The sequence below is a fragment of the Patella vulgata genome, chromosome 5, assembly GCF_932274485.2.
Source record: "Patella vulgata chromosome 5, xgPatVulg1.2, whole genome shotgun sequence".
Taxonomy (NCBI): Eukaryota; Metazoa; Mollusca; class Gastropoda; family Patellidae; genus Patella; species Patella vulgata.
In genome coordinates, this window is record NC_065883.2 from 3,462,624 (window position 1) to 3,534,712 (window position 72,089).

Consider the following 72,089-nt stretch of genomic DNA (forward strand, 5'->3'; position numbering starts at 1 on the left):
CATTCGACCCACCCCCTTCCACCAATGAGAATAAAGACGAGATGTATAGAAAAGGAAAGAATTATTGTCCATTTATCGTACTGTAGAGGCTTTAGGTGAAGCAATGGCCGCCCAGACATTTAATGATATAGATGGAACTGCCTGTTCTGTTTTATTTACGTTCAAGGTTTTCCTTTGAGTGGGTTAATTAAATCATATTGCTTTTTGCCATAAATGGAGAGAAAATTAGATTATAACTAAATATTCATGATCCATTAGGAAATATTAAACAGAGTATCTATAGACATCTGGGACGGCTACTCGCCAATCATAGATTTCTAATTTTATTTACCCTCACTGCGGAGTAACGTTACCAGCTAAGGATTTCATAACTCCAGTCACCTCAAACGAGAAACTGAACCTAGAGTCAAAAATTACCTGGGGAGAAGTTTACCCTTTTCCAAAACGACTCTGATAGATTTTACGTCCGGAGTATAATCTGCCACTATACCGGAATACAAAATACTCCGTAAATTGAAACACAAATGTATACCATTATACCAGAGTCAAAATTCTCCAGAATATGAATAGCAAATTTAGTCGATTTTGTTTCCAAAAAGATCACCATCATCGTATAGACCGAAAAAATATTCTTGTCCAACGCCCTATGAAAAAAGTATGCCCAAATCCGAGTGAAAACTATTTTTACCTCAGCAAAACAAAATTTGATCATTTATATAATGGATTATAATTCCACTATTGTTCAATTTAATAAGCCCTCTCAAGAGAAATGGCATCTATCTATTCGGAAATAGCCCATGCCATACACTATCCCAAAAAAAGATGAAAGCCAATCACATCATTTAGACGACTGATATGCAAGTAGAAATGTTCCGATACAAATAATTGGATATAAATGGTATGTCTCGAAGGGTCCCCAACATTCTCCATATTTATATAGACATCTTGATTAAGTATTTTGTTGAGATGAAACAAGTTTTTATTATAGTTATTCATAGATCTGGCTTCTGTGATGTCTGAATTAATCAAGTTTATGTGTCGGTCTCCAGAAATAATAGACGATTATTAGTCCTGAGCTGAAAATGTCAGATCCTCTCTCTCTCTCTCTCTCTATCTCTCTCTCTCTCTCTCTTTATCTCCCTATCTCTCTATATCTCTCTCTCCATGGTTTCCCCATTTCTGTGGTAGAACTGAGAGCCGGTCTTCAGAAATAATAGACGATTATTAGTTGAGAGATGAAAATGTCAGATCGAGTGTGTGTTTTTGAATTTGATATATATTACGATATCCACCCTTTCAAGAAACAACAGAAACACAATCCTATTATTAAACAAAATGGAGGATGGAATGATCACATGTCTGGTGTGGCAATAACAGAACATCGTAATGTTCAGACAATCAGACAAAACTTGTTTGGTTTGTAATTATTTTTTTTTTTTTTTTTTTAAACAAGAGAGAGAGAGAAATGGAGTTTAACGTCCACTTGACACAAACTAGGTCATTTCGGGACTAACATATGGTTTAATTCGCTTGCGCCTAGGGGTCTTTAGCAGTGGGAGGACCCGGAGAAAACCCACGAGGTTGGACAGGCGACCCTACTCCTTGTCACGTACAACTGGGGATTCGAAACCACGCCAGTTGACTTAATGACAGGCCTTATGATACAGCGTGCACATGCTAACCATTCGGCCATCCAACCCCACTTTTTTAAACAATATTTTATTTAAAAAATTGGAAGTGATTGAGGAATAGACATAGCATTACTCTAGATTCTGTCCAGACAGAAGATCTGAATTTTCAGACAGACAGAATTGGTTTGTTTTGAAGTTTTGTTTTCTTACTCCACATTTTGGACAGAACATCTCAATTCTCAAACATTTTTTTTAGGAACAGTATTTTTTTTTTTATGGACAATATTTTTTTCTAAGAGAAGTGAGAGAGAGAGAAATGAAGTTTAACATCCACTTGACACAAACAAGGTCACTTCGGAACTAACATATGGTTTAATTTTATATAATTAATTCACTTAGGGGTTCTAGCTGTGGGAGGAAACCGGTGGACTTGGAGAAACCCCACGAGGTTGGACAGGTGACTCCACTAATTGTTACGTACAATTGGGAAATCAAAACCACGCTAGTTGACTCAATGACAGACCCAATGATACAGCATACACGTGTTAACCAACCTCGCAATCATCTTTGCCCTTATCCTGATAGTTTGCAAGTGATTCTTCAATTCTTCAAATAACGCCGTGGAAGTTAAATTCCTCTGCCCTAGTTTGCTTAATAACTGAACTACACCAATCCGATGATATTTGTCAAACCTAACAAATGTTTGAGATAGTGGTCCGATAATAACTTGATATTATCTAATTAGATTTAATATCTCACCAGGGGGAAGCACTTCTGGTGAATACGAGAAATAATTACATTTGGTTATAGAATGTCCGTCTCGAGAGATTGACACGTTTGTGACTAACAGAATTACTGGAGCAAGTGGTACGACTCCTATCGGTATTCTCGCGGCTGAATGAAACTGATTATTAGATCTGTCACATTACTTTGTAAATATTATACTTGTGACTGAGTTTTATGGTCGCGGTTTATTGGTTCTACAGCAGATGGGCACTAGCAGACGACAGTCGCCTGTCAATAAGCCATTATCAATATCTGACTGATTGTTATTGGTTATGAATACCAAGTTTGAGTAAATCTGTTGGACTTTTACTAGATTATTGTTATGGTTATTTTATGCATTGAGTTTGGATGTTTATGCCCTGAACTTCCGAGATCAACTTTTTTTTCGGTGTTGATATGTTCGTAATTCTTTTACTATAAATATTTATGATTATTTTATGGAATGGGCACGATTATTTGAGCCCTGAACATCCAAAAGAATTCTGTTTAATTGTTGGTTGATTTGATTCATTTTGTGTTTGAAATATTTCTGTAAAGAGCTGGACGTTTGTATTCTGAAAATCCAAGACCACTTTTGTTCACTTTTGAAATATATATCAGTTGAAATTCTTTGTTTAAAATATTTATGATTATTCGTACTCTGGAAATCCAAGACTACTTCCTCTCACTGTTTGATCAGTTTTTATGGTGATATTCTTTATTTTAAATATTTATGCTTAGGATTGGATCTTTGTGCACTCCACACATCGGAGGCCACTTTAATATTTGTTGCTCTATCTCATTTGACTAAAATATATACTGAAAGTACACCTGTCCTGAAGTCACTCTGAAAAATCTCAGACTTTCTAGCACAACACCAGAATCAAACCTAGGATGTCTTGTTTAGTGAGGGGTAGCCATGGTGACTAAGTGAGTAAGACGCTGGCTCCCTAGCCTGGAGGTCATGGGTTTGATCCCCGTGTTGACCGAGAACGTTCATCAGGATTTTCCGGCGTGTTTTTCCCCTTGTCAGTGGGATGGGGGTAGGGGGCCTGACAAAGGATGTGAAAAAAAAATGAGGTCCATTGGCAGTTGGAATGCAATATACAAGTAGGCGCCGCTATCCAGGCAGAATTTCCCTCATGGCACACTGTAAGGTCTTAATTAGCCCAATCGGAGTGGAACAGTTGGACGTTAAACCCCATTTCATTTCATTTCGTTTAGTGAGGCAGCGCTTTAATCACTGTGCCACTCTGAGTCTACATTTCCTATAGAGACAAGCTTATATATTATCTTGAATGAAAATATTATAAAATTATAAGAGTAAATTACTGTGTTGTCTGTCCTAGCAAGGGCACCACTCTTTTATCAGAGTCGAGATAAAAATTTGAATCATCTGGACTTGGCAGAAAGTTAATTGGATCATTAGTCTGTGACAATGTTTGCAACATCTTAAGATGGAAGAGGACAGCTTTCAGATTTAAAATGATGAAATGATTGGACACAAGGTCTGGGAGTTAATTAATCATAAATATAGCGTAGATTGTTGGTGAGACTCGCTCCGATCTAAAACTAGCTTCTAGTCATTTTATTGAATGTTTGTGATGCGATGACGATGAGGACGAAGTAGGTTTGTAGCTACAAGGGGAATGTGATGTCATGTCATCTATTGTTGTAACGTCCTCAACAACTTTGATTGAAGAAATACAACTGTGGTAGCTAGATGAATTACAAATAGAGAAAAGAAGAGAAATTAACAGTACTATAAAGAGAGTTGGTCTTTTCATATGCCAAGTATATAAAATCAATCTTTGTTATAGAGAGAGAGAGAGAAATGGGGTTTAACGTCCACTCGACACAAACTAGGTCATTTCGGGACTAACATATGGTTTAATTTTATTTCAATAATTCGCTTGCGCGTAGGGTTTTTTAGCAGTGGGAGGAAACCGGAGGACCCGGAGAAAACCCAGGAGGTTGGACAGGCGACCCTACTCCTTGTCAATGACAGACTTTATGATACAGCGCGCGCACGCTAACCATTCAGCCATCCAACCCCCCAAATCTTTGTTATAAAATACTAGTTTAGGTCAGTTGGGTACTGTGTAGGTGAGTGGAAGGAGAGTTATGTTAAACATTATGTAAAATCGAAATCTGTCCTTCGGTTTCCTCCCACTGCTAAAGATCCCTACACGCAGGCGAATTATACAAATAAAATTTTAACACTTGTTGGTCCCGAAAGGACCTAGTTTGTATCAAGTGGACGTTAAACCCCTGTCTCTCTCTGTCTCTCTACTGATGTATGCCAATGATGAGAATGGTAGCCACCACTTGTATCATACGTAGTGTAGTAGGGCCAGGCCAACTGTCATACGTCGTGTAGTAGGGCCAGGCCAACTGTCATACATCGTGTAGTAGGGCCAGGCCAACTGTCATACGTCATGTATTGGGGCCAGGACACACTACACGCAAAACAAAACTGACAAGAATAACCTGCGGACATGGTTCAATTTTATTTCAATAATTCGCTTGTGCGTAGGGGTCTTTAGCAGTCAGAGGAAACCAGAGGACCCAGAGAAAATCCACATGGTTGGACAGGCGATCCTACCATGTCAGTTGACTCAATGACAGACCTTATGATACAGCGCACACGTGCTAACCATTCGGCCATCCAACCCCTGATTACAAATCGGCATCGTATTCTACGCAAAATTTTACTCTAGAAAAGTTGGGTCTGGTTTTGTGCCCATTTGATGGACACCCCCCGCGCTGAGCCTCCAGACTATAACAACTGGATTATTTTTGCCAGGGCTGTGGACCTAGACTCACATCTGGATTAATTTTGCCAGAGCTGTGGAACTAGACTGACAATTGGATTTATTTTGCCAGGGCTGTGGAACTAGACTCACATCTGGGTTAATTTTACCAGAGCTGTGGAACTAGACTCACATCTGGATTAATTTTGCCAGGGCTGTGGAACTAGACTCACATCGGGGTTACTTTTACCAGAGCTGTGGAACTAGACTCTACTGGATTAATTTTGCCAGGGCTGTGGAACTGGAGATTAGAATACAACCAAAAAGCAAAATGTATTGGTGATGTACTCGGAGCCATGTTATGATTTCTTATCTAAATAGTGCATAAACAACATGAAAGATATTTCCTGTTTAAGTAATATTTTAAAGATATCTATAATAACCGTTATTTAATTTAAGACTGATATATCGCGGGGGATAAATCAAATTTCATATCAACATTATAACATCAATAGAGTAATATTTCTAGACTCATTCTCTGATTTATTTGATTTGAAAACAGTCTTTTATTGTATTGGAAATCCCACCCAGCTTAGGTTAAAAAACATCTTTACGAATCTTCAATTAATATATTTTTAGCCCGGTTCTCACTTGTCTGTCGTTAGGATGGAATGAAAAACCAGCGTCTTTTGTGTGCATGTGTGCAGAGCTAAATTTGCCTATTGCAGATTTTTCTTTAGGCCTGAAATGTTATCTAAATTATTAATTAGATATTTATTAACTTATCCGGACCATAATCAACTCTCGTTGTCAGCGCTAGCCTGCGATCTTTACTGGATTTGAATCAGATCTGCTGCTCAACGCTCATCGATGATTAAATCAAAAAATGGATAATCGAGACTATGTTTTTTTATCGTACCGACTTTAGTAATGATGATTGAGGCTAGGCCTAAAATTCAATCGCCTTAATTCTCGGTTCACAGCAAATCAATTTGGCTTGAATTTTCAGCAAATTCCCATTACGTTATCTAGTTTTTAACTATTATAGTGAGAACTGCTAGGTCTTTATCTAATCTCCCATAATGTATCTTTAAATTTCATGTACATTATTGATATTCTAAATTTGTCTACATGTAAATCATTTTTATAATCCCAGCGTAGGAATTATTTATTAATCCGTAATGTTTTGCACATACTCAATAATTCCATTGTCTATATATATCTGGTAATGTCAAGTTTGTTGCTTGGGGAATATTATCTTTACTTTATTAGCTTACTTTCCGTCCCCAACCGTATCACCGAGATCTGATCTTGCCTGGAATTCTTCCACCCATCGACAGTACTTTCAATAAGGAATTAATTCGTCATAGTCTTGGATTTTGTTATAAAGTGGTCAAGATGTAATTCAAAGAAAAGTAGCTCAAGGTTCGCACACTTCTTGAAACCCCTGGAAAAATGAAAATGTGATTTCCATTTCTGGAAAATCCTGGAAAAACAAGATTACTCTTTGAAACTCCTGGAAAATTAACATTTATTGTTTCGCTATATAATTTAAGATACAAAACTGAAGGTAGTCATCGAATGTTTCTTCAAAAGTTCACGAGTTCGTTGCCGTAAATGTTCTTCAAGTGTGAAAGTGATACATTATGATGTAGAATTCTATACAGAGACTCCTGGAATCTGGTAAATAACTCCTGGAAAACTCCTGGAATTTTATGTGGGGGGGGTTGGTTGGCTGAATGGTTAGCGTGCGCGCGCTGTATCATAAAGTCTGTCATTGAGTCGACTGCCGTGGTTTCGAATCCCCGGTTGTACGTGACAAGGAGTAGGGTCGCCTGTCCAACCTCGTGGGTTTTCTCCGGGTCCTCCGGTTTCCTCCCACTGCTAAAGACCCCTATGCCCAAGTGAATTATTGAAATAAAATTAAACCATATGTTAGTCCCGAAATGACCTAGTTTGTGTCGAGTGGACGTTAAACCCCATTTCTCCCTTTCTCTCTCTCTGGAATTTTAAGTGTTCTGAGTTATGCACACCCACCCTGTAGCTGTGTTGGCAAACGGCTGTTTGCAAAACGACTTTTAATACATGAATTTACATCTGTATCGTATTGTTCTATTTCAGGATTGGACAGGCAGACTTACCGGTAGTCAGGCAGACTTACCGGTAGTAACAATTGATCAATAATTCCTGCTAACGTTTTGTTGTCATTAAAAATTTAATTGTTGTATCGTTTCAGATGACGAATCATTAACAGACGTCGGAATAAAAGCATCAGACGGATTAACTCACAACGCAGACGGAACAATGTTGGGAAAACGGAAAGGAGAAAAAGTGGGTGCTCATGGGAAGAAACGTAAACTTCAAGGTCCTGTGCGACCCAAGAATGCTTTGATGCAGCTGAATGAGATAAAACCGGGTCTTGAATTTCAGTTCGTATCGCAAACTGGTCCTGTTCATGCTCCAACTTTCACGATGTCCGTAGAGGTCAATAATACGAAGTTTGAAGGAGCTGGTCAAACGAAGAAAATGGCCAAACTTCTGGCCGCTGAAAAAGCACTGACATCATTCGTCCAATTCCCGAACGCGTCCGAAGCTCATATGGCCATGGGTCGACAAATAGTCACAACTGATTTTACTTCCGATCAGGCTGAGCCATTGGTTAATTTATTTAACGATTTTGAGGGACATAAAAACGGAAGTAATGGTGCAGATGAGAATATGGAACAGAACCCAGAAAACGGAGTCCAAAATCTACCTCCCGCCCGGAAATCCATTCCATCGAAACCAACGGGTAAAAATCCAGTCATGATATTAAACGAACTGCGACCTGAATTAAAATACGAATTTGTGTCTGAAAGTGGGGAAAGTTCGTCAAAGACTTTTGCTATGTCCGTGACTGTGGATAACGAAGTATTTTGTGGATCAGGCCGAAATAAGAAACTAGCCAAGGCTCGGGCCGCTCAAGCAGCTCTCAAGAAAATATTTAACATGGATTTTCAGGGCACACCCGGTAAGTTATTTTTTAGATCTATAATCTGCAATAGTTGCTTTGTTACACTGTAACTCTGGTATTATTTAATCTTGTGTATTGAGCACTTATTTATTTAATAATCATTAAAGATACATTCCCTCGTACAAACTGGGTGATTTAATGGTACAGTATATATGGACTAAAAAAATATTCAAACTAATTAATTTGCCATAATTTTGCTTCAAATCCTTCTCAAACATTGTAATTGCGAAGGAATGCCCTGCTATAAAAAATTGATCAAACCAGGTCATGATTACGTCACGTGACTTACCTCTCTTTGCATACATAAGACGATGTTGTCTTTAATCGCTTACTATTTATTACAAATATCGAATCATAATTAAATTCTCAGATTATCCACTACCCGCGTCTTTTTCCGTCATTTTTATCTCAGAAAGTGTTGTACGTCTAACTCTTCATAAAGTTTATCAACTTGTACATCAAGCGCTCAATGTTCGCGTGTGACCTTTGACATCACACTTGCACTGCAGAAATTCCTAATCGTCGGGCTGTTGATTAGGGGAACCCTTACATTTTTGCCCTGTATACGCTCCATGAGTGTTTTTCGGGGAATCCAGTATTTTTCTAGTAAGATTGGATATCTCTACTTTCCATATATACTAAAATTGTCATACTTTTATTGGAAATAACTACCCGATAAATACTTTTCTGGGAACCCATCTTTAGATATCAAATCATTGTTTAAAATTCGTAAAAATCGTTTAAAATCATCTAATTTGTACTTGTGTCTAGTTTAAAGCTGACTATTCAATTTTGATAATGAGCGTCCAATTTACAGGCATTTAATTTCTCGATCACTGTTCCAAAATAAACAACCCAATTGATTATTGATGTATAATGATTAATTTTTGAACAGTGGTCAGTAAATTAAATAACACATTTGTCATGTGCCATCTTTTATTGAATGTGTCTGTTGACCAAATTTCGTAATAAGTCCCTCCTAGAGTGCAAGGTATGGGGTATGTATATTCCATATTTGGAATCTAGGACTGTGGTCAGTTTATGACGTAAACCAAATGGGGTGTGGGCACTATAAAAGAGAGTTAGGGAATATCATTCGGCAGAACTCACACCGCCTGTCATATGTGCCATATACTTATTTGAGAACGAGGAAGATTTATGACTAATGCGACAAGCTTTTATACGATAAAAGATAGAAAAAGAACCTAAACTGTATTTATAGTTTTAGTCACGGAAGAGAAGGCAACGTGAAACTTAAAGATCGAATAGTGCTACAGTCACTCAATGAACTGTCTCATAAACTAGAGAGCAAGAGGTAACGTCCTCTCAACACAATCTACGTCATTTCAGGATTCAAGTATGATTCAATTTTATTTCAATAATACCCTTGTGGGTTTTTTGCAGTGGGTGGAAATCAGGGGAAACGGACCACAGGTACACGAGGGCAGGAGCGCCTTTCTTATGCCTATGCCGCTATGGTGCACCTATGTCAACCGAAAAGTGTCTTACCTTTCTCTTTTAGTATACATCAGAAGGTATTTTTTTTAATACGATCATGTTTGATAGTAAATATTATATGATTTAGCAACAAATAGGAAGAAAAATACAGAAGATTAAAAAAAATTGAAGAGTAGGGAAAAAAAAAAAAAAATCAAAAATTTTGAAAAAATCACATATTAATTAGTAGTAGTACTATTAGTACATAGTCATAGGTCACAGATGCACCATAAGAAGGGCCTTCCTGTCCTCATGTACCTGTGAAACGGACAATACCCATGATTTTGAACAGGCGATCCTACACTTGTCACGTACATGCGGGAATCGAAATCACACCATTTGACTTATGATCAAGACCACACAAACCCATAACTAATGACAGAGAGAGAGAGAGAGAGAGAGAGAGAGAGATGGGGTTTAACATTCACTCGACACAAACCAGGTCATTTCAGGACTAACACATGGTTCAATTTTATTTCAATAATTCACTTGTGCGTAGGGGTCTTTAGCTGTGGGAGGAAACCGGAGGACCAGGAGAAAACCCACGTGGTTGGACAGGTGACCCTACTCCTTGTCACGTACAACCGAATTAATGACAGACAGGCTAATGAAGACGGGCATACGACATACAGTGTGCTATTTGAGGGAAATTTTGCCAGGGCAGTGGCACTATGCCCTACTCTTATATCGAATTCCAACTGCCAAGGGATCTTTTACATGCATGCTAATGTATTCACATGACCTCGGTTTTTTGTACCATCCGAACAGCTAGACAGTTGTCCTTGTCAGGCCAGACAGACTAATAACATTAGATTGCTGGAACTCTGCTTTAATAATTTTATATCATCAATCCTCTCTTTCGTGATTTACACAATTTGAAGAAATAAAACCCCCAAAACGAACATTGAAAAAGATCAATACTCAATCCACAAGATTTCAGTCGACAAACTCTTTCTTGTTTAACACAATTTGAAGAAATAACATTTTAAAAAAAGAATAAACCAAATACATCGTGTTACACATACGACTTGTTGAATTCGTAGAAAATACAATCGATGAAAATTGAATTTGACCAGAAAATTGAGTTCGTCATATTAGGTTAGTTTTTTTTTATCTCACAGTGAAGTAATTTGATATGGATCCCTTGACAGATATGTCTGGTGCAGACGGTTGAATTTATTCATGAATTCTAATTAAAGAATCACTTTTTTTTCTTTGGTGTATTGACGTAAATGCCACCATTGCGAGAGCGGACTAAAACAGATGAAATCAGCATGCCATTTGTCTTGTATTGGCATGTCCGCTGCCAGAGTGGAATCAAAATGGGTTTGGTTAATTACGGTGTCTGTAAATATTTCATGAAGACACTAACGTCTGTAATAACAATTTAAGTTATTTTTATTTTTTATATATATATACATGTATATATATATATATATATGAACTTTCTCGGCCAATGCATGGATCGAACACACCAGCATTTTACCCGCTTAGCCACTGTGGCTCCACAACCGGAATTGAATTCTCTCAATCCCATAAATAGTGACAATTGAGTGAAAAGGAGGATTTTTTGCTACAACGCATGCGTCGACTGAATAAAATATCTCTACCAACCATGATATTTGAAACATATTGGTTGTGTTTTATCATGATTCTACTCTCACCACCTATTCAAAAATAGATAATGTAAAGGTAATTTGCTGAAAATTTCAGTCAAATTGATCCACTCTGAACCGAGATATTAGCTTTTGAATTTTAGGCTAGCCTCAATGATTATTACTAAAGTCTGTACGATAAAAAACAAAGTCTCAATTATCCATTTTTACGTTTAATTATATTTTAAAAAATGTATTCCAATCGGCTAAATATTGCAGGCTAACGATGGCATCACGAGTTGATTATGGTCTGGATAAGTTAAATAATATCTAATTAATGATTTAGATAACATTTCAGGCCTAAAGAAAGACCTGCAATAGGCAAATTTAGCTCTGTGGATGCCGAATGTTGACAAATTTTCAAGTAATCATAACATTGTAAATACTTAAAGAAACTGAAACATTATTGGACTAATATTCATTTTACAGATTCAATTTTCACAATTAGTAGATGGCAGGGGATTAACAATTTCTCAAGAGATCCCTTGAATGACAATCAGAGATAGTAAAGGGAACGAGAGAGAAATGAGGTTTAACGTCCACTCGATACAAACAAGGTTGTTTCGGGACTAACATGGTTCAGTTTTATTTCAATAATTCACTTGCGTGTAGGGGTCTTTATCATGTACAACAGGGAATCGAAAGCACGCCAGTTGATCGACTCAATGACAGACCTTATGATACAACACGCACGCGCTAACCACTCTTTTGTTAGCTTAATACAAATGGTCGCACGTCTCGTTACAAACGTAAACTGTTCAAGAGAATAAAACAAGACCTGTTCCGAGGGAATGGCGGTGGGGGGGGGGGAGTAATCACTCCTCCTCCTTTTGTTAGCTTCTGAACAAATTGCCACCATGTCTCGTTGCAAATGTAAAACCCTTTCAAGAGAAAAAAATGAGTCTGGCGTCTGCTATTGAATGTATTCTATTGATCAGGTTAGCAATGATTGCGAGGAGTTTACGTCTGTTTGAACAATTTATCGTTAACACCATCGTCTGAGTAAAGATAGACTAATTCATAGATATTAATCACCTATTAGAGGTACGTCTGCCTGTTCTATAGATACACCACGGTCAATGTTTGCTACAAAAAACCTTGATCAACCCAAATTATAGACGCTATGCATGATTGTAACGCTATAGAATCTCTTGCTAAATATCGTGAAAGTTGAATCTCGAAATCCGGTTTCCTCCCACTGCTAAAGACCCCTACGCGCAAGCGAATTATTGAAATAAAATTAAACCATATGTTAGTCCCGAAATGACCTAGTTTGTGTTGAGTGGACGTTAAACCCCATTTCTCTCTCTCTCTCTTTCTTTCTGAATCTCGAAAATATCATCATTCGGTCTGTCATTGAGTCAACTGGCTTGGTTTCAATTCCCCGGTTGTACGTGACAAGGATTAGGGTCGCCTGTCCAGTCTCGTGCTTTTTCTCTGGGTCCTCCGCTTTCCTCCCACTGCTAAAGAACCCTACGTGCAAGCGCATTGTTGAAATAAAATTGAACCATGTGTTAGTCCCGAAATAAGTGAGTGGGTTTTAAACTATACGTTGTCCTTTATCAGGCTCTCGGTCCAGCACCACTGACAAGAACATTTGACAAGAGCTAAATCTGTCTATTTCAGGTCTTTATTAGGCCTGAAATGTTATATAAATTATTTTAATTAGACATTAACTACCTTATCTAGACCATAATCAACTCTCGATGTCATCGTTAGCCTGCGATATTTACTGGATTAGGATCCGATTTGCTGCTCAACTCTCAGTAATGATTTAATCATGAAATGGATAATTGAGACTCTGTTTTTATCGTACCGACTTTAGTAATGATGATAGAGTCTAGGCCGAAAATTCAAATGTTAAATTCTTGATTCAGAGTGGATCAATTTGACTGAAATTTTCAGAAAATTGCCTTTACATTATCTAGTTTTTAACTATTATAGTGAGAACTGTCAGCTTTTTATCTAATCTCCCATAATGTATCTTTAAATAATGATTTAGATAACATTTGAAGCCAAAAAAAAAAAACCTACAGTAGGAAGATTTAGCTCTTACGTAATGCATCTTCAAATATGCAATTTAAGGCGAATTGATTTATTATCAGCCTTTTTTACACAATCTACACAAGAAGACTTGATATATAAAACCAATTTTATCAATTTCACATTTCACATTTAATCTTCCTAATATCCTTGCGTTGTGGTAATTACATCCCGAGAACCAACCGACAATTTCAAATTTTCATTTAAATCAAGTTATATTTGAATATCACTACCATGACCATATATGGGTATCTGTGAGAATGTTTCCCATAATTACAAGCAAAGGATGCAATATTGTTGATTAAATTTTCGATTGAATCAGGGTCGTTTTCCCGATGTAATGAATTTGATGAGATTGATATTTGAACATATTGAACATTTTATGTGATTTGTTTTATTGATCTGGGTTTTATAATGAATGGATATTTAAAAATGAGAGAGAGAGAGAGAGACAGAGAGAGAGAGACAGAGAAAGAGACAGAGAAGGAGATTAATATGAATTTCATTCCAAGTGGCAGGATATTATAATACTGAAGTAGTGTCTTTTAATGAGAGAGAGGTGGAAGGAAACAGGGGGACCCGGAGAAAACCCATGAGGTTGGACAGGCCACTCTACTCCTTGTGGTTTTGATTCCCCCCTTGTACGTGACAAGGAGTAAAGTCGCCTGTCCAACCTCACAGGTTTTCTCTGGCCCCTCCGGTTTCCTCCCACTGCTAAAAAACAATTGAACCATATGTTAATCCCGAAATGACCTAGTTTTTGTCAAGTGGATGTTGAACCCCATTTCTTTTCGCTAAACCCTGTCTTCATTCGCTCAGTCGCGGAGCATAACAATAGGACGTTAAACCCCATTTAATTTCATTTCTCTGGTAAAAGTAATTCTGTTTTTGTTAGAATAAATTACTGAAAGGAATTTCCATTTTCGTTAATTAAAAAAAGATTTTATGAAAATACCAAATATATAATTTTATCACAGCTTATGTATTATTTCTCAGCCCGCATTTTCAATTTATCGGGATTGATATTCTCCTTTTGTCTGCTGTGAATGGTTTTAGACTTAGTCGTAGATCCTTGGCCTTCCTTGTTCATTGTTCTTATGGTAGGAATAAATATTGATGTCGTCTGCCATATACAATACGATAAGTAAAAGAAAGAAAAACCTTAATATGATCGTAATTTTATCAACCGTTCGTCTTGAAGGGCTTTTGTTGTCACTTCTGTCTGCTGTTTGGAGTAAAAAAAACATTTAGTCGTCTTCGAATTTTGCATTGGCTGAGAAAGTTCACCCAGATTTTCCACCGTGGTTCTCCCTTGTCAGTGATGCAGGTGGAGGGCCTGACAAGGACAGCTGTCTAGTCATTTTGACGAGACGAAAAACCGAGGTCCCGAGTACACATTGACGTGCACGTAAAAGATCCCTTGACAGTTGAAATTCGATATAAGAGTAGGCCGTAGTGCCGCTGTCCGGGCAAAATTTCCCTCATAGCACACTGTATGGCGTATGCCTGTCTTCATTAGCCCAGTTCGGAGCAAAACAGTAAGACGTTAAACTCCCATTTCATTTCATTTCATTTCAAATGAATTTTCTAGCCCCCATGTACTAGGTTGAAACATATTTAAAGGGTGAATTTGTTAGGTACTCATATGTTACAAGTGTGGGGTTTGTTTGGAATTGTTCAAATGAAGTTGCTAGCCCTGTAGCGAGATTTTTAAAGGGCAAATTTAGGTAATCTTAACAAATCTTTAGAAATGAAATGAAATGAAATATGGTTTAGCGTCCTACTTTTCTACTTCAACCGAAATGGTTGCATATATACTTAATAATCATCTTGTTCTTCTTGGGGTTGACACTAAATAAAGCCCCAGGGCTCTTGTCAATTTCAGTTTATCAACCTGAAACTTGACATGTGTGTTCTTTGGACAGTTGTACATCTACAGGGTCTGTCATTGAGTTAACTGGCGTGGTTTCGATTTCCCACCTGTACGTGACAAGGGGTAGGGTTGCCTGTCCAACCGCGTGGGTTTTCTCCCGAGTTCTCCAGTTTCCTCCCACTGCTAAAGACCCCTACGCTCTAGCGAATTAATGAAATAAAATCAAACTAGCTTGTGTCAATAGATGTTACACCCTCCCCCCCTCTCTCTATTAAGGACCTCGATTTTTGATGTGAAGTCTTAAATCTCAGATGGTTCTTGTTCCATGTACTATCATCGTACTAGTTTATTCATGTTCTTTGTCTTCTTTTTTCCTCTTCAGGAACGGAACCAGTTGTACAAGATGGGGATAATCCTGTTTCTGCTCAACTTGCCGATACGGTTGCTGCCATGGTGATAGATAAGTTTGGAGAACTAACAGACGGGTTCACGAGTCGATATGCCAGACGAAAAGTTCTCGCAGGTTTTGTGATGACAAGGGTAGATAACTCTCCGGAAGTTATAAGTGTTGCTACGGGAACCAAATGTATTAATGGAGAATATATGAGTGGACAAGGACTCTCGTTAAACGACTGTCACGCAGAAATTATTGCTCGACGTTCGTTGTTACGATATTTCTATGCTCAACTACAACTTCACCTTGACAACAAAACATCGGAATCTTCCATTTTCGAACAAAATGGCGATCGAGGATTTCAACTGAAGGAAAATATAAAATTTCATCTGTACATCAACACTGCTCCATGCGGCGATGCACGCATTTTCTCACCTCATGAAACGGAGATGAAAGCCGGCGATCGTCATCCGAATCGTAAGGCTCGAGGTCAACTTAGAACGAAGATTGAATCAGGGGAGGGAACTATACCAGTTAGTAATGATGGTACAACCCAGACGTGGGATGGTGTGTTACAAGGTGAAAGGTTGTTAACGATGTCCTGTAGCGATAAAATAGCCAGGTGGAATGTACTCGGAATTCAAGGTAATATAATTTAACAAATTACCCTACTTGCTGCTGTAATATATTTTATATGACCAAAGTGAATTTGACCCCAGAAGCTGCAAACTCTTGGTAAGCCACTGGCCTAATTAGTATTTTGGTTTTAGTTGGGGTTGGGTAGATTTTGCTGAAACTTTTCCATCTTTATGCAGCATTTAAACACATATGCTCATGAAACTTTGACGAAAAACTGAGGTCCCGTGTATACATTTGCGTGCTCGTAAAAGAACCCTTGGCTATTGGAATTCAATATAAGAGTAGGCCATAGTGCCACTGCTCGGGCAAAATTTCCCACATAGCACACTGTATGACCTATGCTTCAGTATAGGAGCAGAACAGTAGGATGGGTGGTCGTGATTTTTAATGGATTGACACATGATCGCCATTTAATGATTCAATTTTAATTTAAAGAGATAATTGCTTGTTTATTATCGTAACAATGGTAGCAATGAAAATCGAGACTACGCTATTCTTATCAAAACTACAGCATTAATAACTTTGTTTAGAATAAAGTAATTTGACTGAAATTTTCAACATATTCCCTTTTGATTATCTACCTTTAAACTATTAATAGCGAGAACATCCAGTTTTTTTTATCTAAATCTTAGATAATGCATCTTTATTTTAATCTTTTGAAATGATATCATAAATTTCACGGGATACAGATAATATTTGGCACCTGGGGTGTAAAGGGTCGTCTAACGGATGACTAATGGAATTTTATAGAAGACATGATGAATTGCTGGAGTGAATGGGTTTGTGGGTAGGCTATAATTAAAGTTTATTCGCGACACCATTTTCCTCCCTATGGAATTGACAATCTGATCTAGTGTATTGTTATCCGCCTCACCGTTATCAATTATTTAAATTGTTCGACACCAAGATGGATTCCGGTGACAATTTTTAATTCACTCAGTGGTCTGTTCCCATTAATATTTAATTTTTCATTTCTGACTTTTTGTTGCACATCTTATGAAAACAAACTCACGCCTCAAGAGAATGATGGAGTTTTAATTTTACGCTAATTCATCAATACTTCATAAAAAAACTTTTAACAAATTGAATTTGTAAATGGAAGATTATTAGCCAATAGCCCATATAAACAAATTTAAGTGTGGTTTAATGGTCTCGAGCGAGACATTAAGTAATATATTGAAACAACACAGGGTGTTGATGATTCAATATATTACGCAATATGTCTTAAGCTCGAGACCATTAAACAACTAAAAATACAGAGACTCACACGTGCTTTGCAATGAAATATGTCACACGGGTCCAAAATTTCAACTAGTATAATAATGTACGCTTGGCACATTGTTCGTACAATTATTTAAAATGATGGTACGCCAACATCAAAGGATGAATGGTTGGCACGTGTGCGCTGTATCATGAGGCCTGTCATTGAGTCAACTGACATGGTTTTGATTCCCTGGTTGTACGTGACAAGGAGTAGGGTCGCTTGTCCAACCTAAAGACCCCTTCACTCCAGTGAATTATTGAAATAAAATTGAACCATATATTAGTCCCAAAATGACCTAGTTTGTGTCCAGATGTTAAACCCTATTTCTCTCTCTCTCTCTCTCTCTTTGTAAACTTGGGGCCTGTTCTTTGTAATATTTTGGTAAATATTCCTTGTAATTTGGTCCTTTTCAATCTAGATGATTGACTAGCAGATTGCGGTAAAGCGAAAACTTTTGTACATACTTATATAAGCTTCATATAAGCATCAAAGGAACAATAAAAAATTTATGCATAATTGCACATTTCAATTTTTTACTTTGATATTCCTGGGCCCCATAGACACTTATGGGCCTTGGGGCGGTGTACACCGGCTGCACTCCCCTCTCATGAGACCTGTATTTATCTTTTACATAATGTATCTTTAATAATTACACAGAGGTAATAAAAATAAAAGAATGAAAGGTCAGCAGTTTGTTGAATATATCTCTTTCAGTAATCTTTAACCTTTAGCCTTTATAACTGTATGTTTTTATGGAACTGACAGGATTGTGAATACTGTTGTTATCTAATTGTTGAATTTTAGAATAATCTAAGGCCACCCCAATGTACATGTTTGGTGTCTACAGTGTTCTGTAGTCATAGCGATAGGATGGAAAACCGCGGCCCATCTATAAGGCATTGACATGCTCTTACCCCGCGGTCACATGTTACGTTCACGCACTTAGTTCATTTGAACACAGTTCACAGTTGTCCCACTAAGGTCAGCTAGGTTGATTTACAATGTAGTGTTAAGAGTAGTGCCATGTTACCAAGGTCAATTACGGTAAACACTAGGGTCAATTACGGTCACCTAGGGTCCACTACGTTGAAATTACGGTCACAGTAGGGTATAGGCAACCAAGATCCCCGTAGAGATATTTTGAACATATTGAAAAATTTTTGGTCTAACCACAGTCAAATCATGGGGTTTTTTGATGTTCAAACTATGTTTATAACTACGGTCAACTATGTGCCTGACCATAAGATGTGGCCGCCGTTTTAGGCGTCCACTACGTTGTACGGTGCCGGACAGATAGTTTGTATCATAGCGACCATCTTTCACTCAAAATGAAAAAAAAAAGATTAATGAATTACAATGTTTGTCTGAGTATTGGGTTGAGCAGCAGACCTCCTTTAGGTTAATTCCTCCATGTTTGAAATGCCACATTTCTAATATCCGCTATTTTTATTATCGTTTCAGGTTCCCTGGTCAGCCATTTTGTAAAGCCGATCTATCTGGATAGTATAATATTGGGTAGTTTGTATCATAGCGACCATCTTTCTCGCGCTGTCTACAGTCGTATCGGCACCATTACCAACCTCGACTTGCCTTTCCGTCTCAACAGACCTTTCCTGAGTGGCATCAGCAACCCGGAAAGTCGTTTACCGGGAAAGGCCCCAAGCTTCAGCATCAGCTGGTGTGTGGGAGACCCAGAATTAGAAGTCGTCAACGCAACGACCGGAAAAACAGAAAGTGTCGAACCCCCTAAAGTGTGCAAAGCTTCGCTATTCAAGCAGTTTCTTAAACTTTATGGAAAACTTCCGTCATATTATGTCCAGAGTGGAGATGCTCAAGCCAAATGTTATTCAGATGCGAAAAAAATGGTCACTGATTATCAGACGGCCAAAATGAACATGATTAAAGCATTCCAACAGGCGGGTCTCGGCGTCTGGGTTCAGAAACCGGATGAGCAGGATCAGTTCGAAGTGGACGTCGAAGAGCAGGTTTAATAGCTTTTAACGTCACCTGACACCCAAGACTACGGGATTAAAAATCGGTGAAAGATTTTCTCTAAAATTGCCTGCTCTCTTCTGGATTAACAGACTCGACGATTGTCGACATTTGTCGTTCTCATAAAACAAAAGATTTCATTGGTTGGTTCTGCGACTGTGATTTTTGATATCCAATCGAAAACTGTGTGATATTGGCATCCTGAATGAGCATTTTAATTTTGAGTTCATTATCGGTAGTCTATTACATCCAGGCATTCAACAGACAACTTACAGATTTGACCAAAGTTAGAAGTATATAATTGGTGTCATTTTAGTAATTAATCGGTAATTAGACATTTATATTGACTAGCGACGTTTCGGCAAATGTACTCTCATCTTTAACATCCTAGCAGACTAACAAGACTAAACCCTGGTCTAAAATATTTTCTCTTCTCCGGGAAATAACAGACGGCTGACATGTCCTGTTTCCCCAAAGTGACATGTCCAACATCGTCAAATTTCTACCCATGGTAGAATCGGTTGTCAGGCTAGTTCAGGAAGTCAAAATTCGCCAAGGATATATTGACCAATCAGGTGTTGGCGTATAATGTTTCTGTTGACTAATAACTGGTCCATGTGATCGCTTGGTGAATGACTGGTAAAACAAGCTTTTGGTGGTGTCCAGACTCTTTATACCTTGGCAGAGTTTGGGATCAGAAACAGACGTCATATTATAAATTTTCAACGCCTTCTGTCGTAAACTTCTAGGTTAGACATAGATAGAAATTGCCTATAGATCTCCGCTCCCAGCCGGACAATTGATTCTGTTGTCTGCCGTAAGTGGAGTCCTGACTCCTTCTTGCAATGGCAAGGGTTGTTGACATCAACAACTCTGTCGTCTGCTGTAGCTTCCATGTTTTACTTCGTTATCACTTGGTATATCTTTAACAAATGAAGAGTCCCGGGGCAGGACAATCTTAGTCACTTTTTCAACGAACCCCAGTTAATGGCGCCATCTGGTAGCAAATTGTTTAAGCTTTCTGTGGAACAATCAATTTCAGGTAAAAACGATCGGAGTCACATCGAACCAAGGCCCTGATGAAATGGCCTCCTGGACAAATACAAGTCCATCGTACCCTTTATTAACCCTAATTTGCCTGAAAAGTTGAAGTCAGTTGTACTGGTAATTATGATTCGTATTAAACATCATTTTGAAGTTGTAATAAAACCCATTCATTGTTCTGTTCTCGTCCAAAAGTCTGTTTTGCCGTTTAGCGAAAAGACAAAAATGTGACTTAGATCGTTCTTCCCCTGGACTCTTCAAATGACCTTGTGAAGTTTGTCAGAAATTTTCCTGTTTCCATTACTATTATATTATTATTATTATTATTATCTTCAATTTGTTTAATATCACATATCACAAAAGCCTGGATAATCACATGTCAAGTCTGTGAGCTAGAGATTGGATTATCAAGACTGATCGCCCATGAGAGCAGACAGATTTAAACAAGAGGAATAAACTGGATAGACTCATCGTTCTCATATTTTTATTAATTTACTCACAACAAAAATATCTGAGTGGCGGTTAATTAATTATGAAAGTTGATTCCCTCCTTTCACTTCACCCGGGTCAGAATCTTCAAATTTCTACATATGACGTTTTTTCTTTTTTTTTTTCATTTGCATTTCTCATTGTAAAAATGACTGGTAAACAAAAAGACTTGATAAAATTATGGTTTAGATCTAATTATTAAGGCCACGTGCAGATTTGGTCAAAGGTCACGAGGTGTAAACATGCTAACTCTAGCCCTGGTTGTGCGATAGCTTACTGGTAAAGCGCAGGACTGGCAACCTCGAGGCGAATGGGTGCTGTTATGGGTTTGACTCCTGTAAGGGTTAGGAAACATTAGACCTACGACCCGTGCTTTCTGTGGAGGGATCGGTAAGGACCCTCACCTACCGATAACCCTACCCCGAGACTTAGTCGTAGCAGTTACCCTAACCCTAACCCACAATCTCGTCAACAATCAGTGCCCCTAACCCTAATTACATCTTTGTGACCTTGATGAAATCTGCAGGTGACCTTAACATTTAGATCTAGCTGAATTCATGAGGATTGGATTAAAGAATGATGATTTTAAGTTTTTCATTTTAAAAATTAAATCCCGAACATGTTCGTACGTTTTTCATTTTAGACAAAAGTTGTTTTATGAATATTGTGTTGTGCCTGGCCTTCGTGACTTTATCTTTAACGACATTCAGCATGTCCTTTCTTCTTCTACAGTAATTACTTCATCATGATTCATGATACGAGACTTAATGTTAAAAAGGTTTCTGTTTACTTTGGTTGAAATACACACAACGCAGTTGTCATTTAAAGATACATTATGTAAGATTTAGATAAAGAGCTAGCCATTCTTGCTATAATAGTTCGAAAATAGATAATGGAAAATAATTTGAAAAATGTATTCAAATTACCTTATTCCGAGCGAAAATATTAGCCTTTGAAGGTTTGACATTATTAGCTTAAATCAAAATGGGGCTGACCTGTTCTAATCTATTTAATATCGGAGAAATCCGATGCCATCGAAAATTGATTATGGTCTGGATAGGTTAATTAATGTCTTATTAATAATTTAGATAACATTTCAGGCCTAAAGAAATACCTGCAATAGGCAGATTTAGCTCTTGCATAATGTATGTTTAACAGGCTAGGTGTTTAATCAAGTGAAAGGATTTTTTTTTTAAGGTTATATTTCTTTTATCATAAATATAGTTGAGATTGCTGTTTGACTGAATGTCGAATATTTTCATTGTAAATCATTAAATCAGACAAACAGTCATGAATTGTTGAAATTGAGAAATTACGACTTAACACACACACGCAATTTTTTATATTTTTTTTTTGTCTGGTCACAAAAAGGGTATGATAGTGATCATATAAATGTTTGAATTTGAGTCATGCTTTTTAATATTAAAATTTGAATGTTGTTTTGAAGATATTTTAAGAGATATTTTGATATTTGTTATTTAGTGTTTTATTATTACAACTAGTGAAATATGATATTTTAATTTGTCCATAACAAAAATAACACATGGTATATATGGATATAACTACCGGTAGTTCTCTGAACTTATGGGAGGGGTTGGATGGCCGAATGGTTAGCATGTGCGCGCGCTGTATCATAAAGTCTGTCATTGAGTCAACTGGTGTGGTTTCAACTCCCCGGTTGTACATGACAAGGAGTAGGGTCGCTTGTCCTACCTCGTGGTTTTTCTTCGGTTTTCTCCCAGTGCTAAAGAACCCTACACGCAAGCGAATGATTGAAATAAAATTGAACTATATGTTAGTCCCAAAATGACCTAGTTTGTGTCGACGAGTGGACGTTAAACTCCATTTCTCTCTCTCTCTCTCCCAGTTACATGGACAGATAGATTTTAATTCCGATCTTTTATGGGTGAAACAAGTCAGAATATTTATAAATTGTTTATATTATGAAAAGATTGATTTGATATTGTCCTTTATACCCCCTATCAGACCGGGGTGGCATCCTTACTGCACTGCTATGGCGACGGAAAATGGTCTCAGAGCACATCAAGATCGCCATAAGCAATGTAAAAGTGGGGTGAAAACTCCAGATATCGTGCTGTGATCTCCATGGTCGCCAATCATTTTTGAGTCACGGCGTTTGTTTTGAGGATGTTCAAAACTAATGCCAAGGTTCTGCGATCTGACCTGGAAAGCTGTGAAAACGCGACTTTTTTCAAGTTTGTAATTTTTTGGGACATTTTCTCGTATGCTCACGAGGCATAAATATCAGAGAAGTAGTTATATATACCTTGTGTTGTGCTTTTGTTGTGAATTTTATTTGACAACTGTGTAAAATATGTAAAAACTAATTCAACAAAATAAAGAGATATCACAATATCTATACAATATCTACCATAATAGGATAATAAATTCAGTATACTATGTAGTCTCTATCATCCAGAAAAATATTCTACGAATAATAGTCTGGATGGGTTGAGAATAATAAGTCATTGGCTAGATTATCCAGTCTTTTACATTTTCATGAACAAAGTCTAAGGGAGGTAACTAGTCCTAAAAGATGTCGAATAGCCATTTCAGAAAATCCATTTGCATTGCCAGTTCACTATCCAACACTCTTAATAAATTTTATTGTAAAATTTCTCACTTCATGGGCCATCTATGTTTTCTTAATAAATCTTAATTCGTTGTCACGATTCATCTTTGTTTATAAAAATGCATGAATTATGGGATTTATTTCGGAAAGGGGCACAACTCTTACTTGACTTGTCCAAAGATACTGGATAATCAACCACATTAAAAAAACAAACTCCTGGTCACGCATGGGCAATTGGACTTTTCGTCAAATATTGACAATGGTCCCAGACCCTCCGCAAGTGGAAGACTAGGAGGTTCTGGGTGACCGAGACTATATACACCACCAAAAAGACCAGTTTCTTAATGGATGTTTGACCACGATCGAAGTCAAAAACTAGTTTGTCAGAAATTGTATGAATCATGCTTCAGATTCTCTGGTTAAACTGCCATCAAGAATCACGATGAAATTAGTATTCATACAAATATTACAATTCTAATAACTTTTTAAACATTATTTTATCTGATTTTTTTATGATCAAAATGGATAGATTTCATCAATTATTTTGTCTCCTATGAAATATTTACTTATATTAATTCCATGCAATCAACTAATATTTAAAAATAAACAAATAATTGAAGATTTGCATAAAGAAATCAAAAAATGCTTTAAAAATGGAACAAAAATTGACCCTTTCTGTTTGAATGAAAAGTTAGAACAGCATTTTTATTTTTTTTTATAAACAATATTTTTTTCAGATTTGTCGCCTATTTTGGACTCAAGGCATAGCCTATTGTGGACCCCTGTCCCTAGCATTTAAATAATAACCTAAAATATTTGAATAGGAAAATATATTGAATTGAAAGATTCATTTGAAGAGATTCCAGACATTCAAAAATTCCAATTGAATCAAATAATGACATAGGGTTTGAATCACAATGCAGAATAGTCCAATGGTAAAATCAACATTTAATGTTAGCGTTCATTGTCTTAATGCCTCATTTTTGTCATAAAACTTCTAAAGTTGATCCATTTTAACATTTTATTCATACATTTAGATTTAAAATCAGCATTAGGACTTTTTGCTCATTTCTGATATTTTAACTATATTTTTTGTTGGTTGATTTTTGTGGGTGTTTTTCTTCTTAGGCTTGTATATTGTAGATAGTAAATATGGAAAAGTAATTTTACTACCAGGTAAATATTATTAGGCTTTTTACCTGCGGGAGAATCAGATCAGACACATTAAAGTAATTTTAAAGATGCAGTATGCAAGATTTCAATCTGATTAAAGGGACAATACCACTCTTGTTGTAACTGAATAATATGGCCCAATCTTTATTCTGATCAACAAATTGTACTATTTTACAATATTCCAATTAATTGATGATACAAATTTCATCTTAACACACCTAATTTAAAAATTGGACAAATTCAACTAAATGATTTGAAAAGCCTGACATAAAGCTTTTCAAATGTGACTTGGATTTAAAACTATTTTTGAACCCTCTGGACAAGTAAAATAGGATTTAATGGATAATTTACACAACAGGTAGGACACTAACACATCTAGTACTTAGAATAAGGCTATTTTTTATTTTCTGGAGCTGTAAAGCCAGCAAGAGTGTTATTGTCCCTTTAAAACACAGATCCCATTTCGTTTTGTTTTTTATAGTTCATATAGTTTATAGTTTAAATTTCGTTATAATTGTCTTTACTACACTAGGATCTGGAAGAGTTGTTATATAACTCGCGTTCTGGATGATGCGAAGGATTAGCCAATGAAATGGTTTGTTACGGCGAGTTTTTGCTGTGAGGTGCAAGGAACTTTGGGTAAACCACAAGAAACGTCAACGCTGATTGATTAATCAATGTCTGACGTCATAGGGTCAAAAGCCGCTCGTATGACCTCTGATGCAACCTTCCACTACCACCTGTCAGATGTTCATGTAGTGTAGGCCATCAAAAGTATAAAAAACGAAACGAAATATAGATCTGTATTATAATCAGATTGGTAAGATTTAGAAAAAAGGGCTGGTCGTTCTTGCTATGTAGTTCAAAAATAGATAATGAAAAATGAACATATTGAAAATTTCAGTCAAATTACTTTATTCTTAGCAAAGTTATGAATAATTGAAGTTTTGACAGAAAATACACTAAATTGGCCGATTGCCAGTTCATATTCTCAATTTTTTGCCCCTTTATTTTTTCTTATTTCACGTTGTATAGATAGATTATCCAGTCACAATAAAGCCTTATTACCATCTTTGTTTGCCTTGATTTATTTTTACCTGTGGGTCACAGTAGTCGAGGGGTAAGCGCATTGGACTCTTAACTAGGGGAGAGAGAGAAATGGGGTTTAATGCCCATTTGACACAATACAGGTCATTCTGGGACTAACATATGATTCAATGTTTCCAACCATCGGGTGACATGATAAGAAGTAGAGTTCTCCTGTCTTTACCCTAACCTAGAGTTTTCTCCAGGGTCCACCAGTTTCCTGCCACTCTAAGAAAATCATTACAACCTCATTTCTCTCTCTCTGTCACATGGCAGAAGTGTAAACTTGGGCCATTGACTCAAACTCGAGGGGAAGACCAACGATTTTCAACAAGGTTTCCATACATCTGAAATATATATTGATGAATAATCCCCTAGGGAAACATAAGCAAAAACGTTTTTGTAAGTGAGAAATTAATTTTTATTAAAACTTTATAGAAACCACGTAGAAAATCGTTGGTCTTCTCCTTTAAGTCATATGAAATACGTATCGCGACTCCATTGTTCTTTAGGTTTTGAGTAAACAAGACTGGCAAAAATGAATTGCTGACTCATTTATTGACCAGGCGATTTGAATGAGACTTGGGCTTTGTGAAGACTTGAGGAGAAAGAGAGAAATGGGGTTTAACATCCACATGACCAGTATAGTTTTATTAATATCACTAAAAATCTCATTATAGTATAACTAAAGTTCATGCTTACCTCCCCTTGATCATGACACAGGTTAATTGTGTTATTGTTATCGATCAATTTATGATTACTTCCCCTGGATCAGTACACAGGTCAATCATACAGAGAGAGAAATGGGGTTTAACGCCTACTCGACACAATAAGGTCATTTGGGGACTAACATATGGTTCAATCTTATTTCAATAATTCGCTTGTGCGCAGAGGGGTCTTTAACAGTGGGAAGAGCCGATAGGACCCGGTGAAAACCCACGAGGTTGGACAGGCGACCCTACACCTTGTCATGTACAACCAGGGAATCGAAACCCCGTCAGTTGACTCAATGACAGACCTTATGATAGAACATGCATGCGCTAACCATTTGGCCATCCAACCCCGCTCAATCAATATAACAAAGAGCCCAACATTGTATTTTAATCAGATTGCAAAATCATGAAAGAGAGAGAGAGAAATGGGGTTTAACATCCACTCGACACAAACTAGGTCATTTCGGGACCAACACATGGTTCAATTTTTATTTCAATAATTCGCTTTCGCGTAGGGGTCTTTAGCAGTGGGAGGACCCGGAGAAAACCCACGAGGTTTGACAGGCGAGCAAAATCATGAATATTCAACAATTAATGCCATGGAAATTGAGAGAACGAGCCAATATAAATGCAGTACATTTGTGCGAGTATCATGAAAATCGGGAAAATTAATAATAAATACTTGTATATGAAATCAATAAATAAATAAATTATAGATGATAACTCCCTTAATATGAATTTCATTCCAAGTAGGGCGATATATAATACTGAAGTAGTCTGTTTTAATGAGAGAGAGAGAGAGAGTGAAGGGGGGGGAGAGAGAGATGTAATTAAAGGTCCACTCCAGACAAACTAGGTCATTTCAGAACTAACATATGGTTCAATTTTATTTCAATAATTCACTTGCGTTTAGGGGTCTTTAGCAGTGGGAGGAAACCGGAGGGCCAGAGAAAACTCACGAGGTTGGACAGGCGACCCTACTCCTTGTCATGTACAACCGAGCAATTGAAACCACGCTAGTTGACTCAATGACAGACCTTGTGATCTAATGTGCACACATTAAACCATTCAGCCACCCAACTTCCCTGCGTTTTAATGAAATGAAATAAAATGGGGTTTAACATCCTACTTTTCAGCGCCAACTGGTTTAATGATGGCAAGTTGTTTTAATTTAGAAATAATGCATTTTGTTGCAGATTTAGCTTCCAATTTCAAATCTTGGCTATCACTTAAGTTAACTATGGTTAACATGCGCAAGGCAGGGTATGCTTGTTATTTCCAACACCCAATACCAATTCGCTCACACAGCTTTACAGCAAAAGGGAATGGAGGAGGGATTGAATGGGCTAACATGTGCACTTTAGATCGGCAGGTCTGTCATTGTGTCAAGTAGTGTAGTTACAATGTCAAGCTAGGTTTTTACCTGTCCATCCCAAAATGACCTCATTTGTGGCAAGTGGATGTTAAACCCCATTTATCTCTCTCTCCCTACTTTAAAGATATGTGGTGGGGGTGGAGAATGGCCGAATGGTTAGTGCGTAGGTGCTGTTTCATGAGGTTTGTCATTGAGTCAACTGGCGTGGTTTCGATTCCCTGGAAGGCTCGCCCGTACAACCTCATGGGTTTTCTCCGGGTCCTCCAGTTTCCTCCCACTGTTAAAGACCCCTACGCGCAAGTGGACGTTTAACCCCATTCGTCTTTCTCTCTCTTAAAGATATGTAATATACATGTACATGTAGACACAAATATATAACGATATTTTTTTAAAGCGAAACATGTTTGAAAGACATAGTAGGCCTACATAGAAAACATTGAAAAAATACTTCATTATACACAAATATTCATAGAGACAAATTGAAAACCCTTCTTCTTTCAAATGGGCAAGGTTTCCCTTGTCATTGGGCAGGACGGAGAGAGTCTGGTAAGACACAGAGTTTAGCCATTCAGATGGGACGAAAAACCGAGGTCTTTGCACACGTTGGCATGCACGTAAAAAAAGAGAGTAGACTGTCGCATTGCTGAATGTGCAATACATTGCATGGCATATACACGTCGACATTAGCTGGGATGGTTTAATAAGAAACTCTTAGGGGGTGCTAGATTGTCAGTCCGTAACGTCCCCCAATTTACAGAATTGCAATCAAGTGATACAGAATTTAGTCCTGTCACAGTTCTGCCAGTCCCGACAGCTGAGGTGGTGTGAGTAGAATCGTGATGTATTTTAAGTAACAAAAATGTTTCAACAGCCATGATTGATTGAGATATTTTTGTATGCAGTTGGCACATGCGTTGTACCCCGAAATTCTCCTTTTCACTCGATTGACACTATTTTCGGAATTGAGAGAATTTAATTCCGGGACGTTCATTCGTGTATCTCCTTAGTATAAATGCACAACAAATATTGCCATAATATTGGGAGTATAAATAAAGGGAAAAACATGTTTCCATGGAAATGTCAATAGAGTTAAATATTATAATTACTGGTTGAGAACAAATTCTTTCGGGAATTTTCGACCCAGTAACTTCAACTTTAACAAACTGTTTAAGGAATGTATAAAAACTACCATTAATATCTCGTTGAATTATGTAACAGAATTACAATGATTATATGATATATACAATATTTAACAGAATAAGGATATATTATGATATCCAACATAATTGCCATAATTATAATATATTCAACAAATAACATAATTTCATTAATTATAATATATTCAACATTTAACATAATTATGTTAATTTTAAAATAACATATTTGATATTTAACATAATTGCATTATTTAAAAGAATTTGGATATATTATGATATTGAATACAATTACCATATTCAATATTTAACATAATTTGAATATAATATATTAAATATTTAACAAAATTATGTTAATTTTATTATAATATATTAAATATTCAACAGAATTATGTTATAATATATTCAATATTCAACAGAATTATTCAATATTCAACAGAATTATTCAATATTCAACAGAATTTCATTAATTATATTATAATATACATGTATTCAATATTCAACAGAATTTCATTAATTATAATATAATATGTTTAATATTTCACAGAATTAGGATATATTCAATATTTAACAAATTATGTTAATTATATTCTAATATATTCAATATTTAACAGAATTAGGATATATTCAATATTTAACATAATTCTAATATATTCAATATTTAACATAATTAGGACACACTCTGATACATCTATGTACAATCTACAAAATATGAAAATATATCTAAAAAAATAAAATACTCTATAAAATATATATTGAAATACCTTTGCACCTGTTAAAGATTTGTTATACATACATTGCTTATCACATGAGAAAAATTTCATAAATTATTTGTGCGTTAATAATAATATCAATATTGAAATACCTTTGCACCTGTTAAAGATTTGTTATAGATACATTGCTTATCACATGAGAAAAATTTCATAAATTATTTGTGCGTTAATAATACATGTAATATCAATAATGTTAATATTATCAATGATAATATCAATAATATTAAAAAGTATAATATTAATAATATTAATAAGATAAATGATAATATCAATAATATTAATAAGTATAATGATAATATCAATAATATTAATAAGGTAATTGATAATATCAATAATATTAATAAGATAAATGATAATATCAATAATATTAATACGTTTAATGATATTATCAATAATATTAATAAGATAAATGATAATATCAATAATATCAATAAGATAAATGATAATATCAATAATATCAATAAGATAAATGCGGACTGACTAGGTTGTTGACAACTTCCTGAATTACAGACCGGTTCATCCAGTCTTACAATGATCAGGTTCCTGCGGCACAAGTAAAACTTACGTTACTTTTCGTGAAATACTGGAGGACAGAGAGTTTTATGTAAAATCTACTACACCAGCAGTTCATTCAGGATGTCTTAGAAAAACTTGTTCAAGATGTAGGCCTACATTATTGGTCAACTCGACATGGAAAGTTCTGTGAGTACCACCACATATTGGGGATAGACAATCACTTTTATTTTTAAAAATTCAGTTTCATCAATCCATGTACAAGTATATCGTACGTATATCAAAAATATCTCCACCTATGAGCACAGTTGAAACATGTCCAGCACGTAGTTATGTCACAAATCAACGTGCACTACATCTTACCGGGACAACACAATTTTATTCTGGGTCAATTCTGTTATTGGGAATGACACAACTGGATTCTGGGTCAAGTCTGTCATTGGGAATGTCACAATTTGATTCTGGGTCAAGTCTGTCATGGGGAATGTCACAATTTGATTCTGGGTCAAGTCTGTCATTGGGAATGACACAACTGGATTCTGTGTCAAGTCGGTCATTGGGAAGGACACAATTTGATTCTGGGTCATGTCTGTCATTGGGAAGGACACAACTGGATTCTGGGTCTGTTCTTGAGACTGACACAACTTGATTCTATGTCAACAGACTGCATATCTGTGAATTCTATATGTTTCATTGATGAGATATTAAAATATACTTTCAGATCGTGGACGTTCATCGTGAGATGCTGATTGATCAGGATATCTCGTACTACCCTCATCTTGTATCAAATTCTCGAGATCGCTCGTATCCAGTCCAATCTTCTTAATAACATACAACTGAAGAAAAAAATCAATTTTTTTTTTATCATAATTTACTATTGTTGTATTTATTAAAGTGGCATTATGCAAGATTTAGATAAAGAGCTAGCTGTTCTCCCAATAATATTTAAAAAAAAAAGAGGATGTAGGTATCTGATGGCATCTAGAGTTGATTATGGTCTGGATAAGTTAATTAATGTCTAATTAATTATTAGATGAGAGAGTGAGAGAGAGAGGGAGAGAGAGGGGGAGAGAGAGAGAGAGAGAGGGAGAGAGAGGGGGGGAGAGAGAGAGAGGGAGGGAGAGAGAGAGAGGGGGGAGAGAGAGAGAGAGTGGAAGAGAGAGAGAGAAAGAAGAGAGAGAAGAGAGAGAGAGAGAGAGAGAAATGGGGTTTAACGTCTACTCGACACAAACTAGGTCATTTCGGGACTAGCACATGGTTCAATTTTATTTCAATTATGCACTTGCGCATAGGGGTTTTTAGCAGTGGGAGGAAACCGGGGGACCCGGAGAAAAACCCACAAGGTTGGACAGGCGACCCTACTCCTTGTCACGTACAACCGGGGACACAATTTAGATAACATTTAAAGCCAAAGGAAAGACCTGCAATAGGCAGATTTAGCACTTGCATAATGTATGTTTAATATTTTCAATCTTATAATTCCTACTGCTAACAGTTCTTTTGTAATGGCCTACATGTAATAAAAGATGCCTTGGCAGTAGGAATGGCCGAGTGGTTAGCACGTGCGCGCTGTATCATACATCTGTCATTGAGTCAACTGGCGTGGTTTCGTTTCCCCTGTTGTATGACAAGTTGCCTGTCGAAACTTGTGGTTTTTCTCTGGGTCCTCCAGTTTCCTCCCACTACAAAAGACTCCTAAGCGCAAGCGAATTATTGAAATAAAATTGAACCATGTGTTGGTCCTGAAATGACCTAGTTTGTGTCGAGTGGACGTTAAACTCTCTCTCTCTCTCCACCTTCTACAATTTCCCGCCAAAACTATAATCTCTACCATATTTATGTACATTATATTAATCTCACTGAACTAAATATTATTATAGTCTATTTCTGTTAAGTGTCCATACTTTACTTTCTCAACAGAAGTCATGTGATCATATGATGTCACTGAGAAAGATTAATTACTTAGTGAAATATTTCCCTCACCTTTAACTTGGAATAACGTCGAACTCCAAGAGCCTAAAAATAAAACAGACACAGAATATTACAATTAATCTCTTTACGCCAGGAAATAAACATCTTCACTTTATCTTTATAAAAATGAGTGATGGTGGCTCAGCGACAAAGACACGGGAGGTCTTGTGTTTGGATCCCTGTGTTGACCGAGGAAGTTCATTGGGATTTTCCGGCATGGTTCCCTCTTATTGTAACAGGTGCAAGAGGGATCAGCTTGCAAGAGACAATGCATGGACGTTCAGATAGGGCAAAAAAAACAAAAAAACCAGGTCCCGTGAGATCCCCTAGCACTTGGAATTTGATATAAGAGTAGGCCGTAGCACCGCTGCCAAGGCAAAAATTCTCTCATTTCATTTCATTTCATGTTGGGCCCTACTTACTAAAGGGAGATTATCCAATATGATCTACTTACTAAAGGGGGATAATCCAATGTAATCTACTTACTAAATAGAATATAAACACTGTGTATGATAATATAATACAAGCAGCTATAAAATACCAATACCATCGTCTATCATCACCCTGTTCAATAAATATAATATAAATCATAATTCTACTTTTACTTTAGACAAGGTGGTTGGATGGTCTAGTGGTTTAACATGTGGGTGATCTGTCATTGTGTCAAGTGGTTCGATTCCTCACTTGTACGTGTCAAGGAGTAGAGTCGCCTGTCCAACCTTGTCAGGTTTTCCCTGTGTCCTCTGGTTTCTTCCCCCTGCTAAAGACGACTACGCGCAAGCGAATTATTCAAATTAAATTGAACTATATGTTAGTCCAGAGAGAGTTAGAGAGAGAGAGGGTTTAACGTCTACTCGACACAAATCAGGTCATTTCAGGACTAACAAATGATTCAATTTCATTTCAATAATTCGCTTGCTCATAGGGGTCTTTAGCACACGTGCTAGCCATTCGGCCACCCACCCCCCTCATGACAGAGAGGAACAACCAATGTGGTCAGTCAACAAAATATACACCCAACAAAATACAAAGATTAATAAAAACTTACCAGAAATAGATATACTAGATACACATTTATTCCCATTACTAATACAGCTAATAACCAGACAGCTATCTTTAAAACCCTGAATAAAATAATAACATTACTAATACAGCTAATAACCACACAGCTATCTTTAAAATCCTTAAACAAAATAATAAAAATTTATATCCATTACTAATACAACTAATAAATGAAATGAAATGGGGTTTAATTAACGTCTTACTGTTCTGCTACTACTCTTCTACGCTTATATCAAATTCCAACTGCCAAGGGATCTTTTAAGTGCACGTCAATGTACACACAGGACCTTGTTTTTTCGTCACATCCGATCGACTAGACAGCTGTCCTTGTCAGGCCCTCCTCCATCCTGCATCACTGACAAGGAGAAATCACGCCGGAAATTCCTGATGAACTTTCTCGGCCAATGCAGGAATCAAACACGTGACCTCGAGGCTAGCAAGCCAGCATCTCACCCACTTAGCCACCATGGCTCCCACACTGCTAATAACCAGACAGCTATACCCATAACACATGATTTTTGGTTGGGTGGGTAGGGTGGGTGGGTTCAGTTTTATTTGCAGAAATAATACAACAAACCTTCCATTTTTAAAATCTCCCATAATTCTCTCATTATTAGTGAAGTGCAGTATGGGTAATAACGCGAACGGTAGTTGAACACTCTGTAATACATTTAACCAACTATTCATATCGTCAAGATCGCTGGTTGCTAAGATGGCGACGATTATAGTCGGCACGATGGCAATAGATCTGGTTAATAAAACTCTCTTCCATTTCGCCCATTTTATATTCAAAAATCCCTGAATAAACAAAAAACAAAAACAAATATCATCTTCCAACATATAATGGAGCCAAATGGAATGGAACCAAATGGAATGGAATAGAACATAATGGAATGGAATGGAACCAAATGGAATGGAATGGAACCAAGTGGAATGGAATGGAACCAAGTGGAATGGAATGGAACCAAATGGAATTTAATGGAACCAAGTGGAATGGAATGGAATGGAACCAAGTGGAATGGAATGGAATGGAACCAAGTGGAATGGAATGGAACCAAATGGAATGGAATGGAAGCAAGTGGAATGGAATGGAACCAAATGGAATAGAACATAATGGAATGGAACCAAATGGAATAGAACATAATGGAATGGAACCAAATGGAATAGAACATAATGGAATGGAACCAAATGGAATAGAACATAATGGAATGGAATAGAACATAATGGAATGGAACCAAATGGAATGGAACCAAGTGGAATGGAACCAAATGGAATGGAACCAAATGGAATGGAATAGAACATTATGGAATGGAACCAAATGGAATCGAATGGAACATAATGGAATGGAACCAAATGGAATGGAACACCAAATGGAATGGAATGGAACACCAAATGGAATGGTATACAATTTAAGTCTTATCAACACAATACTTCGGTCATTGTCAATAATATTTCTATCTATAGTTACGTGTGCAGAGTAAAGGAGGGAAATTTGGCATAGAGCGTGGTTCCTCATAAAGAACTGTGCACAGCTCAAGTCATATTTTACATGTCAGCATCATGACAAGAGTACATTTTCATGGTGGTGTATCCTAAACATTGTGGTGTTGTATCATAAACAAGGTGGTGGTGTATCATAAACATGGTGGTGTATCATAAACATGGTGCTGTATCCTAAACATTGTGGTGGTGTATCATAAACATGGTGTTGTATCATAAACATGGTGGTGTATCATAAACATGGTGGTGTATCATTAACATGGTGGTGTATCATAAACATGGTGGAAATATAGCTGTAACACTTTAAACCACAGCTGGCCACCCAATAACATTTAGTAAAGCAGAACCGTGAGAAACCTAACTTTCAAGCCCTTATCATTGAGAAAAAAGATTATTTTACCTGCATCACAAACTGTCCAGCATACGTTCCCTATAATAAAACAATAAATGTTTTAAATATAGAAATATAAAAACAAGTACTAATATGGACCAGCAACTCATGAGTAGCATGTCATCGTAGCTATCTGCATCAACTGTGCCAATGAAGATGGGTATAGGCTATGCAGTGTACTATAGACAGGTATACGAAATGAAATGAAATGAAATGGGGTTTAACGTCCTACTGTTCTGCTCCTATGCTGGGCTAATGAAGACGTGCATATGCCATACAGTGTGCTATGAGGGAAATTTTGCCCGGGCAGCGACACTATCGCCTACTCTTATATCGAATTCCAACTGCCAAGGGATCTTTTACGTGCATTCCAATTTATACACGGGACCTTGGTTTTTCGTCTCATCTGAATGACTAGACATCTTTCCTTGTCAGGCCCTCCGTCCTGCATCACTGACAAGGGGGAACCACGCCGCAAAATCTGGATGAACTTTCTCGGCCAATGCAGGGATCGAACACCCGACCTCCAGGCTAGCGAGCCAGCGTCTTACCCACTTAGCCACTGTGACCACCCAGACAGGTATACATGTAGGCAAGAGAGATGGGGTTTAACGTCCACTCAACACAAACTAACAAACACATGGTTGAATCTTATTTCAATAATTAGCTTGCGTGTGGCGGTCTTTAGCAGTGGGAGGAAACCGGAAGACCCAGAGAGAATCCATGATGTTGGACAGGCGACACAAACTAGGTCATTTTAGAAATAACATATGGTTCTATTTTATTTCAATAATTTGCTTGTGCGTAGGGATCTTTAGAAGTGCTAGGAAAGCCACAAGGTTGGACATGCAACTCTACTCCATGTTACGAACAACCGGGGAATCGAAACCACGCCAGCTGACTCAATGACAGACCTTTGATTCAGCGCGCATGAGCTAACCAATCGGCTATCTACCCACCGTCCCCCCGCCCACTCGATATCAAGAAAAAAGGAAACCTACAGAAATTATCAAACCATTAATGAACCATTTTTTCTAGTCATCTGAGCTGCAAATTTATCATTTCAAAGAAAACAGTTTTTCCTATTTTCTTTGTAGATATTACTTACTGTCATGGTTGAACTTTGACCGGCTGCCAAGATGCCGATACCCCAAATAACCTTCATCCCTAGTCCATATTTTTCTTTAATCCATTCTCCCTGAAAAAGGAAGAGAAAGACTAGGTTTAGCGTACACTCGACAGTAACATATGGCACAATCTTATTCAATAATTTGTTTAAGAGTAATAGCCCGTTCAGACGGTTATTTTTAAACCAGTTCATAATCGCTGGGGTTTTTAAGACAGCATCGTGTTGCGTTCACACGTACTATAAGCCAAACCAGTTTAACTATTCTGACCTCTTCGGTCGGAGGTTAGAGTTAACTGCGCATGGGTAGCTTGATATTCTTTATTCGGTTCTGGCACGCTTTCGATAACATTGGCACTGTCTGACCCCAATATTTTCACAGGAATGTAACTAACTGCGTACTGCGCATGCTCGAAGCAAGCTGGAGCTGGGTTTTTTAAGCCAACCCGTTCAGACGGCTAAGATGAACCAGTTTAAAATAAAAAGCCTTCTCGAAGACAGGTCGCGAGCAGGGGTTTTTAAACTGGTTTATTTGCTCCACATTTGCGTTCAGACGCTTAAGTTAAACTGGTTTAACGATCCCCAGGGTTTTTAAACCAGTTCAACTTAAGAGTCTGAACGGGCTATATGACTCTTTAGCAGTGGGAGGAAACCGGAAGAACGATGTAATAATTGAAATGAAATGAAATGGGGTTTAATGTCCTATTGTTCTGCTCCGACTGGGCTAATGGAGACGGGCATACGCCATACAATGTGCTATTAGGGAAATTTTGCCTAGGCAGCGGCATTATGGCCTACTCTTATATCGAATTCCAACTGCCAAGGGATTTTTACATGCATGCCAATGTATATACAGGACATCGGTTTTTCGTAACCATCCGAACATCTAGACAGCTGTCCTTGTCAGGCTCTCCATCCTGCACCAATGGCAAGGGGAAACCATGTCGTAAATTCCTGATGAACTTTCTCGACCAATGCAGTGTAATAATTGAAACAACTTACAGCATTTCTAATACTAGCATTATCTGCATATTTCGATTCGGAAAAGGCTGCTGCAAATGTTGCTACCACAAATAGATTGATTAGAAAGGACACAAATAACGCAATAGCTGAAAAAAAAAAAGAATTATAAAGTTTAAAGATAGATTATGTAAGATTTAGATAAAGAGATGACTGTTCTTGCTATAATAATTCAAAAATAGAAAATGAATATATTGAAAATTTCATTCAAATTACTTCATTCTGAGCAAAGTTATCACTGTTTGAAGTTTATAGATGTAGTTACCGTACTTGATAATGGAGACAAAGTCGTATGGGACTTTAGCAGTGGAAGAAAACCGGAGTTAAAACCCACGAGGTTGGACTGCTGACCCTACTCCTTGTCAGGTACAACCGGGGAAGTGAAACCACGCCAGTTGACTTAATGACAGACCTTATGATGTGCACTGACCATTGGGTCATCCCCCCCCACCCCTTTTAAGTTAAAATAAAATTTGTGTACCTGACTCTATGGAGTAATACATGTTGGCTTCTTTTACGGCATCTTTATTTTTTCTATCTATTTTACGAGACTGAAATATAATACAACATAATGTAAAAATAGGTTGCCAGGCAACAAAAATTCATACAAATATAAAGATAGGTTGCCAGGCAACAAACATGTATCCATAATGTAATGATAGGTTGCCAGGCAACAAATATTTATACATAATGTAAAGATAGGTTGACAGGCAATGAAACATTTATACATAATGTAAAGATAGGTTGCCAGACATCAAAACATATACAGCGTAATGTAAATGAACATAGGTTGCCAGACAAGGAAAAATTTCTAATGTAATGTAAATTTCTAATGTAATGTAAATTTCTAATGTAATGTAAATTTCTAATGTAATGTAAAACTAGGTTGCCACTGGACAAAACATCTATATTGTGTAATGTAGAGATAGGTTGTTGGGCAACAAAACATTTATAACGTAATATAATGAAATTAAATGAAATGGGGTTTAACATTCTATTGTTATGCACCCGCAGAGCCAATGAAGACAGTATAGCGTAATATAAAGATAGGTTGCCAGGCAATGAAACATTTATAATGTAAAGAAAGTTCCTTAGGAATTTCTAACTTGGTTTCCTCTTGTCTGTGGTGCAGGAAGGAGGGCCTGGCATACAATAGTGTCTAGTTGATTGGATTAAATGAAAAACAACATCCCGTGAATATCATAACAGCACGTTTAAATATTCCCTGACAACTGGAGATCAAAATAAATGTTGGCCGTAGCGCCACTGTCAGAGCAACATTCCACTCACAGCACACTGCATGTCGTATACCCATCTCCATAAGGCCCTAAATAATGTTCTCTGTATTTGTTTGTCTTATTTATGTATTAATGTGTTGTGATTGTTGTAACTTTATTTTAGTTGTACTTATTTAAAGAGCCCGAGAGCAGCTCACTGAGTTGAATTGTCAGCGCTATATAAATTCATTATTATTATTATTATTATCATTCTTATATAGTGCAAAAAAAAACCAAGGTATTAAAAACCCCATTTCATTTCAATGATTTGATGCTTACCAAAACTAACGCACTATGTAAATAAATATTATGAGGCATAATAACTGCTCCCACGATTCCAACCAATTGTTGAATAGCATCCTTATTACAGTCTTGACACCATGGAAACCATAAACCAATCAAAATGTCTCCTTGATTAGGTTGAACTGTTATATACTGAAATCATCAAAGAAATTAATTTGTTTGAACGGCATTTAGTCACATCACACAATTATATGAAATATAAGTTACTTAAAAGTTTATTTCATCCTTATCAAGCAAAGAAAACTGAAATTTGAGATTGATCAAGACGTTTGTGTGCTTTGATCATTAAACATACATTAAAGTTCCATCATGGGTGATTAGATAAAGAGCTGGTAGTTTTCACTATAATAGTTAAAAACTAGATAATGTAAAGGCAATTAACTGAAAATTTCAGTCAAATTGATCCACTATGAACCGAGATTTTAGCGATTGAGTTTTCGGTCTAGTCTCGATTATCATTACAAAAGTAGGTAGGATAAATAACATAGCCTCGATTATCCATTTATTGATTTAATTATGAATGGAAGTCGAACAGGAAATCGGAACCTAATCCAATAAACATCGCCGGCTAGTGATGCCATCGAGAGTTGATTATGGTCTGGATAAATTATTTAATGTCTAACTAATAATTTAGATAACATTTTAGGCCTAAAGAAAGACCTGCAATAGGCAGATTTAGCTCTTGCATAATGTAAATTTGCCTATTGCAGGTCTTTCTTTAGTCCTTAAATGTGACAGGTGGGTGAAAACCTGACCGGAGGGGTGCTTGATGATATGGACATAGTGGCAGATGGGTGAAAACCTGATGATATGGACATTCGAAAACGAAATGAAATGAAATTGGGTTTAACGCCTACTGTTTTGTTCCGGATGGATGGACTTTTGAGGCATGTTCACCAATCTGTTAAAACTTAATTACTGGTAAACACTAAACCCCATTTGGACGTTAAATTACAAAATTTTCATATTTACCATATAAAGAAAAGAAAATGCCATTGTAGTTATAAGAGCACCAAACAAGGCTTCAAGCTTACGTAAACCAGCATTTTCCAGGAAGAGAAACGTGAAGGTATCAACACCTGTAATTAACACACCTGCCCAGATTGGTATTCTGAAAAATACAAATATTTTATAAATATCTTATTAATATCTGAGAGAGAGAGAGAGAAATGGGGTTTAACGTCCACTTGACACAAACTAGTTTATTTTGGGACTACTATGATTATTGTATTTCAATAATTCGTTTGCTTGTAGGGGTCTTTAGCAGTGGAAGAAAACCAGAGGACCTGGAGAAAACCCACGAGGTTGGACAGGCGACCCTACACCTTATCACGTACAACCAGGGATTCCAAACCACCCCAGTTAAACAACATTTCTCTCTCCTCTCACTTGTTCTATACATATCAAATTAAGTGCCTGGAAAAGGTCAGAACACAGTTCTCCCCCTTTAGTCTTCAGAATTCAATGCTTAACACATTGGGGATATTAAACAATCTGGTTAAAACACAGATCCTATTTCGTTTCGTTTTTATAGTTCAAAATTTCGTTTTACTTGTCTTTACTACACTTGGATCTGGAAGAGTGGTTATCTAACTCGTGTTCTGAATGGTGTCAGGGATAAGCCAATGAAACGGTCTGTCACGGCGAGCTTTAGGCGTGTTTTGCACTGAACTGTGGGTAATCCACTAGTAACATCAATGCTGATTGGTTAATCAAATATCTGACATCATCGGGTCATAAGTCGGTCTTTTGACCCCTGACGCGACAGATCTTCATGTAGTGTAGGCCATCGAAAGTATAAAAAAACGAAACGGAATATAGATTTGTATTTTAATCAGATCGGGATATTAAATTGCACATTCTGGAATTGTATTCTCTTAATCCCCAAAATGGTAACAATCAAGTGAAAAAAAGGATTTTATGCTACAACATATTCGTCGCCTGTATAAGAAAATATCTCAACCAAACATGGCCGCTGAACATATTCGTTGTGTTCAAATATGCCATGATTCTACTCATACCACCTTCGTTGTCAGGACTGATAGAATTGTGACAGGACTGAATTTTGTGGAACTTGATTGTAATTCTGTCAATTCAGGACTGATAATCAAGCCTCCCCATTGCAATTGAGTGATGCAGAATTCAATCCTGTCAATTCCGGAATGCTCAATCTATGGAAAGGTATCGCTGCCAATATTAAATGTTCTGCTAAAATGTCCTTTCGACTGATTACGTGTAAAAAGTACAATGTACAAAATCTTAGTACTGGTAATGATAAAGTCAAATTACCTCTAAGACCAAAGTTAAATGTAAAACGTCAAATGATAAAGTTTAATTGGAAAACGTTTTTTTTACACGTTAACATTTTACATTTGCGCTCTGCCACATCTCATTTTTCCTTTGCGCTTTCTACATATATAGCATCTTACAGACAGCACTATCTTTAATATGCAAATGTAGGATATCACATGACTTATTAACATATATGGAAATTTCCCTCATAGCACACTGCATGGCCCATCTTCATTAGCCCAGTTGGTGTAGAAAAGTAGGATGTTAAAACACATTTCATTTCATTTCAGGTTTATAATTAAAAGTCTTGGATGGCCGAAGGGTTAGCATGTGCGTTGTATCATAAGGTATGTCATTGTGTCAACTGGCGCGGTTTCAATAATTGTACATAGACCGCTATGTCCAAGCGAATTATTAAAATAAAATTGTACCATATGTTAGTCCCAAAATGATCCGGCTTGTGTCAAGTGGATGTTAAACCCCATTTCTCTCTCTCTTTAAAAGTCTTATAGCCATGGTGGCTCAGACGCTAGCTCAATAACCTGGATGTCCGAAGTTCAATCCTGATGCTGACCAAGAAAGCTCTTTGTTACTTTTACTTACACTTTATTTGATAAAAGATTAATGGCTACAGCTGATCCAATCACTTCCTGTATGTCACTTCCTATAATAGCTATCTCTACCATCAACCATAACGCTATTCGAGGAATTATTGGATATTCTTTATTGCACACTTCTGCTAAATTCATACCTTTAAAATACAACAAACTTTTCATTATTTAAATTCAAAAATAGAAAGTGCATCTTAGATATTAAAACAAAGATGTGACGTCATCCTTTGATGTTGGCATTCCATCATTTCAAATAACGGCAGGGTAACAATCGCACATTATTTATACAAGATGGCAGAAATATAGATTTCATTGAAATAATAATAATAATAATAATAATATGTATATAGCGCTGTAACACCACACCTCAGTATGCTCGAAGCGTATTAAAAAGTTATCTCACTACGAGTTATATATAGCGTCTAAATAAGTAAGTTTTTATTCTTGATTTGAATATATCTAGTGATGAGGAACTTATGATATCTTCGGGTAGTTCATTCCACAAAGCAGCTGATGTATAACCAAACGATCGCGCACCAAATGTTTTTAAATTGATGTCAGGTTTATATAAACGTGATTGCTTTGAAGATCTTAGCATTCTGTTCGGCACATATTGTACTGTGAGATCTTGAATGTAATCTGGAGAGGTTTTGTGGACTGATTGGTAGGTGAGCGACAGAATTTTATAATCAATCCTTTCACGAAGTTGTAGCCAATGCAACGATTTCAATACTGGAGTAATGTGTTCTCGCGGTTTAGTTCTGGTCACAATTCTGGCTGCTCTGTTCTGTAATTTTTGTAATTTGGATAACTGCTCCAATGACACACCAGTTAGTAAGCTGTTGCAGTAATCTAATCGTGACATTACCAAAGATCTGATTAAAATTTCTGCGGATTCATTTGTCAGAAAATGACGAATTGCACCTATGTTTCTCAAGTGAAAATTGCAGATTGAGCATAAATAACTAATGTGTTTCTCCATAGTTAGTCCAGAATCCAGGAAGACACCAAGATTCTTCACAGTATCAGAAAAATATATGGTGGACTGGCCGATGTTAAGAACATCTGCGTGGCTCTTTTTTAGTCTTTGCGTTGGAGCTACTAACAAGGCTTCAGTTTTTGAATCGTTTAACTTAAGCATGTTTGAGGACATCCAAGTTTTGACTGCATCAATACAAGATTCCATGTTCAGACATACAGACTTTTGGTATTGAAGATCGGTATGGAAACTATCAATAAGTTGAGTGTCATCTGCATAGTCGTGGTAATCAACATGCTTCTCGCAAATAACCTTGCCTAGTGATCGTGTGTACATGGTGAAAAGAATGGGTCCCAAAACAGATCCCTGGGGGACACCACACGAAATAAATAAACTACCAGAATTCACCTTGTTTATTTCTACGCATTGTTTCCTGTCAGTCAGATATGATGAGAACCATTTCAAGACACTATTGTCTAAACCGTATTCCAGTTGCAGCCGATCAAGCAGTATTCTGTGGTCTATGGTATCGAATGCTGCAGACAGATCTAGAAGCACTAGCAAACCGATATTTCCAGCATCGACAGACATCTTTATTTTATCAAGAACACAAATTAGGGCGGTTTCAGTGCTGTGGGCTTCTCTATAAGCTGACTGATATTTGTCAAGTAGTCCAAACGAGGTGAGATGCTCAACAAGTTGTATTTTGACTGCTTTTTCTAAAACTTTGGAAAGGAATGGCAAATTTGAAACAGAGCGATAGTTGTTAAACACCTCAGAATCCAATGATGGTTTTTTAAGAAGGGGTTTTACAACAGCCCTTTTGAAACATTTAGGAACAGTTCTGGAGTTTAGACTTTGATTAATGATTTTAGTAATGATAGGCAGAATCACATCCAATATTTTGAGAAGGAACTTTGTAGGGAGAACATCTAGTTGGCAAGAGGTTGGCTTCGAATGTAGAATGATGTTTTTAACATCTGCTTCTGTGACATCAGCAAAGGCTTGCAATTTGGCACCTGGGAATTCTGCAACAGACAATACATCACTAGTAGAATCGAAACTTTCTCGAATTTTTGAAATTTTTTCGGAAAAATATGAACTGAAACTGTTGGCGACATGTAGATCTTCACCTTGAGGCAATACGACTTCAGACTTCTTACCCAATAAAACATCCAATGTAGAGTAAAGCGCTTTGGGATTTTTAGAGTGTTTGGAAATCTCTGTAATCAGGTAGGTAGATTTAGCCTTTTTAATACAGCGGTTTGCATCATTACGAGCATTGTTGAACATTTGTTTATGAATTTCTAAGCCAGATTTTTTCCATCTACGCTCTGCAGTTCTTCTATGTCTCTTGGAGATTGCAACGTCTTCATTATACCATGGCGTAGATAAGTGCTGACTAAGTTTCTTAGTGTGTATAGGGGCGTGCTTATTTAAAATATCCAGTAGTGTGGTGTCGAACAAGTCAACTAAGTCATCTACATCATCAGGTGGATTACACAATAAAACAGAGTTTGAGAGATCAGACGTGAAATCGTCGATGTTTATATTTTTAAAATTCCTAAAAATAACTTCAGTCCTCTTTGATGGAAGCGTTGTGAAATTGACATCAAAAGAGATAATTGAGTGATCAGACATTTGTTTATCAATAACCTGTAGATCATGGATAAGATGTCTCTTGAGATAACCCAATCAATGATATGCCCTGCCTTTTGAGTTGATGTTTTTACATACTGTTTTAGATCACAGGATTGTAAAATGTGTGAAATCTGTTTTGTAGTGGAATTATCAGAAACATCATAATGAACATTAAAATCGCCAATGATAATTGTGTTATCTTTTGAATCAGTGATATCGCAGAAAGTTGTAAATTCGTTGACAAAATCAGACACAGTTAGTTTATTTTTCCGCGATGGTGGTGGTCTGTAGATACAAATAATCTTGATTGTGATCTTTCCAGAAGTAATTATTGCAGTTAAATGTTCAAAGGAGATGAAGTTAGTTTTTAGTTGTGAGACATTCAGTAGAATAATGTCCCTATACATTACAGCAATTCCTCCTCCTCCCCTCAGTAAACGTGGAAACTGTATTAGCTTGTAGCCCGGTGGGGTCATTTCTACACATTTAGACTCGTCTCCATTTTTTGATAGCCAAGTTTCAGTTATAAACAAAATATCCGTTTTTGATTCGATCACGTAATCATAAATCTCCAGAGTTTTATTTCGTACTGACTGAGCATTCCACAGATTAACACGTAAAACTATTTTTGAATTTACATGTTTGCCAGTAGGTTTCTTATTGCCAGATCTTTTTCCTCTGAATTTCTTAAGAATATTACATTCTTTTAGGGTAGAAAAGTCAGTTGGAGATAATCTTGTAACACTTGAGTGGCTATAATCCAAGAGTTGTTGTCGTGAGTAAGCAATCATGATGTATTCAGGTACAAGGGACACACATAGTAATCTAATTAGTACAGAATGATTTGTTGTCACCATTTCATCAACACAGATAGAGGTTGAGTTGATATCAGAAATAAAATAGTTATATGTCTATTGACGAAAAACACTTCTAAATTCCTCCAAATCCAAACACAAAAAGTTTTTGAAAACTGGATAGGTATGAGCTACTACATCTTACACATCAAAATATTCAACCAAATAACACAAACTTAAAGTATATCAGCATTAATATCACTTTTTAGTGAGAGCACTTTCATGTGTGCAGCCTGTGGGGGCGCCACTATGCCATATTCCTGAAGCTTCTGCTGGATTGGCTTCTGATACTTGAGTTTTTGAGTGAGTGTGTCTATTCTTCCCGTTCAATCAAATCTATTCCAAGTAAAGCAACATGACAGCCCTTCGTTTAATCCGGGGTCTTCCCAGTCTTAAGGTATTAAAAACTTAGAAAGTACTGTTTGTTACCAAACAGTACTGTTTACATTGTTTCCGTTTTGATAGCCTTGTTTGTCACACAATTAGTTTTTCGGCAGTATTCTGCTATGCACTGGTTAATTGGGCGTAATAAAATCGTGAGTCATGACTTAACATTATGTAAACATATTTGGTCCAATTTGGAGCTCTGTTTGGTATTGTTACGCAGTAAGCTATTGGTTTGGATTGTTTGTAGTTGGTTTTATTTTATTGTTAATCGGACTATTGATCAGTCATAAGTTGGAACAGAAAATTTGCTTCCATTACAGCAGTGTTAAGTGGGATTAGGTCTAATCAAACGAAACACTACGAGGAGTATGTTGAAATGCATGTGCAGGATAGCGTATCTGTATCTGAACGTTTTTAAAAGTCTCCAGCAAGACATTGCGTAATATATTGATATAATCCTTATAACCAGGTGGAGTATTAATTTATCACCCGATGCTGGTTGCGTAACAAAAGAAAAATAATGTGCCATAGTTTATGTATTGTTTAATGGTCAACAGCGGGACATTAAGTAATATATTGTAACAACAAGAGGGCCATAGACTCAAGTGTTTTTACAATATATTACCCATATCTTAAGCTCGAGACCATTAAACAATTAAAAAATACAGACACTCCGCACGTGCTTTTACAGTGAAATACGTCACGCGAGTCCAATATTTCACTAGTATAAATAATGTACGATTGGCAATTTGCCCATACGATTATTTGAAATAATGGTACGCCAACATCAAAGGGGGATGTATTTTAAATTATATGAATATACAGTATGAAAATCTGGCAGAAAAGAAAGGAACCCAGCGTGAGCCCTGCCGTAATATATTGCTACAACACATTTGTTGAGGGGCAGTAAAAGTTTATCACATAATGCCTGTTGTTATTTTAATCAAAAAAATCTGAAGTACCTGTAACGCATCCTAGTCGTGCGGCAGACGATTTATCGCCTGTTGCCGAGGTGCAGTATTAGTTTATCACATAATTCCTGTTGTAATTTTAATAAAAAATCTGAAGTACTTGTAACACATCCTAGTCGAGCGGCAAGAAGTTTTAACGCCTGTTGCCGTTTTAATATTTAAATCTGATACCTACCTGTAACGCATCCTAGTCGAGCGGCAAGAAGTTGTAGAACTAGACCCATTACAGTTGACCACATCAGAACCCATAGTAACTGTAAAAAGATACCCATGAATGAAACAGGTATTTCTAGAGTAGTTTTCACTGGGTGAAAGTAGTGTAACAGTAATATTTCCTACAACTCTGGTATCGTGTAGTTGTGTTGTTTTAGCCAGAGTTTCTCTATTTAAAGATACATTATGGAAGACTAGATACAGAGCTGGCAGTTCTCACTATAATAATTAAAAACTAGATAATGTAAAGGCAATTTGCTGAAAATTTCTGTCAAATTGAGCCACTATGAACCAAGATTTTAGCGATTTAATTTTCAGCCTAGCCTTGATCATCATTACTAAAGTTGGTAGGATAAAAAACATAGTCTCGATTATCCATTTCATAATTTAATTATGAATGGAAGTCAAACAGCAAATCGGAACCTAATCCAGTAAATATCGTAGGCTAGCTATGTCATCGAGAGTTGATTATGGTCTGGATAAGTTAAACAATGTCTAATTAATAGTTTAGATAACATTTCAGGCCTAAAAAAAGACCTGAGATAGGCAGATTTAGGTCTTGCATAACGTATGTTTAATGTTTAGTTTCTAAGTTTGGCAAATTGTTCAAATTCATAGAGAATGATGAAAACATATTGGGTTCGTATCTAGATTATATAATGAATGGAACCGTTTACTTTAACTAGTAATTAATAACTCTGCACCTTTTGAGAAAGTAAACATTTGTAAACCCGACACTCATTATTTAATTTAGATGAATCATTTTATAATTAGCTATGGCACCGGTTTGAAGATCAGATTCTGTAGATGTTATATAACCCAAATATGGACATACTTTATATTTACTGATGGCGCCAGTCTATAGATACTGTATAACCCTAATATGGACATACTTTATATTCAGTGACGGCGCCGATCTGAAGATACTATATAACCCTAATATGGACATACTTTACATTTAGCGATGGCGCCAGTCTGTAGATACTATATGACCCTAATATGGACATACTTTATATTTACTGATGGCGCCAGTCTGTAGATGCTGTATAACCCTAATATAGACATACTTTATATTTAGCGATGGCACCAGTCTGTAGATACTGTATAACCCTAATATAGACATACTTTATATTTACTGATGGCGCCAGTCTGTAGATGCTACATAACCCAAATATTGACATACTTTATATTTAGCGATGGCGCCAGTCTGTAGATACTATATGACCCTAATATGGACATACTTTATATCTACTGATGGCGCCAGTCTGTAGATGCTACATAACCCAAATATGGACATACTTTATATTTAGCGATGGCGCCAGTCTGTAGATACTATATGACCCTAATATGGACATACTTTATATTTACTGATGGCGCCAGTCTGTAGATGCTGTATAACCCTAATATATACATACTTTATATTTAGCGATGGCACCAGTCTGTAGATACTGTATAACCCAAATATGGACATACTTTATATTTACTGATGGCGCCAGTCTATAGATGCTGTATAACCCTAATATGTACGTACTTTGTATTTAGCAAGAGCGCCTGTCTGAAGATCAGATTCTATATTACCAGGATCAAGATAGGCGATACTCATCAGAAACCCCGGTCCAGTAAACATCCATAATTTGCGAAAACTAAATTGACTCTACAATACAAAGAAAAACCATGACACAATTATGAATATTTGAAATAAGAATAGAATTAGGGTTATCTTGAGACTAACACAGTAAGTTTATCTTGTAAGGGTGGCTGGCTCACTAACTCGGATTCAATTTTGGGGTTGGCTGAGAAAGTTCCTGAGGATATTCGGACATTGTTTCCTTTTGTCAGTGGTGCAGAATGGAGGGTCTGGAAAGCAACAGTGTCTAGTCATTCTAATGGGTTGAAAAACCGAGGTCCTGTGTACGTAAATGAATCCTTGACAGTTGGAGGAAATGCCACTTTCTGGGCAAAATTTCTCTGATAACATACTGTATAGCATACTGCATAGCATACTGCATCACATACTGCATAGTATACTGCATAGCATACGGCATAGCTCACTGCATAGCATATTGTATGGCATACTGCATACCATACTGCACAGCACAATGCATAGCTTACTGCATACCATACTGTATAGCTTACTACATACCATACTGTATAGCATACTGCATACTATACAGCACAGCACAAAGCATAGCACACTACATACCATACTGCATAGCTAATTTGTCCCATAGGTGCTGAAAAGTAGGACATTTTAAAGCTCTATTCATTTCATTTATGTCGGTGTTTAGCAGGAAGTGAATCCACACGATCAACACAGACCTTAGAATATTGATGTCAGAAATAAATATAAATTAATATAAATTACCGAATCTGTTGTTTGATCAATACTAATCTGCCCTGGAGTAATCTCAAATCCTCCGCTAGCTCGCGTATTTTCGACATTCTCTGCATCTCTGTTGTTTCTATCCAATAGAGGTTGTTTCTCATCTTCAGATTCAGCCATTTTGTTTATTAAAGATGCTGTATAATTTCTATGTTATCATCTCAAACTTTTATTATCTTCCTCGAAAATCAAATCTCAATCATTTGTTGGACAGATCCCAAATCAGTGACGTTCAATCATTTTGACCTTAAAGGAAAACACAAAAACAAACTTTCAAGCTAAACTAAGGTCTTTATGTTCATAAGTTAAGTTCTGAAAATAAGTCAGTTAAGTTCATAAGTTAAGGTCTTTAATTAAGTTTATGAGAGAGAGAAATGGGGTTTAACGTCCACTTGACACAAGACAGGTCATTTTGGGACTAACATATGGATCGACTTTATTTCAATAATTCGCTTGCGCATAGGGGTCTATAGCAGTGGGAGGAAACAGGCGGACCCGCAGAAAACCCACGAGGTTGGACAGGCATCCCTACTCCTTGTCACATACAACCGTGGAAAATTAAATTTACCTGCCTATTGCAGGTCTTTATTTTGGCCACAAATGTTACATGTATATAAATTATGGGAGCCACGGTGGCTGGGTGGTTAAGAAGCTGGCTCGCTAGCCTGGAGGTCGGGTGTTCGATCTCTGCATTGGCCGAGAAAGTTCATCCAGATTTTCCGACGTGGTTTCCCCTTGTTAGTGGTGCAGATCGGAGGGCCTGACAAGGACAGCTGTCTAGTCCTTCGGATGAGACGGAAAACCGAGGTCCCATGTATATATTGGAATGCACGTAAAAGATCCCTTGGCAGTTGGAATTCGATATAAGAGTAGGCGATAGTGCCGCTGCCCGGGCAAAATTTCCCTCATAGCACACTGTATGGCGTATGCCCGTCTTCATTAGCCCAGTATAGGAGCAGAACAGTAGGACGTTAAACCCCATTTCATTTCATTTCATTAATATCAAGGTCAGTAGCGATACTTGTTTCAGAAGCCGGATTTGCTGTGTGTATATAACATATTTCATGCTGTGGTATCCTCATATGAATCACAGAATACACTCTATGCTATCGAGAACAAAGGGATAAAAAAAAAACCCCAATAATCAACAAGCCAACAGTGAGGCTGAGGTCGCCTGCCGAAATTCCGAAATAAATAGATGACACATATTAACTAATTGCACATTTATTTTTGTCAAAAGTATCAAGCAATCAAACTGATTATCAACTATACACTAAGTTTCATCACTCTCTATCAGATACTTCTCACTTAATAATAACTAAAGTTATCGTGCCCAAAAGCATCAACCAATCAAATTGCTAATCTCTGCTTACCCTATGCAAAAAATGCTCATCTTCGAACTCCATCAAGGCATTCACCTAATAAACACCTCCACCAAGTGTGAACATCCTAGCTCAATTAGATGACAGACAGACGGATGGACAGACCCATTTTAATAGTTCCCTGCTTTCTTCGAAAGGCGGGGGACAATAAGAAACAGTAAGATGGTTCTTAAAATATTCCTAAGGCCCCTGATTAATTCGCGTTGTGGGTAATAGTCTTTAGCAGTGGCAGGAAACCGGATGACCCAGAAAAAATCCACAAAGTTTGCCAGACGACCTTACTCCTCGTCACAATCAACCGGGGTTTTGAAACCATCCCAATTGACTCAGTGACAGACCTTATGATTTCACGCGCACCCAACCACCCAAGACCACCCAACCACCCTAAATCAAACAGATAACCTTTTTTATCCAGCTACATTGTTTTTTTTAAAGGGGCATTGTGGAAGATTAGATAAAGAGCTGGCAGTTCTCACTATAATAGGTAAAAACTAGATAATGTAAAGGGAATATGCTGAAAATTTCAGTCAAATTGCTCCACTCTGAACAGAGATATTAGCAATTGAATTTTAGGCCTAGCCTCGATCATCATTACTAAAGTCGGTACGATAAAAAAACGTAGTCTCGATTATCCATTTTTGGATTTAATCATCACTGAGTGTTGAGCAGCAGATCGGATTCAAATCCAGTGAAAATTCTGACACATAAGATGGCTTCGAGAGTTGATTAAGGTTTGGATAAGTTAATCAATGTCTAATTAATAGTTTATATAACATTTCAGGCCTAAGGAAAGACCTACAATAGGCAGATTTAGCTCTTGCATAATGTATGTTTAATAGTTTATAGAACATTTCAGACCTAAAGAAAGACCTGCAATTAGCAGATTTATCTCTTGCATAATGTATGTTTAATTTTCTTATATAGGAATTTATCTGATAATTGGTAATAGTACATACCTATTTGTTGAGAAACTTAATGCATCATTCATATTTCACTATACACACTTATATCCCTCTGTAAATGAACAAAATAGTATATCATAAAAGGAAATGAAATGGAGTTTAACTTCCTACTGTTCTGCTCTGACTGGCCTGATGAAGAGGGACATACGCCATACAGTGTGCTATGAATAAAAGTAATATATTTATACTATTAATAACTGACACAACATGTGAGTTGTAATTATATTTATTGAGTCGATCATATGACTTTAATAAAATGACAAACAATTATCTTCATTCAAAGTGATGGTTTCATTTTAATAGTTTTATCTGATATGAGAGAGAGAGAGAGAGAGAGAGAGAGGGAGAGGGAGAGAGAGAGAGAGAGAGAGGGGGGGAGAGAGAGAGAGATGGGGTTTAATGTCCACTTGACACAAACTAGGTCATTTCGGGACTAACATATGGTTCAATTTTATTTCCATAATTCGCTTGCGCGTAGGGGTCTTTAGCAGTGGGAGGAAACCGGAGGACCCGGAGAAAACCCACGAGTTTGGACAGGCAACCCTACTCCTTGTCACGTACAGCCGGGGATTCGAAACCACGCCAGTCGACTCAATGACAGACTTTATGATACAGCGCGCACACGCTAACCATTCAGCTATCCAACCCCCCACAGCAGACAATCAGACTTGAAAATAATGATTTTTAGTTGTATTAACATCAATCTTATTAAAACACAGATCCTATTTCGTTTGTTTTATAGTTCAAAATTTCGTTTTACTTGTCTTTACTACACTAGGATCTGGAAGAGTTGTTATCATTGACGTGTTCTGAATGGTGTGAGGAATTAGCCAATGAAACAGTCTGTTACAGCTAGCTTTAGGCGTGTTTTGCACGGAACTGTGGGTAATCCACTAGTAATATCAATGCTGATTGGTTAATCAAATGTCTGACATCATAGGGTCAAAAGCCACTTGTATGACCTCTGACGCGACCTATTGCTACAACTTGTCAGGTCTTCATGTAGTGTAGGTCATCGAAATTATAAAAAAAGAAACGAAATATAGATCTGTATTTTAGTCAGATTGTATTAACATTTTATAATTTGTGCTAGGGAGCCACGGTGGTTCGGGGATCACGTGGCTAAGTGGGTAAGACGCTAGCTCGCTAGCCTGGAGGTTGGGTGTTCGATCCCTGCATTGGCCGAGAAAGTTCATCCAGATTTTCCGGCGTGGTTCTCCCTTGTCAATGATGCAGGACGGAGGGGCTGACAAGGAAAGCTGTCTAGTCGTTCGGATGGGACGAAAAACCGAGGTCCCGTGTACAAATTGGCGTGCACGTAAAAGATCCCTTGGCAGTTGGAATTCGATATAAGAGTAGGCCGTAGTGCCGCTGTCCGGGCAAAATTTCCCTCATAGCACACTGTATGGCGTATGCCCGTCTTCATTAGCCCAGGTTAGGAGCAGAACAGTAGGACGTTAAACCCCATTTCATTTCATTTCATTTCGCCACGGTGGTTCAGTGAGGTCCCAAGTTCGACCCTGGTATTGGCTGAGGTATGCAGTTCCCCAGGATTTTTTCATTGTGGTGACCCCTAGTCAGAGGTACAGAAACAGTGTCTGGTCGTTTGGATGGTACAAAAAATACACTTTTCTGCTCCTAACAAGTGGATGTTAAACTCTCTCTGTCTCTGTCTGTCTGTCTGTCTGTCTCTCTCCATCTCTCTCTGTAGCATGGTGTTGTTATTAAAGGCTTGTATTCCCAACATATTGAACCAGTATTACAGAGACTGCCCCTTATAGTTAACTATTTACAATGAATTACAACTGCTTAATGAACCGGGATGAACTACTATACTTGTTGCATAAATAAATGGAACAAACTATTGACCTTTGAACCCACCACTTCAAATACACTTTAGTTCATGGTCACTGTACACAAATACTTGAATGACATCGATTAATGACAAATAAAATTCAATCGGATTTAACGTCCTACTGTTTTACTCCATCCAGGCTAATGAGAGAGGGACAAATGGGGTTTACCATCCACTCAAGAGTAGATCATTTCGAGACTAACAGATGGTTTAATCTTATTTCAATAATTCGCTTGCACGTACAAGTGTACAGACGTTATTTTCTAACATGCAAGTGTTAAACCACAAGACCACATCCACATGCCCCCCCCACACACACATCCTGTCCCCCCACCACCCCCTTACCACTCACCCCACCCACCCCTCTGTGGACAAAGACCGGCATAGGCCATGCACTATGCTATGAGATGAAATTCATGGAAGGAATTCTGGCCCAATAACAGCAATTCACTCCAAATACAGGACCTTATTTTTTTCGTCACATCTGGATGACGCTGTCCCTCGCTAGGTCCTCAGAGGGATATGGTCAGAAGCAACAATTTAATTACATTAATTAAATGTCATATAATCAGTTAGAGTACATTCTAGCTTGGACTAAGCCTTGGAAAATGTCATATTTTCTTTTAAAAAATATACAAAATTTTAGCTGTGGACATTTTGATATTGTCTGTCCTTTAAACAAATTACAATACAGAGATCCACCATCTGTTACACATAATGTGCCATTGGCAAAGTGTGGGTACCCCTATTTAATGGAATGAATGAATGAATGAATGAATGAATGGGCCGACTGGGCTAATGAAGACAATGAGCTATGAGATAAATTTTGAATGGACATTAATTGAATTACAACTGTCATGTAAAGGCACCCTATGATCAAAGGACAACATCATAACTGTATGATTATAATAAATAGGAAGTGAGGATGGGAAAACGAAATGAAATGAAATGGGGTTTAACGTCCTACTGTTCTGCTTCTATACTGGGCTAATGAAGACGGGCATACGCCATACAGTGTGCTATGAGGGAAATTTTGCCCGGGCAGCGGCACTATCGCCTACTATTATATCGAATTCCAACTGCCAAGGGATCTTTTACGTGCATTCCAATGTATACACGGGACCTCAGTTTTTCGTCTCATCCGAAGGACTAGACAGCTGTCCTTGTCAGGCCCTCCGAAGTGAGGATGGGAATCGCAACACTCTCTTAAATCTGCCTACTGTATTGCAGGTCTTTCTTTAAGCCTTAAATATTATATAAACTGTTTATGAATTAGACAATAAATATTATATAGACATTAATTAACATGAAAAGACCATAATCAACTCTCGATGCCTTCGGATACCCAAGATTTTAACTAGATTAGAACGGTTCACCATTTAAAAATTTAATTTAAATATGGGAATATATACCAGTGCCCTGGTTACCACTGTTGAAATTATTGCACACGTCTTGTCAAACCTTCAAAGGCTATATTATCTTCAATCGCAATAGACTAAATTGAATGAAATTTTCAAATTATACATTTTACATTATCTATTTTCTAACTATTTTAGCAAGAATGCCTAGCTCTTTATCTAAATCTTACATAATGTATCTTTAAGTTGAAATGAGAGGTGTTTTTTCATCTTTATAATGTTTCGGGTTAAAAGACCCTTTATCATATGAAGCTTACACTGTAACCCAGGTATCATTTAATCTTGTGTATCTAGCACTAATTTCTTTCACATTCATTTAATATCCAATCTTTGTTTAAAATTTCGGAAAAACTGTTTAAAATCACCATAAATCGTTTAATTTGTACTTGTGTCCAGTTGAAAGTTGACTTATTAATTTTGGTAAGTGTTTAATTTCTCGATCACTGTTAAAAAATAAACAACCCAATTGATTAATTATGTATAATGATTAATTTTTGAACAGTGGTCAGGAAATTAAATACTTGTAAATTGGACACTCATTATCAAAATTAATCAGTCAGCTTTAAAATGGACACAAGTACAAATTAGATGATTTTTGGTGATTTTAAATGATTTTTACGAAGTTTTAAATAAATATTTGATATTAAACGAATGTAAAAGAAATTAGTGCTAAATATACAAGATTAAATGATACCTGGGTTACAGTGTTAGTAGATAAAAAGCAGATAAATGAATAACATATTATATAAAACATCTGATAAGACAAGTCACAAGATAAATTAAAGACATGAATTGTGAACATAGGGATATAATATTAGATAAAGAGCTGACCTTTCAAAAATAGATAATAAAAAATAAATATATTGAAAATTTCAGTTAAACGTCCTACTTTTCTGCTCCAACTGAGCTATGACTTGTTCACTATGAGGGGAATTTTGTCTGGACATCAGTTGAATTCCAAAGGGTTCTTTTACACATGCAAGTCATTCCAGGTGTCCATCGGAACATTGTTTTTTTCATACCATCCGAATGAATAGATGCTAGTCATTGCCAGGTCCTCCGACCTGCTCCACTGAGAAAGGGAAACCATGTCAGAAAATCCTGAGAAACTTTCTCGGCAACACAGAGAGAGAGAGAGAGCGAGAGAGAGAGAGTTTAATGTCCACTCGACACAGACTAGGTCGTTTCACGACTAACATATGGTTTTAATTTTATTTCAATAATTCGCTTGCGCGTAGGAGTCTTCAGCAGTGGGAGGAAACCAGATGACCCGGAGAAAACCCACGCGGTTGGACAGGCGAACCTACTCCTTGTCACGTACAACCGGGGAATCGAAACCACTCCAGTTGACACAATGACAGACTTTATGATACAGCACGCACAAGCTAACCATTCAGTCATCCAACCCACAAGGTGAAAATGAAATGAAATGGGGTTCAACATCCTACTGTTCTGCTCCTATATTGGGCTAATGAAGACGGGCATGCGCCATACAGTGTGCTATGAGGGAAATTTTGCCCAGACAGTGGCGCTACGGCCTAAGCCTACTCTTTTATCGAATTCTAACTGCCAAGGGATCTTTTAAATGTACGAGAGAGTTTAACTTTCAGTTGCTACAAACTAGGTCATTTTGGGACTAATATTTTCGTTAAAATTTTATTTCAACAAATTTCTTGCATATACATGTAGGGGTCTTTAGCTGTAGGAGGAAACAGGAGGACCTGGAGAAAACCCATGCGTTTAGACAGGCGACCCTACTCTTTATCAGCTACGAGTGGGGAATGGAAACCATGCTACTTGACTCAAGGACCTTGTGATCAAACGAGCATGCATTAAACCATTCAGCCATCAAGAGTATATATATGTAACACTATTATAGTAATAACAGAGATCAATTTCGTAAATATGTGATTTATTTATATTAGGAACTTAAATATGAAACAACTACATACATGTAAATACAACAGTAACATCAATTAAACAGGAACTAAACTACACCAGGAAACAATAACATTAACACGGTACATTAATAGACAACCATTCCGCCTCTCTGCCATGGCAGCGGCTAAACTCGGGTGAGTACATATGCTCCTCTTCTCCTCTAAGCAAAGTCTTCCTCCAACCATCTCTTATAACTACAGAAAGCGCACAGGGTCTTATATGCCCCTAATAAAGCTAACTGTGCAAGTTCTATTTAATCAAGAGCATGATCACTACATGTGGGAACTATTACGTCCATAATTAAATATGTGTATATATGTAGTGAACGTGTAGTGGACAGTATAGCTTATATCGTAAATCAATTATGTATGTGGTTCAATGGGTTCACACATGTGGGGTTCAAATTGGTTCTATGCATTTAAATAAATACTTTACATGTATACAATGTAATCTTAATGTAGTACAGGTTATGGAGCACTTTGTCCCATATCACCTGATATCAATTCTTGTTATAGAAGTTTAATAAGTTAACATATTTATTGGCATCAAGTCTGTCATTGAGTCGACTGGCGTGGTTTCCATTCCCCGGTTGTACATGACAAGGAGTAGAGTCGCCTGTCCAACCTCGTGGGTTTTCTCCGGGTCCTCCTGTTTCCTCCCACTGCTAAAGACCTCTATGCGCAAGCGAATTATTGAAATAAAATTAAACCATATGTTAGTCCCTAAATGACCTAGTTGTGTCAAGTGGACGTTATACCCCATTTCTCTCTCTCTCTCTTATTGGCATCAAGGTAGAGAGAAAGAGAGAGAGAGAGAGAGAGAGAGAGAGTCTAATGTCTACTCGACACAAACTAGGTCATTTTGGGCCTAACACATGGTTTAGTTTTATTTCAATAATTCGTTTGTGCGTAGGCGTCTTTAGCAGTGGGAGGAAACTGGAGGACCCAGAGAAAACCCATGAATTTGGACAGGCGACCCTACTCCTTGTCACGTACAACTGGGGAATTGACAGACCTCCCACTGCTAATTAAAGAACCCTACGCACAAACGAATTATTGAAATAAAACTGAACCATGTGTTAATCCCGAAATGACCTAGTTTGTGTCGATTGGACATTAAACCCCATTTCTCTCTCTCTCTGGTATGCCTAATGGAGATCCGTCTTTCACAATAATATTAATCCACATAATGGCTGTTCTCACAAGCAGTGAGACAGCCCAGTCGATATCAGTGTTCACAATATTCTATTTTTCAATGTTGATTATAGGCAAAGTCGAGACAGTTGAATGAATTCTTGAAACCGACCGACAAAGATCATTAAGTTTTAATTATAACACAAACACTAACCTTAAACAACAAACCCCAGTTTTACGGAAATTTTGGTTGTAGCATCCAAAACATTGCTTCAAGCTCTATAACTCGACGTTTCAATATTACACCTGGTTGACAAAGACTATTGGGTAGCGTTTGATTAAACATTACATTACTATTTCTTTATTTCTACATTTCTAAGTTTCTTCTAACCTGTGGTTTGTCATTTCTATCAGATAATCACAAAACCTAATATTATGGTGACTGCTGTTTTTCTTGATACGGATATTGTCTTTTGTATCAAAATATTTTACTTGATTTAGATTTGCAGAAACGAAACAAACATGTCCCTTAGGAGCTCTTCATCGTTTGAGGTAAAAAAAGACCTCAGTTGCAAAAGTCTGAAAATTGACATAGTTTGACAGTAACCAAAATGAAATATTGGTTTTACAAACTTAGTAAGGGTTACCATTTCATGTAAAGTTCACAGGAGTTTATCTAGCATTAAATAGTCCCAAAAATTTAGATTATCCTATTTTTCAGCACTTTTATTTAATCACCTCAAATACCTGCAAAAAAGTGAAAATGCCTGTACGTGCGTGTTTGTTTACATTGATTTTTCGGGGTGGTTCCCCCTTGTCGGTGGTGCAGGACGGATGGCCTGCAGGGAACAATATATAGTCATTCAGATGGAACAATAAAACTAGGTACAGATGGAATTTAATACAAAGAGAAGGCCAAATAGCGCCGCTGTCTGTGCCAAATTTCCGTTACTCGTTAGTCTATAGCAGTATTAGCACACTGTATGGGGAATGCACGTTTCCATTAGCCCAGTCAGTGTAGAACAGTGAAACCCCATGCCTGTTTACATTCATTTTATCATAAATTCAAACCTTTTCTGATCTATGACCATATTGTATTTCACAGTTTTTCAAAGCCACAGAGGCACAGATCTATGAACAAATTTCCAGGTGCAAAGAAAAATTTATAATAATACTGGTACAAAATTGGGTAAAAAGTGTAAATGTCTATCGTTTACGCTTTTTCAATGACAATAGTATCAGGCCGCAACATCATATAAATACATGGGAAAATATTCATCTGTCGTAATAAATGGATATCAAAGGCAAAATTGATAATGCCTATCGTACTTGATGCTTTTTCAATGACAATATTATCAGGCCGTAATAAATGATGTATTTGAATATATATTTATGATGTCGAAGAAAAGTAACGGTAACAAGTAAGTATATATATATATCACCAGGTAGTCATGGTGAGCCTTATATGGCTCAAAAAATTTAATTTTTGAATTTCGTAAGACTCCCCAAAATTATTATAAGACTAGACCAGGGACAACGTAAAGTCAATTGGATTTTCCGGCGTGGTTTCCCCTTGTCAGTGGTGCAGTATGGAGGGTCTGACAAAGACAGCTGTCTGGTCCTTTGGATGGGATTTAAAACCGAGGACCCGTGTACATACTGTCGTACATGTAAAGATCACTTGGCAGTTGGAATTCGATATAAGAGCTGGCCTAATTGCCGCTATACGGGCAAAATTTACCTCTTAGCACACTGTACGCCTGTCTTCATTAGACCTGTCAGAGCAGAACAGTAGGACATTAAACCCTATTTCATTTCCCAATTGGGGGGTTGGATGGCCGAATGGTTAGCATGTGCACACTGTATCATAAGGTCTGTCATTGAGTCAACTGGCGTCGTTTTGATTCCCCGGATGTATGTGACAAGGAGTAGGGTCAGCTGTCCAACCTAGTTGGTTTTCTCCGGGTCCTCCGTTTTCTCCCCACTGCTAAAGACCCCTACTCGCAAGCAAATTATTGAAATAAAATTGAACCATATGTTAGTCCTGAAATGACCTAGTTTGTGTCCAGTGGACGTTAAACACACTCTCTCTCTCTCATGTTAGTCCCAAAATGACCTAGTCTGTGTCGAGTGGAGGTTAAACCCCACCTCTCTCTCTCTCTCTTTCTCTCATTTCCCAATCCCATGCAGATATCCTGAATAAAATATAAAAAAACAAAACTATTACCTCTTATTTTAACTTGTTGCAGCGATGACACTAAAGATGTAAATTCCCTGGAGTTATTAGACCTAGCGATACAGCGCTACGAAGCAGAAACAGCATCACGTTTTGTATGTATTAAAAAAGAAAAACTATTCGGAAAAGAAAATGAAATCGGTAAGTTTTATTTTTGCAAAAAAAAAGAAAAAGAATGCTTAAACCAGTTCTTGTGTTAAGAATTTTACTGACTTGGTTTAAGGTCCAACTGCAACAGACACGACAATGACCAACAACTTCAATACACTATCAAAGGGGAGCCACCATATGGTTCAGTGACTTTTTCACTGGCTCACCAACCATGAGGTCTCGGGTTTAAGAAATTTCATGATTTTTCCTCCCGTCTTCACTAGCCCAGTCAGTACAGAACAGTAGGACGTTAAACCCCATTTCATTTCATTTTCAGTCGCTAAAGGGTTACACTAATCTCTGCTATTAATTTCTTTTTCAGATATTTCATCTTTAAAGTCAGTTAATATACGATTTCAAGATACCCAAACTAACACGTGTCCCTTTATTAAATACGATGGCGTACCTTTCGTAATAATCGGCAAAAAGATCTGGGAATGTCATCAGGGAAAAGATCGCGATATTAAAAAGAAAGTTCAAGCCCGACTACGCAAGGATTTATTCAGTGTTTGTATTGACTTTTGATATGTTTATTTCTTATTTATTGTATGGGAGCCATATGATGGTTCAGTGCGTATAGCGCTGACTTATTTTAATAAACCTCATAGGTGTGCACGTAAAAGAGTAGGCCATCGCGCTAGAAATTGTTCCATCCACTACTGATGTCTTTCCTCCAGAGAGATTTGGTGGTCGAATGGTCAGCGCGTGATAAGGTCTGTCATTGAGTCAACTGACGTGGTTTCGATTCACCGGTTCTATGTGACAAGGAGTAGGGGCGCCATTTCAAGGAGTGGACGTTAAACCCCATCTCTCTCTCTCTCTTTCTTCCCTCCATCCACAATAGTGGATGGTTCTAGGAGACTTCCTTTACGCAAGTTTTGTAACCGTTTGTTTACAAAAAAGTTATTGGCCTTATTAAACTGACCCCAAATTCTACTGCACATAGCTTAACATATAATAAACTAATTCTCATTAAAATAAATGAGAAAACTTACCACATAAATTTGTGTTTGATCAAATCCAACGGCAACAAGATATTTCTCTCAGTTTTAAAATGGCTACCAAACCAAAATTAGAACGATAACTATTTCAGTGGTCACTCTTACTATTTGTAACAGAATTACTTACTCGTGTTTCTGTGCTATTTTAACTTGCACATGATTAAACGTCACCTTGAAAAGGTTACTATTTCGGTGGTCGCTCTTCACTATTTGTAACAGAATTACTTACCGGTATTTTCGTGCTATCTTTACTTGCACAAAGCCTCGAAGAATAGATCGATTGTAGCAGGGGACAAGACAGATGGCACTACAATGTTGCAGCTATGCATGGTGTGTTCTCCTCGTCTGCAGAAAAAAGGGACAATAACCTAACCCCAGATTTCATTTCTTTATTCAGTTTGCTTTTTAATTTCAGTATTTTTATTGGTCAGTTTTCTTTTTGTCTTCATGGCTATAGAAATAATTTACGCTGATCTAATGAACACGAACATACACCATGCAGTGGGGGGTGAGAGGGTAATTATGCCTGAATTGCGTCGCTTTTACGACCTACAGTTATATCCGAACATAGAATAGAAATGTGGTTCCTTGTTAGGGGAGAGAGAGAGAGAAATGGGGTTTAACGTCCACCCGACACAAACTAGGTCATTTCGGGACTAACACATGGTCTTTAGCAGTGAGAGGAAACCGGAGGACCCGGAGAAAACCCACAAGGTTGGACATGCAACCCTACTCCTCGTCACATACAACTGGGGAATGGAAACCACGCCAGTTGACTCAATGACAGACTTTATGATACAGCGCGCACGTGCCAACCATTCAACCACCCTGGTTCCTTGTTAGGCCCTCCGTCCTGCAAAACTGACAATGGAAAAATCCTAAGGAACTGTCCCAGCCAACACTGGGGTCATACACAAGATCTCCTGGTTAGCGAAGGCAGTGCCTTACTCATTCAAATATTTTGATGGGTCTCTTTTTAATCCTGGTAACCAAGGTGGCTCAGTGAGTAAGGTGAGTTAAGTCCTTGTGTTGGTCATAAAAGTTCATTAAGATATTCCAGCGTGGTTCCGCCTGTCAGTGATGCAGGATGCAGATCCTGACAAGGACAGTGTCTAGTCGTTTGAATGGGATGAATTGACATGCATGTAAAAAATCCCTTGGCAGTTGGAATTCGATATAAGAGTAGGTCATAGCGCCACTGTCTGGGCAAAATTTCCCTCATTATCCAACCTGGAGAATTATCTTAACTTGCCATTTTGTTTTCTTGATGTAAAATAACCAATTTTGCTATATTTCTGAAGTGGAAAATTTTTGTATTTTCTGAAAAATGAAAAGTAGATCTTTTATCTCTCGTTTTATTTTTTCAGAAAAGTGATCATAATTTTTGTAAAATACGAGGTACCTTGAGTCGTGAAAGTAAGAAGAAGAGTTGTCCAGCTAGAATATTTGCTAGACATGTTATCAAGTTCCCAGAATTTAAAGTAAGTTAAAAAATTTGAGCGATATAGGAATCCCTTGACCACTATAGTATTCTAAATGTTGAATATCTAATACGAATATCAGTTCAAAAATGGTTCAATTCCGTTGAATATTTACAAAGGTATGGTGAATTGAAATTTCTTCGATCTTTACTGTGTCCTATGTAATTGGTTCTCCACCATTTCTAATTGGTGGGCCTATTTTTATGGGCCTATTTTTAATCCACTTAAATCCTAGCATTGAGGGACGGGGTGGTGTTGATGGCCGAAAGGTTAGCACATGCGCTTTGTATCATAAGGTCTGTCATTGAGTCAACTAGCATGGTTTTGATTCCCCGGGTTATACATGACAAGGTGTAGGGTCGCATGTCCAACCTGCTGGGTTTTTCTCCTGGTCCTCCGGTTTCCCCCCAACTGCTAAAGACCCTACAAATTACTGAAATAAAATTGAACCATATGTTAGTCCCAAAAGGACCTAGTTTATGTGAAATGGATGTTAAACGCCCAGCTCGCTTGGTGTATTTCAATTTCAGTTTGGTAAGAAACCTAGCCAGTCAAGAGAATCTATCAGTAATGCTATAAAGAAGATACTAAAAAATGGCGATGCACTTAGTTACCAACATAAATACTATGTTTCCTTCGCGTCTGCTAACAATCATCAATATCATTTTAAAGAAAGGGTAAGCTATAAAATATATAAACATTTCTCTTAAACGGGCCTAAAAAAAAACCCATTTCTCTTAAACGGGCCTACTAATAACCCCATTTCTCTTCAAAGGACCCAGATATAACCTCATTTCTCTTCAACGGGCATAGAAATAACCACATTTCTCTCAAACGAACCTAGAAATAACCCTATTTCTCTCAAACGAACCTAGAAATAACCCCATTTCTCTTAAACAAACTTAGAAATAACCCCATTTCTCTCAAACAAACTTAGAAATAACCCCATTTCTCTCAAACGAGTCTAGAAATAACCCCATTTCTCTCAAACGAATCTAGAAATAACCACAGAGCTGCCACCTACTGTTAATTGATTTCCAACTGCCAACGTTTCTTTTACATGGATGTACACAGAACTTTTTTTTTTTTTGAATGACTAGACACGTTTCCTCCCATTCGGATGGTATGGAAAACTGAGGTCTTGTGTATACATTGACGTAAGGCATAGTGCCACTGTCCGGGCAAAATTTCCGTCATAGCACACTGTATGGCGTATGCCCATCTTCATTAGCCCAGTTGGAGCAGAACAGTAGGACGTTAAACCCCATTTCATTTATATATCTTATATGTTTGTACTTTATATTTTCGGAGCCTGTCAGTGATGTTATGTTATTTGTTTGTATTTTAAACATCAGGAGCCAGTAACATCAACCCGAATAGATGCACAGTTAGCCAGTTTTATAGAAACTATGGTTCACTTTCATGGCGTGTCCAGCTGTCGGACAATTCAACCATTATTAGAAGTTTTCTTGCGGGAGATTATGTTTCCAGGGAAACCATTGCCGCCAAAATCTAACAAGAAATTCTGGCCATCATCAAATGATATAAGTAGTTATATGGCTCTCGCTGTGATGAAACAAGGCGTAACCAATAGTAACAGGGTAAATATGTTTCAGCTTTTATCAGCGGCACAACCGTTTTAACGTTCATCAATGTTCAGAACATCTGATTGGCTGAAGACATGTTCAATATCCAGAACATCCAATTGGCTGAAAACGTGTTCAATATTTAGAACATCTTATTGGCTAAAGACATGTTCAATATCTAGAACATCTGATTGGCTGAAAACATGTTCAATATCTAGAACATCTGATTGGCTGAAAACATGTTCAATATTCAGAACATCTTATTGACTGAAGACATGTTCAATATTTAGAACATCTGATTGGCTCAAAACATGTTCAATATCCAGAATTCATGTACAGTATAGATCTAATACTGGCTGCTATGAGGGAAGTTTATATCGAATTCCAACTGCCAAGGGTTCTTTTATGTGCATGCCAACGTGTAGGGGAGACCGGGACACATTGAACCGCTCCTTGTAGGCAAATAGTGTAAAAGTATGTAATATCAAGTTTGTGGCCCCTCTAGAGGTCAGAATTTTTATCTGATTTTAATGAAACTTGAAATATGAAATATGTTTATAACCCAGAGATTTCGATTCTTTATGATATTCTCGCATATCGAACCATAACTTCCTGGATTATGTCCCCTGATCGTACGAAATAGTGTATTGTAGGCAAATAGTGTAAAAGTATGTAATATCAAGTTTGTGGCCCCTCTAGAGGTCAGAATTTTTATCTGATTTTAATGAAACTTGAAATATGAAATATGTTTATAACCCAGAGATTTCGATTCTTTATGATATTCTCGCATATCGAACCATAACTTCCTGGATTATTTCCCCGGATTGTACGAAACATTTTCTGTCATTCACTTGAAAAATGTGGGCGTATCTTGCATGGCAAGCACTTGTTTAAAAATTTTGATCATAAAACTGTAATGGGTCAGATTTGAACCACTGTCAATGGGGTACGTTGAACCACTGCATGATAGTCTTTATATCATTTAATAATTTGTCATATCATTGAAAATAAAAACATTAGATTTTAACCCTTAACCGGTCATTATCGACTATAATCACCACAACGTTATACAGCTAACTGGTCACGGTCGACTAAAGACGACCACAGCAAGAACCTTTTTTTATAAGCAGCATTTGAGTATTTAGTTTCGTATTTAATTGATATGGCCACTCATGCGTGTCAGACAGGAACTTGTCTTGTCAAGGGCATAGAGAAAAACCTGTCTTTGTTCAAACCTGCCTTTTGACAAAAAACGTAATTTAACGATGGTTAAAGACTCACTAAGTGGTTGAAATGTTTATGAATGATCCAGACTCGGATTATATCGATAACACACCGATTCTGAAGACGATATTTCTGATGAAAATGATTTCCAGATACTTGACTTTTAACTAAAACACCTGATTGACTAATTCAAACTTCGACTGTATTTATATTATGTATATTCATGTATCTTCTGATGAAGATTTCGAATAAAGATTATTATTATTATTATTATTATTATATGTACACTATGCAAGAGCTAAATCTCCCTATTGCAGGTCTTTCTTTAGACCTGAAGTGTTATATAAACTATTAATTAGACATTTATTAACAAAACAAGACCATAATCGACTCTCGATGGCATCGGATACTGAAGATTTTAACTAGATTAAAATGATTCACCATTTAAAAATTTAATTTAAAAATGGGAAAGCGAGGCTAAATCCCAATTATACCATTCAAAAATTTAATTTAAAAATGGGAAAACGAGGCTAAGTCCCGTTTCTACCAGTGCCTTGGTTACCACTGTGCACACATCTTGTCAAAACTACAAAAAGTGATATCTTGGCTCAGGATGAAGTAATTTGAATGAAATTTTCAATATTTTCTTTTTTTATCATCTATTTTTGAATTATTATAGCAAGAATGACCAACTCTTTATTAAACTCTTAACTAATGTATCTTTAACTATTTGGATAAAGGTAATGGTAGTCTAATTTAATCAGGGATATCAAACTGAAATCTAGTGTATCAGTCAGCGGGATGACAGCGTGCATGGGGTCCCTGACTGAAAATGTCTCTGGTGGGGCCCTTGCATCAACAGTGAAAAGGGGACAGATTCTGGTCATTATCTGCCACACTCACACATAATACAAATTCCAGTATCATAGATAGATTTATTTCACACAAACATAATACAACATGATATTTGACAGATTATGGTCGTCACACAAATACAATTTGTATGTCAGAATAGTAGGGATAGAAATGAAATGAAATGGGGTTTAACGTCCTACTGTTTTGCTCCTAAACTGGGCTAATGAAGACGGGGATACGCCATACAATGTGCTATGAGGTAAATTTTGCCCGGGCAGCAGCACTACAGCCTACTCTTATATCGAATTTCAACTGTCAAGGGATCTTTTACGTGCACGCCAATGGGTACGCATGACCTCCGAACGATTAGACAGCTGTCCTTATCAGGCCCTCCGTCCTGCATCACTGACAAGGGGAAACCATGCTGGAAAATCTGGATGAACTTTCTCGGCCTATGCAGGGATTGAAGACCCAACCTCCAGGCTAGCGAGCCAGCGTCTTACACACTTAGCCACGTTATCCCCAGTAGGGATAGGTAGATTTATTTGGCACAAACATATACAACGTAAACAACATAATATTTATTTATGGTATAAAATTATATTGATGGTATAAAATTATATTTTTGGTATCAAATTATATTTTTGGTACATGTATAAAATTATATTTATGGTATAGAATTATATTTAGCACTATTTTGGGGGCCCCTTTAACATGGGCGGACCCTGGCACGGCTCTGTCAATCTGATTATAACACAGATCCTATTTCCTTTCGTTTTTTATAGTTCAAAATTTCATTTTACCTGTCTTTACTACACTAGGATCTGGAAGAGTTGTTATATAACCTGTACGTGTTCCTATTGATGTGAGGGATTAGCCAATGAAACCATCTGTTATGGCGTGTTTTTGGCGTGAGTTGCATGGAACTGTGGGTAATCCACTAGAAACATCAATGCTGATTGGTTAATCAAATGTTTGACGTCATAAGGTAAAAAAACGCTTGTATGACCTCTGATGCGACCTCCCACTACAACTGGTCAGATCTTATGTAGCGTAGGCCATTGAAAGTATTAAAAAAAAAAAACGAAATATAAATCTGTATTTTAATCATATTGTATACATGTTATTGAACATTTTATCTTTATGCAAATAAAAAAGATTGAATATATTCGAGAGAGAGAGAGAGAGAAATGGGGTTTAACATCCACTCGACACAAACTAGGTCATTTCGGGACTAACATATGGTTTAATTTTATTTCAATAATATGCTTGCATGTAGGGGTCTTTAGCAGTGGGAGGAAACCGGAGGACCCGGAGAAAACCCACGAGGTTGGACAGGCGACCCTACTCCTTGTCACGTATAACCGGGGATTCGAAACCACGCCAGTTGACTCAATGACAGGTCTTATGATACAGCACGCACGTGCTAACCATTCGGCCATCCAACCCCCCGAATATATTCGAAAATAAGGCACAGAAATCAGCATTGATTTAAAGGAGCTAAATTGCTAATATTTGGAAACTAAAAATTGACACAAATGGTTCGCAGCACATATAATAATGTAATATGAATGAATATAAACTGATTTACATTCAATCGTTTCTGTTTTACTGTAGTTTCTAATCCGCTATGTTCGGCGAAATACACCAGGAATTTCAATCGAATGGCAAAATTATGCATTGACAATTGAATTAATGAGGTAAACAAACAATGCCAACATACAAGGGAAAATCCTAAATACTTAATATATGTATGAATGTATCTGTATGTACCTATGATTGCTTCGATTAAAAATCAAAGCTCAAATTAGTAAAAACTGTTAGTGTCCAGTAATGGAATAGGAACACCTCAATGAACTAATGACTCTTGAATATGTTGAATATGTTCTTCGATCTTGGTTAAAGGAGCTAAATCGCTAACATTTGGGACATAGAAATTGACAAAAGTGGGTCACAACGCATATAATACTGTAATATGTATGCATATAAACTGATTTACATTCAATGGTTTCCGTTTTTACTCCAATTTCAAATCAGTTATGCTCAGCGAAATAAGCTAGCAGTCTCAATCGAGTGCAAATTTCTAGCGTCTGGTTATTCCAGTCTACATACGCCGTTTGATTTGGTGCAATGTGTCTAGCCTTGTCCCTCGAGTCTCTTGTTACAACTGGGGCTGAAGTGCATTATGGTACACGATTCGTGTACCAATGGTAAAATGTTTATTTTGTCTTAAATATTGGATATCAAAAGCCCATCTTTTTCCGGTAAGATCACAACATCAATGTTGATTTAATTTGACAAATAATTTGCGTTTTCAATGTTGAAGATTTTGGATGATATTGAGTTAGAGACTTAGCTACTTTAAGCTATAGATAGCTTCTGGATTGCCTTGATACTGTCTCACGCCTACTATTTCAATTGCATTACACAAATTCACAGTTTTTGACTATATTAATGCTCAGTTCTCAATTTTTGATTTTTTCAATATTTAATAACATGTTGGGTTGCATGTGAGCGTGACCTGACGGACACGATCGATCTTGACAAAATCGTTCATCGGTGGTCAAACTTGACTAAGCGCGAATGCTTGATGAAAATATGATGATACAGCCATATTTTGCTAATTTAGGTATATTCACCACAACAATATATCGAAGATATAGATCCGTGTAAATAATGTATATTATTATGACTTTCAGAAGTGGTCACAGATTCACAGCAAAATTCGTAATAATCATCTTGGAAATCATATTTTTGAGGGTTATGATAATTTGTCATAAAGATCGGTATATTATCAAATATCGATATAAATTACTGTCTTTTAAGTTGAAATAATGGTGAATTTGGGTAGATTTGGGTGTGATATTGTAGGTTAAGGTTAGGGTTAGGGTAAGCATTGGGGCGAGGTCCAGTTAGGGTTAGGGTTGGGATTAGCGCTAGACCTGTCCATCTTGTGACCTATGACCTTATCATTTACCACTAACCATGAGGAGTGGAATTTAAAAATCAAAACACGTGTTGTACAATCATGTAGAAAGCACGTGTGTGAGCTATTAATATAACATATAAACAAGATGAGATTGTCCAGACTATAAATATTTTTAGGTATGGATATCCAGTCTATTCAATTGATGAAGTTTTTAACAATCATTATTTTCGTAAAAACTGGTTCTCTGATGTGGATTCAGTGTGCTAAATTTTTTATGTTATCATTTCAAGACATAGATCAGGAAATATTAAATATACAAGTATCATTATTTGATAAAGGAATTTTAATAAATACGAAACTAAAATCATCAAAAACTGTCATATTTCAATGTTTTGTTGGATTGGACCGACTAGGGAATTCCTACCTATTTCTGACCAATGGGATACTTTTGCTTGTTACTATATTTAGATTTCCAGGTAGCGATGAAGTTCCGAGAAGTGAACAAGTAGTTAGAAATTGTCTATCTGCGTACAATTCAAAAGCAGCGGTGAGTATTTCGTAAAAATACATATCCATGTATAGCTAGTTTCTCTTCTAGACTTGGAATTCCATTGTCAATTTTTTACTAATCTTCTAGATTATTGGAAATGTGAAAGTTGAAATGCATAGATCTCCACTGGAATTTCCAACCAAAATATGACGCAGTCTTCTTTGAACGTTGTCATTTCCCGAAAATACTATTATCTGGGGTTTAATGTCATATTAACATTTATTTTTATTGCATATTGCATGTCCTGACTTCGTAAACAATTTATTTTTTTATGTCAAAAGCGTGTGACACGTCTGATAAATTATGAATAGGGTCTATATATTTTTTTTTTATGAAGCGTAGGGTCGTAGCCTATTATTAATAAAATATTATAAATAAATAGGACCTAGTATTACTATTACAATAGTTACATAACTTAGGCACAACCTTCATGTAAATAATATTCGATAAATTATAGGGTGCATACAAATACTTGTACAATAGACACACAATTAAATATAATATTTTATTCCAATTAAAAAATACGATTAAGGCATCAATATTTAATTGTTTGGCAAAAAGTTAAAAATAATGCACTCCAAATAATATATTTTGACATTGTAAATAAAGTTTGGCGCTGTTGGTTGATCTGACAGTGACTACTTTTTCTTAGGTTTGTATGTGGATTTTGGGTTAGGGTAGTAGTCAATGGCTAAAGATTTAGTGATAAAAGTTTATTCACAAAGATTTGTTTTATCAACCATGCTTTTATCATAATTTATGACACATTGTCATGTTCACCTTGTAGGCCTTGTAGATATTACCGGTACCGGTATATAAAGTAGATCTACAGAAGGCTGTCTGCAATGGCTATTCATACTTCTTACACCTGCCAAAATTTAATTATTATAATAAATTAAATAGGCCTATTATCATACAATATACACATGTAAAAGTCACATGTTGATAAAAAAACAAAAACATTTTACTAGATTGTGTGTGAAATGTGAGACAGTTCTGTCAATCCATTACCACTACGTCGTTTTAAGATTTATTATATAGGGTCCTACAAATTGTGGTACAGTGTATGGTGGCTTTGGAATTTATTATTGTCTTAGAATTTGTTTGTATTTTAATGAAAATAAATAATAAATGCTTCAAGTTAAAGTCAGGATAAGAAACTGCGTACATGGCATTGAGCTATAAACAGGATACAGAAATTACCAGCGCTGTTGTATCATAAGGCCTGTCATTGAGTCAACTGGCGTGGTTTTGAATCCCCGGTTTCAAACATTTTTTAAAAAATTATAAATCAATTTTTACGTTTTATACTTTTTATACGCCCACATTTTCATGTGGACGTATTATGCCGTCGCCCCTGTCCATCCGGACGTCCGTCCGTCCACAATTGTTTGTGGACTCTCCACAGGTCACAATTCTTATCCGATTTCGACGAAACTTGAAATATAGGTTTATCCCCAAAAGATCTCGGCTGCTTTCGATATTGGCATGTATCGGATCGAAACTTCATGGATTATGGCCCCTGTTTGTACGAAAAATCACGTTTTTAGCTTGTGGACCCTATAGAGGTCACAATTTTTATCCGATTTTGTTGAAACTTGAAATGTAAGTCTATAACCCAAAGATCTCGGTTCCTTTCGATATTCGCGCATATCGGACCGTAATTTCCTGAATTATGGCCCTGATTGTACGAAAAATTGCGTTTTTAGCTTGTGGACCCTATAGAGGTCATAATTTTTATCTGATTTAAAAAAACGTATTATTATATCACCGTTACACCCCAAGGACGACTGAGTTTGAATTTCATGAAAATCGGCCCAAAATTGACAGACAAAATGGCCGCCGTTCATTCTCAAATAGCGTAAAAATATGGTATATCAAGGTTGTGGGCCCTATAGAGGTCACAATTTTTATCCGATTTTGTTGAAACTTGAAATGTAAGTTTATAACACAAAGATCTCAGTTCCTTTCGA

At 36.9% G+C, this 72,089-nt stretch overlaps 2 protein-coding genes across 4 annotated transcripts in view; one reads left to right on the forward strand and one right to left on the reverse strand.

The window, feature by feature from the left end:
* Positions 1-25,892, forward strand: part of LOC126822578 (double-stranded RNA-specific editase 1) — a 101,515-nt gene extending 75,623 nt beyond the window's left edge. For all 3 annotated transcript variants that reach the window (XM_050551529.2, XM_050551528.2, XM_050551530.2), the window contains 3 exons: positions 7,386-8,159; positions 15,613-16,269; positions 18,989-25,892. In XM_050551529.2, coding sequence (XP_050407486.1) covers positions 7,386-8,159; positions 15,613-16,269; positions 18,989-19,518 — 1,961 coding nt within the window. In that variant the 3' untranslated portion in view covers positions 19,519-25,892. The remainder of the gene's footprint in view (positions 1-7,385; positions 8,160-15,612; positions 16,270-18,988) is intronic.
* Positions 25,893-30,396: 4,504 nt separating this feature from the next.
* On the reverse strand, positions 30,397-58,403 carry LOC126822588 (uncharacterized). Its single transcript, XM_050551553.2, has 17 exons — positions 58,319-58,403; positions 51,752-51,809; positions 49,396-49,659; positions 48,562-48,684; positions 46,993-47,071; positions 41,978-42,125; positions 40,055-40,193; positions 39,059-39,214; positions 37,984-38,053; positions 37,485-37,591; positions 36,465-36,554; positions 35,366-35,395; positions 34,043-34,263; positions 33,452-33,527; positions 32,890-32,967; positions 32,416-32,448; positions 30,397-31,268 (listed from the first exon to the last, which is right to left on the reverse strand). Exons 3-17 carry the CDS (start codon positions 49,531-49,533, stop codon positions 31,137-31,139), a joined length of 1,620 nt encoding a protein of 539 aa, XP_050407510.2. The 5' UTR covers positions 49,534-49,659; positions 51,752-51,809; positions 58,319-58,403; the 3' UTR covers positions 30,397-31,136.
* Positions 58,404-72,089: the final 13,686 nt, after the last annotated feature.

What these genes read in the sequence shown, in the direction of transcription:
- LOC126822588 (XM_050551553.2), bottom strand. Translation starts at nt 49,533, where the DNA reads ATGGCTGAATCTGAAGATGAGAAACAACCTCTATTGGATAGAAACAAC. An exon ending in CATTTTCTTTTCTTTATATG is followed by an intron (nt 39,215 to 40,054) that starts GTAAATATGAAA and finishes TGATGATTTCAG; the next exon opens with TATATAACAGTTCAACCTAA. An exon ending in GTATTACTCCATAGAGTCAG is followed by an intron (nt 37,592 to 37,983) that starts GTACACAAATTT and finishes TTTTTTTTTCAG; the next exon opens with CTATTGCGTTATTTGTGTCC.